The sequence below is a fragment of the Calidris pugnax genome, unplaced genomic scaffold, assembly GCF_001431845.1.
Source record: "Calidris pugnax isolate Ruff unplaced genomic scaffold, ASM143184v1 scaffold25, whole genome shotgun sequence".
Lineage (NCBI taxonomy): Eukaryota > Metazoa > Chordata > Aves > Charadriiformes > Scolopacidae > Calidris > Calidris pugnax.
The window spans coordinates 10,586,832-10,658,286 of NW_015090805.1; the positions used below are offsets into that span (position 1 = coordinate 10,586,832).

The following is a 71,455-nucleotide window of genomic DNA, read 5'->3' on the forward strand; positions in this document are numbered from 1 at the left end:
GGGAGTGTGGCCACCACTGAGAGGAGGCAGGGTAGCCCGGATCCCAGCATGCTGAAAGCTGAGCCAGCATGGATGGAAGGCAGTAATGGGAACGGGAGAGCAGAAACCCCTAAGCGTGATCTGCTGCCTGGGGGATGGGAGCAACAGTGGCAGGAGCATAATTTGTCACCTTCGCTTACAGGCCTCCACTGTGGCAGCCTGCGTTTGCATGACCAGAGGTGACCAGTAGTGATGGTGTGTAGGCCAAGGGGCCCGTTTGGGTTCATCCAACTGGCAGCTGAGGTCCTGGCATTGGGGAAGGAAAGACCGGGATGAGATTCAGGGAGAGAGGGACTTGAGAGGGTACTTTTCCAGTGCATTGGCAGTAGCCAGAGATGAGAGGCCGATACCTTTAAAATAGCTTCTCATGGCAACAAAACGATGCATGTTCTTCCATGTCTCTTAATTGTAAAGAGCTCTCTTAACTGTTGTTGCACAATTTGCGTTGTTCCTCTGTCCTGTCCTGCAGAGCATTGCTGCTGGAAACATTTGTGGCCCCAGCTGAGCAGGACAGTCCTTGGCAGCGGGGCAGAGAGGGTGCCGCTGGCCCCCATGCTGGGCACTGCTGTGCCACGCTGGCCACGGCCCTGGGGCTGGAGCAGAGCGAGGGGAGCTGCTGCCAGCTGGCAGGGGAGGAGGGAGCCCCAGGCAGCTCTGATTTACACCCCGGGGTTAGGGCTGGGCAGGGGCTGGGAGAGGCAGCCAGTTCCCAGGCAGCTTCCTTCTCCTCTCCTGCAGCTCAGTGAGACAGCCAGACCCGCCTCAGGTTTCCCTCCGGACTCCTTGCTGGAATGGAAAAAGGTGATCCGTGGCGTCTTGATATTTCAAAATGGTCTTTTATTATTTTAAGTGATTAAATACGAGAAGGAGCCGTACACAAAGCACCTAACTCTGAACTTCCTACTGAAACGCAGAATGAGTGGGAACGGGCTGCCATTTGGATTACAGGGTCAGGTCGCGCCTCCAGTGAAGTCCTGTGATTGTATAAAACTGTTAGATTGTATTTTCTTTAAAGCTGTGCTGTACAGCATTTTGTTGTTGCTGCCATTTGACCGCATGAATGTTATTTTTATTCAGCAGAAGATTGTCTGGCTCAGTGTGATAATGACTGCAAAGCTTACTGCTGTGATGGGACTACTCCCTACTGCTGTTCATATTATGCCTACATTGGGAATGTCCTTTCGTAAGTATATTTGCGCTTTAGAAAAAAGCTCATGTGCTGATGTAAAAGTGGGTTGTGGGAAACTGTTTTGACAATAAACGGTGGCGGGGTTTGGGCTTTTTTGGTTTTGGTTTGGTTTTTAGCTTGCTGGTAACAACATCGGTATGCCCCTAAAGTCTCATGTTGCGTGTATTTTTGAAACATACCAGAAAGCTTGCTAAAATTGAGGGTTGTGTCCTTAGCTTGTCTACAGTTATATAATTTGTGGACATAAGCTTTAGAGGTGGTGAGAACTTTGTTTCAAGCTCTTCGGATGAAAAGGACTGTGAAAAGAAATCTTGTGGGTTTTGCTGAAATGCTTTGTTACAATACCTGAGTCAAACCACTATTCAAATGATTTGGACTTGAGATTGTTTTTTCTTTGAGTACTTTTTTTTCTGTTATTGACTTGTTTGTTTTTGTCAAATGGTGTTTTGACTTTCGATGTAATTTATTGAATAGATTCCAGGTGAGGGCAATCTGACCCTTTAGCACTGCAGTATGAATAGCATGTTTCACAGTGCTTAAAAAAAACCCACAGCAGGTGAAATGGGGTGTGTATGAATATTTCCTATATAGAGAAAAATAGAGGAGTAAACTGTTGATGAAAAACACAGGCTCCAATGCAGCTGTTAGCTCTGCGTCAGTGAGGAAGAAGAGAAGCCTGTGTGCTAGTGGACCTGACTCTAGGCTCTGGGCTTAATTTAAGTCACAACCTTTAAGTATTATGTTCATGTGCAAGGACAAACTTGCAACATAAAATGTTGTTTTTCAAGACAGAGCATCTTACCTCCTGTTTCGTCAACTCCACCAACTTTAGTGTGCACTCTATGACGTATTTTTGGTTATTATTCTTGACTAAAACCAGAAAAGGAAAAAGAGGTACGTCATATGGACTGCTCAGTGCCTGGGGAGGAGTGAGGGGGAAGGCGGTAGCTGCTTTTTCTAAAAAGACTTCTCTGTTGCAGGTTTTGTTTTAGCCGTGGTACCTGGGGAACATGCCAGTGTTCCCTTCAGCATATTTTATAGCACTTTGAAGGAGTAGGCAGAGTGATGGTATTTTAATACAGAATTGATCCACAGTTTTTAAAGCAGATCAGACACTTCCTGAGCTAAAGTAAATAAAATGATGATAGAGCACCAGAATCCTTCATTCCTCTGGAAATAAAAAAGCAGGTACTTAAGATTGATTACTGTTGGAGAATGACAAGTGATTTCCCCCCCCCCAGCTCACCTAGGGAATGTCTGCTTTGATATTTTTTTTCTTTTCTCATTCCAAAATTGCTTTCCCATTTATATGCATGGAAGCAGGTGCAGTTTTTGAATACCTTATTCCAGCTCACATGTGGTTAGGAATGATGGACACAATAGCATAGGATATCACATTTTAAGAAGGGGGCTTCCCATAGAGCAACAGGGCAAGTGGATTTCATGTCCCGCTTCTGTGTGAGTGTCACTGGCATTTATCTAGCCTAATGTCAGAGCTCTGCTTTGGAAAGAATCGACCAGGTGATTCTTTAGAGTGACTGGTGAAATGTTGAAACCATGCCTTCGGCGCCAGGTTGACACCTAGTCTTTTGTATGTTTATTTAACAAATGTAAACAGCTATTGAATTAGAGCCGGGTGCCAGTGGCTCTGACGCATTGGAAGGGTTTGTGTGTATCTGGATGGTTTTGAATACTGGAGGGGCTCTTACAAGGGCTGTTTGCCACAACATGTCTCGGAGACATTTGATTCTTCAAATTTTTTATGGTTAAGTACTCCAATTCATAGACTCAAAGACCAGTCAGGAGTCATTATACTCCTCTGACCTGACATTTTGCGTGATTGAGCCATATTTTTTTTTTCCCCCTTTTTTGGGCGTGTCTTCTTTAAACATGTGTAATCTCATTTTGAAAACTTCAGGCACTAATGAGTTGACCATCTGTCCTGGTAAACTGTTCTATAGTTCATTTACTAACATTGCTGGGAAATTTTGCTGGGAAACGAAGGTTGAAATTCCTACTGTCAGCTCTTAACTTATCTGCAAGTTTGAAATGTGGCCCTAAATAGTCATCATGACAGCTCTCAACCTTATCGCTGAGCTGGGTGAACTCTGTCAGCCTCACATGTAAGATTTGCTTTGTTTTGTTTTGTCCTGCCCAGGGGTCAGTTCTGTGGCCTTCCTTTGAGCTCCCTCTAGTATTTTCACTTCCTTCTTGAAGTGTGGCTAGCACGGCTGAGCACAGGGTTTTGACAGAAGCCTTGCTTGGATTATTTTTTCCTGTATCTTATCTTTGAGTCCCTATTCTGAAGGAGCTATCTGTGTTGATCACAGAAGACAGAAATGAATTTAGCAATTTGTTACAGCTCTAAGTCCGTAAGTCACAGTGTCCAAAGCATGTCTGCTGCTTTAAGCCTGCAAACTGTGCTCTGCTAGGGTTACTACCTTTAGTTGCATTGCAAAAAAGATGAGACTTCAACTGTGCTCCATTCTCATTATTTGGCACTATATTGGTCTTCTTTTTTTTTTTTTTCTTTTTACATGCATTTTTTTCCTGCAGAAGTTTCATGTTGCCCCACCCCAAAATGACAAACCAATGAAATTGCATTAGAAGAAGACACGATCCCTGGAATTTGGAAATGGCCACTAGTGACCTATCTGCTTACATCTTTTGCTTAACAACTGTGTACTGAAATCTCTCAGAGAACCATTTTTAATCCAACAAACGATGTGTCCTGATAACTCCACTCAGTGCTGTTCTTTATATATCCTTCTTTTCCCACGTCATCATTTTTGATCCAACTGTCTGCACCAGACAATGGGCTTGATCTGCATGGGTGCTTTCAGAAGTGCCTTTTCACTGTCTTCAACGCTGTTAGTAGGCCTCAGGGCTGTATTGGCTCCTCTGCTTCTTTAGAGGTTGCCTATGCTTCTTCATTTGTTTGCCACTAATGTCTCTGCTTTCTCCGTTCTTTAAAAATCTGCATGTCTTTCTGAAGTTTCTGCTTTTTACCTTCTCTGGGATGGTTTTCTTCACAAGTGTGACTCTCTTGCGGTTTTGGTGTGCAGTAGATTCTTTTTAACCAATTCTCTCTTTTGTTTCATGCCTCTCGCTCTTCTTTTTGTAGACCTATATGCCAGCAATTGTGCAAACAGACTATAAACACCAGGCAATTGTGTATATACTGATTTTAAAACAAAGGCAGTGTGACCTGTTCGTGATCATTGATACTTAAGTTGCATGTAGCTTTTAGGTGATTAATTAACTCTCTTCACTCATTAAAATGAGATTCAATGTTGAGATATTCCACGTAGGGTTTGAGAATTTTCTGTTGTAAGAAATCATCATCTTTTTAGGACACCGGGGAATTTTTTTTCTTTAGTCAGATGAGGTTTTCAGCAAACATCCTCCAGGCTGTGTGCATGTGTGATTAGCCTGTTTTTCTTTCCACACATGAAGAACAGATGCAGAGTTATCTCCTCACTCTAGTATTAGGATTTCGGGGCCTGTAAGAGATGTTCCAATAACTCCATCTTTAGTTGGGCTACAGGTATAATCTGTAAGCATTCAAGGTCTGTGGTTGAGTCATCTGCAATCCCATGAGCATCTCCAATGTCAAGTAACACATCCTTCATCCTCCTCACCCCCCTTCACATACCCTTTCAGAGCAAGTTGTTACAACGTTAATGTTCCAGCTATATTTCCCTTCCTACTAGTTTTCAATAGCTACAGCCTGTCATTATTTCCTCTGATGCATATGCATTTCCTCCTATTTATTTGCTTGGCATCTAGTGCTTAATAGTTAGCCCTTCTAAAAATTATTTTTTTTTTCTTGGACAAATTACGAATTTCTGTTTGGACTTGCATGACATAAGAGGTGTGTCTGTGGGATGAAGGAAAAGGTACAGGGATGCTTGAGTGCTGAGACTGTTCCTCCTGCCCACCTTTTCACTCCCCACCAGAAAGGGTGGAGGCACCTTTCCCAGCCATCAGCATCTTCCCAGCCCTTTGAGTCAAGAAACTCAAACTGACCTCCTCCTCCTCAGCTAGTTTCTAAGCTATTGAATCATTTGTGACTGACCTTTTCACAGTTTCTGTGTGCTTCTGCAGCTTGCCACCAGGCTAAGGATTAGGAGGACTGCTGCATGTTTTTCCATGACAGATGCTCCAGGTTTGCTCACATCAACAGTATCTCCCTAACTAACCAACCGGCAGCGTTTTGCCTTCTGCCACTCAGGAACTGGGAGACATCTGGTTATTGCCTTCAGCTCCAGCCTTAAACCCCAGAGCTCCTCAGTACAAAAGGGATTTCTTCTGCAGAACCCAAATTTATATGTGTGTTTCTGACAGTGCTCTTTGTATTTGCTTCTGAGAGATCCCAAATCATCTGGCCTTCGTGCTTATCTGGGTGGATTTTCTGTGGGCTTAGTCTTCTCCACCACATTGTGCCTTGTGTTTATCATCACCCACAGGTAACTTGTGAGCCACAGGGAGCTTTCTGGGCAGCGATGTCAGTAGTTGCATGCTGTTGGGGCTGCTTCTGGATGCTGCCTTTCCTCTTTCACATCACGGCCAGCAGCTGTGAGTTGCTGTGAAATAATCCCAGATTCCACGTAAATAATGTAATAAATAAATAAAAAATAGTCCAGCTGTTCTTTCAAATGAATACTGCTGGGCCAGATGAATATTCAGTGCAAATGAAGGGGCTTACATGCAGGTTTGGCCCACTATTTAAGAAAACTCACTGATAAAATATTCAGCCCTGGTGATTGGTCCATATTTTCCTGGGTACATGTTTAAGGGTAGTAAACTGGAATATTGGCTTAAGGAGAAGAAGAAAGCTAAGATGCAATGATGCTATATTACATTGCATAGTGTATGAAGTTTATTGGTAAATGTCTTCACAATGACTTACTCTAAGGCAACTTTTATTTAGAACAGCAAAACAAAATAAAACTTATGATTCCAAGGACTTCAAAAGTAACTGGAGGACAAAGCCAATAAAAACTTTAGAGAACTGTAATCTTCTTACAGGTAATGGATGGTGATTTGCAAGAGAGTAGGTGAAAAAATCTTACTAGGGAAAATGAGGAAGCAACAGCCTGTTCCGTGACCGCTGAAATATCAGGTGTTATTTACATGAACTTAATGTGTTGGAGGGGGTGATTTTTTTGGGTGGGTTTTTTGTTTTAAGTCTAGAGGTTGCACAATGTGGGCAGGAAGGAAGGAAGGCAGACAGAGAGAATGGGAGGAAAAGAGGCAGAGAGTACGTTTAGCGTAAAAATTGCGTACATGCCTCAGCCTGAAAAACTGAAGAAAAAGTCGTGTGTGATGTATCTCAGTGTGGCATTTGACGTGAAGCGCTTTATAGCCAGTAGTACTTTTGAGAAAAGCAGCTGACTTCAGAGAATGCCATTTTTGTTCATGAAAGGAAGAATGTCCCTTAAGGTGATTCACTTGATATGAGAATATGGGATGGAGGGTGGGTATGGAGGAAGAGTGCACCGGAGGACAGAATTAACATTTTAACAGGAATATAGAGATGCAGACTCTGGAGTTCATAGTGAATAAAAAGAAAAGTTCAGGAAGCTTAGCACTTGCTGTAGATTCCAGATAATTAAAAATAGACACTTTCAGGCATCCCACAGTAAATATGTGAAGCAGCATATGGGTTGGGGTTGAGTCTATGTCTGCGCTACAGTTGTATGGTACTCTGCTTAAAAGAAAATTGTGTTCCTCTTCATCAATGTAATATTAACAACTTCCCATGATTGAAGCACTTTGAGACAATATGTAAAACTGTAATTTACCTGGCAGTTGCCATTTCATGTCTCTGGCACAGTGACTTCTGATACGATGCCAGAGGTGCACCGAATGCCTGGTTCAATAGTTGTTTTTCCCATTTGGCTTGAGTTGTGGCTTCTGATCAGGTGAGTCTCCCTGAATGAGCACACGGAGCAGAGCCTGAGGATGCTTGTGCTGAGTACTGGGGGCTGGCTATAAACGTGTCATCAGCAAGGGCAAGACTCTGATAATTAGACTAAAACCATTTCCCTCCCATTCTGCCTAAGAGGTGAACAGCAGTTCAGCCTTTTAATCCTCGGTCCTCAACATCTGGAGTACCTGTGGAAGCATGCTGTCCGTGCTCCAGCCTGGGAAAACCTCTGCCAGAGAGGTACCCAGCTCTCTGTGTGCAGGGGGTAGATTAACCACAGCTTAGAGACAGACCACGTTTTCCTTGTAATATCTGCTGGAGAGAGAACTGGTATTTGAAATGTGACCTTTGCAAAGTGTTTGAACCTCCAGTTGTTTTTTGTTCCATGCCTATTGTCCCGGTTCATATCCTTCAGCGGAGAATGTGCGATCAGATTTACGACCAGAGCAGTATCTGCTCTTAACAACAGCTGCAGAGGAAACCCTTGTCAGCACCAGCACAGGGCGCCTCTTCTTTAGCCCTTTGTGTTTTCATTTCTGACCCTGTGTTGTGACAAGCAGCTCAGAATGGGAAAAAAACTTCCATTTGCCAAACAGAAGCTCTCAAAAGATAGCTCCTGCTTCAAGTCTCCCACCTCTTTTTTTTTCGGGGGGGGGGGGGGGGGGGGGGGGGGGGGGTTGGCTAACTTTTTTGAGAAAAAAAAGATACTTCAAAGAGTTCCTTGCCTGATTTAGTTGGGGTGAAAAAAATGACTTCATGCTTTGATCCTTGCGTATGCCCCCCCCCCTTTTTGTTTTTGGGGGGGGGGGGGGGGTGTGGGTGTGGGTGTCTGACTAACTGTTTTGAAATGTTTGGGACTAATGGGGTCGGGTTCTTGTGCTTGTTTGATCATTTTGTGAAGTTTAGGGGATTTTATTATAGTAGAAATCCATAAGAACTGGAATACTCTTTTTAGTGAAAACTGGAAGTCTTTTAAACATGCAAGTTCAGTTGTTCATATGAAAAAAAAGTCTAGAACAGTTTTGTGCTAAAACTTGAGTTGTTGACGTCCCTGTGGATCATCTGTTTTTCATCATTTGGAAGATTGTTAGAATTTGGCCTGAAAATGGAAGCATTAAGGTATAAATCACTGTAATGCTCTCTGTGGCTTACAGAAAACTCTTACAAGGGAAAAATAAACATTCATAAAGAATTCAGTGAAATTAACTTGCTTACACCGCACTGTTTATTTTGAAAAGATTTTTCAGTGCAAAGGAGAGATAATTTTGTGTTTATCACTTGCAGTGGTCTGTTTTGGAAGCCTGTAGGATTTTCCCATAAGGTTTGGTCATGTAAAAGATAAATGTTTTCTTAACACTTAGTAAGACTGACGTAAAGAGTGAGCCTGGGGATTATGTTGATCACAAGAATACTGTCCTTTCTTCATAGCAATTTTACCTTTTGTCTGGTATTTTATACCCACATACACACACCTTTCCCTTTTTCAAGTGGGGGAGAGGTCTGCCTCTGAATTTGATAAGAATCTGTAACTTTGTTTAGTCATCTGTACATCCAAAGCTTGTGAGAGAATTCAGATAGTCTGTTGGGTGCCTGCAAAGTACATAAATGCATTTGTAACTTCAAGGCAGTGAGTAGATGCAACGGACAGAGTGCTCATCATCTTGAAATCAATAAGCTAATTACTTCAGTGGGGATTTCATGCACTTGGCTCTAATGGGACAAGTTGTAAGCTCAAGTACCTTATTGAATCCAAGTGTTAGAAAAAAGAAACCTTTTTTTCTTTCTTTTTTTTTTTTTTTTTTTTCAATCACTATGGTACCTTTGGCTACTTCACGCTCCCTTGCTCCCCATTCAAGAGCTACTGAGGAAGGTGTGTCACTCCTCAAGGGTCAGGAGATACGCGGGACAAATCCTACTGCAGCTGACTCATCCACTCCCTGCACATCCAGTGCATACCCCAAGCTGGAGAATTCCTGTTTTATTTGGCTAATTCTGAGGTTTCACTGAGCCCGCGGGATTCTCAGAGGATTAGTCTGTTGCGGTTTGTGCTGGTTGCTCCGTAGTAAGCGATACCACGCCAACTCAGAGCAGGGTTATTGATGAAGATACTTCTGGGTCAAAAGCTGTGCACGAGGGCCCTTTGGTGCTGTGCACGGTGTAAGTTGCAGCCAATCCAAATAAAACCTGTAGCACTAATTCAATATTTGAACAATATTGTCCTAGAAGGATAAACTCTCGTTCTAATCTTAATGTTCCTCTTTAAGGGAGAGAAACAAAGTTTGGCGTATATAAGTGAGTTATTAAAAATTAAAGGAAATGAACTATTAATTCACAGGGCAGCCACAAGTTCCTTCGAGATTTATAGCCTCAACTAGATAGAAATTCCACAGTTAATGTAATCTTTAGAAATTCTATGAAATTTTATCAATGATTTTTTTTCTTTTTAATGAAGAAAAAAGTTGGGGTGTTTACTTTGAGAATCACTTCCACTTCCATAAGAACCTTTTTTTTTTTTTTTCCTTGTAATGAAAAATGAATTTTTTTTTCCCTGTAACAAAGATTTCTCCTGGGACTGACTTATGTAAGTGTTTAGTATGGGATGGAGAGGCAGTAATACCACAAACTGGACAGGCATGTTTCATCATCGTGTCTCCCTCTGTTGGCTCATCCACACAGATAAGAGATTTTTACTGCTATCATTAAATGGAGTTATTCCTTTTGCTCACAAGGGAGGCTTAGTTTAATGCTGAATGTTCCAGCTTCTCTCTCTTTATTGAGGCCCATGGTACAGTTTGTCACAAGCACAAGAGGTACTAAGGATCTACAGCTATTGTTGAAACATCTGTTCATCAGCCAAGACGCAGTGAACCTTATTTTTAGGTGCCTCGTGGACTTGGTACACTGCTACTGAAGCGTGAAGGGACTGTGCAAACTATCTCTGCTCCAGTCCTTTCTACAGTCCGTGGTCAAGGTGATCTAATGAAGGTCTAATTAGGGTACTGCTGCCCTGTAGCTATTTCCAGCCGCTGAGCAGCCCACAGGGCACCAGTGTTTAAACTAGGAATAACATGTACAATGCAGTCCCAAATGTCTGTGCTTATGCTACCACATCAACCGCAGTTGGTCTCTGATGTTCTGTGCTGCTTGTTCTTGTTGTGCCTGTGCATTTGACTTTCTCCTTCCAACAACAGCGTTAGAGAGGGCCCGCACCTAAGCAGTGTCCTGCCCTCCCCTCACCACTGGGAATTCCTCCTCCTCCCCAGTAAAAGGTACAGAACAGAGCCTTGTTATCTTCTAATACATTTTCTTCTGAAATTCTACTTTGCCAACAACACTAAAACCATCTAGAATACTGGCTGGCGTTACAATCCTGTTCTGTTACCTCTATTGTTGAAGCACCTCGCTGGTGGTGCCCATCGGCAGCGCTGGGTGTTTGGAGTTCAAGGCAGAAATATTCTCATAGCAGACTGAGGAGAATTCAGACAAGCAGTGGAGAGACCCAAAATTAATTACTTATACATAAGTAGCACTTATAATATGATGATATTTAAACTGTACATGACAGTAGCTCTTAATTCTTTTGTTTGGATCAAATCCTTCAAGTCCCCGAGCTTTTGCGCCTCTCCTCATCTGCTGCTTTGGAAATGTAAACCAAGAGAAGAGAAAAAAGGCAGCCAGTATAAATTTAACACTTAACTTTTCATTGTTGGGACTAAAGCAACTCTAACAGTATTATGTACAAGACCTTGTTGAAATAAATCTCTTGGAATCTTTGAGATTTTCCTGGAAGAGTAACAAGAATTTTGTTTGTGCAATGTTTTGTATAAAGAATACAGCATTTTTGTCATCACCTTTGCTTTCCACTTGTGTAGCATATTATCTTCCAAGGGCTTAAAAACATTTGCAATTGTCAGTTGTTTCAGCCTTGTGCTCACAATGTTCTCTCAGGTGAGGCAGCAGTGTCTGGGCATCATTGCCTGTCTGCCATCCACGTAGTGTGTACTCCTGCCGGTGATGCCTCCTCAGTTCTGAAAGCAGTATAAACTGCCACAAATAAAGACGAATTGTTTGGGTTGTGGGCAGCATTTTGATTACTTGAAGCCAAAGTTTGATGTCTGAATATAGACATTGAATATGCCGTGGATAAGCATATTTAGATGAAAACCATGAAAACCTCTTGGGATGGAGAACAGCCTTGTGTGTGAGAAGGCCTTGTGTGCCATGTCCAGTACAAAAGAGCTTTCAGCTGTGAGTGGGAAGCCTTGGTGTTAATCTAATCTAAGTAATTAGTAACCTTCCCACAAACCTATTTTGTCTGAGCATCTCATCTGCAAACGTTGCATTCTTTTAAGTCAACAGTTATTTTTGTCTGCTCTTCTGTTTGCCGACATCTCTGCTCTGGGGCACAGCTTCTCCCGCACTGCAGTGTGCCGACCACTTGCTCTGCTGCGTGGTCCTAGTCCCCAAAGACCTCAGTGAGGCTGTGTCTGATGATAGCTAATGTATTTACAGGGCTGAAAGCTAATATTGTTTGTTCAGTCCACGGCGGGCAACCCTGTGTTTGGCTTGGAAATAGCTGGCCTATTTTACATAAACTGAAATTATGAAAATGGATGACAGGATCACCAATCTGCTTACCTCGCATTGCTTTCCTCCAGTGGCTACTTGCAGGGATAATTTGATAGTAAATTCCAATGGAGAGTGAAAAAAATAGAGCTTCAAGGGGCTGGGGGAGGGATGAAAAGTTATGGCCCTCATTCTCCATTTTCAGCAACATTAAAAATTGTCTGAAGTAAAGCACAATATGTCTTTGTTCCTGAGCCTTCGTGATTGTTGAACAAAACTTAATGCTGAATTAGCATGTTTCCAGAAATGTAGTAAAATGTCAGCTTGACAATAACACTTTCAAATTGGCTATATGACAGGAGTGCTGTAAACGTAGTGGCATGTCTGCTGTATGTTTCGAATAATATGCTACATTAAGATAATGTGCTGAGACTAGGAGGGGAGCTATGGTATTTAACGTCTGTATTTGGTAAGCTTACGTTGTCACTGTCTTCTAAGATAATTTATTTTGCATTGAAATTCCTTATTCTCCTTCAGGAGAGGAAGTTTTTCCTGCATGCTCCTCACGCCCCTCCCTAGTCCTTCTTTCTTCTGAAGTAGGTGTGTGAGGAAGCGTGAGCAGCTCGTGAAGTGACCTTTATGGCTCAGCTGCCCGTGCTAGCAGGGGATGCATCTGATGACCTGGGAAGGTTTTTTCTCATTAGACACGAATGTAAGAATTTGTTTCACGTTGGGCCTGGGCTGATCAAACATTTTGCAGCTCTCAGCAAGCTGGTAGGTACAGGGTCTGTCTCCCGTATTCCTCTGCGGTCACAGGTGGACAACAGCTACTTACCAGCTGACCTTCAGGCTGGCATTTGCCCAGCAGATGATGATCAGAATTGTTTATCCAGCAGGGACCGTCACCTCTGCGTGTCAACTGGCCGGTGCACTGCTAGGGAGACAGCCCTGGTGTACATCACTCTGATCTGGCAAGTTACAAAGCAGCTTTGTTTGAGGTTTTGAGCCGTGCATCCTTGTTTAAAGGAGGGAGGGTCTTTTTTTTTTTTACCTCCTGCAAGGGAGGTTTGTTCTGCGTGTCTGTGAGTGATTCCCCAGAAGGATGCCCCAGTAGTCATCTCAAAAGCCCTCCATAAGGCTGGGTAGCCATGCTGGGGAGTCCTGCTTAGGCAGGTGGGCGGTGGGAGGCAGCAGGGAGGCTCTTGTGATGACCACTCTGTGCTGAGTGCCCACTAGATCGTCAGATACTTTTAGGAGTTCAGAAAAATAACGCCTGTAGATTTTCTCCGTGTCATTTGAAATATGTCAGGTACAGGTACAGTCAAGTACCTTTGAGTTAGCATCAGTTAAGCTTCTGTATACTTTTGCTTTATTTTTCTTGCAGAGATTTGTTGCCATCACAGAGCTACTTGCAATCCCAAATAACCCCAGGAACTTGCAATGACTAGGCTTAGACTCTCATTAAAGGTTGACTCATCTCTTCTGTGAAGAAGTTGTGTCACTTGAAGTTATTGTTCCTTAAAACATGGGGTGGTTGCTCCCCAGTGGGGCTGTCTTGCTGGCTCATCCAGAAAATCACCAGGACTCCTTCTGAGGAGCTTCCAGCTGCCCAGACTGCGTGGGGGCTGTGTCAAAGATGGAAAAGTGCTGCTTGGTTCTCTCTTGCTGTGCCTTGTATAATGGGGTTTAAAGGAAAATTGCTGACGGCATTTGTACTCCATAATTGTAAGAAAAGGGCAGCTTGCACCTCGGTAGCTATGAGCTCTTCCCCTGAGCGTGCTCGCTTGGTGGACACCTGACCCTGCTGCCCATCAGTGGTGGGTACCTGCATTTCATCCTCCCTGTCCTGCCTGTGGTGCTGTGCCCCAGGAAGGGCACAGTTTGGGGTGCATTGGTCCGTCCTGGTGCTCAACCTTTACCTGGTGACAAGGGGGTGGCCAGAGGGTCCCCCTCAGAACAGGGGATGGTGAGGACATGCTCTTACTGCACAGGTGCCCTCTTGGCACCTTCCAAGTCAGCTCCCAAGGCCACCCCATCAGTATACAGCCCTTGTGTTGATGGAAAATGCAAGTAGGTACTTTTAGCTGATATAAAAGCAGTTACTGCTCTGTAGGATCAGTAACTGGAAAGCAAGTTAGCAGCCGTTGTTTAAATCTGAAGGAGCTACCCCTCAAGTGAGGGTTTTCACTTTGGCTTCGTTACGTGTCAATAATTTAATGTACGTTGCAGTTGCTGATAGGGCTTTGTAATGAGATGCCGTTGTTTTTCCAGGCTGAATACTTGCTGTGCTCACAAAAAAAGCACTGGATGTGTGGATATGTGAAACAAGTCAGCTGATTTATTACTGTTATCTGTTGGTGGCGTTGAATGGTTTTAATAACTGCCAGAACTAACAGCTTCTTCATAACAACTAGTAGCACTGCTATAGCTGTTGCTATATTTTTATCACTCTATTTCTTTTTTTCAACTTGTTTCACAATATACAAACTGTCAATTAACTGGGCAAAATCTTCAAGTCATTTGATTTCTACTGACAGACACTGGATGAAAGTATGGTCCAGCATGAGAAGAGCTAGGAGATTTTACTCCAATATTGGCAAACAAAATCTTTCAGGCTCTCTGACCCGTCCAGAAGACTGTTGCAGCGGCTCCATCACCATAAGGATTCCCTGTTCTCCCCTGGCCATGCTCAGGTATGAGAAGTACCTTTTTACGTGGTATTATCAACAAAATCCTCATATTGGCTTCACAAGAGCAACACAAACCTTTCTGTCCAGGTGCCTGTGCTATAAAATGGGGATTGGAGGATTCTCCCCCTGTGAATTCAAATCCTCAGCTTTGGGTTTTGTGCTGTGACCTACTTAAGAAGTTGCTTGAGACTGAACTTCGAACTGGCCCCTGTTTTGTAGTCAAGTGTTTTTTTTCTTGTGGTTTTTAGCCATGTCATTCTCTGAAAATAGACAGCTGATTTTACTTTTTGTCTCTGTCCCACCTGCCTGGCCGGCTGCTGGACTTGGAAAGTGCTCATGGCGACGGCAGCAACACGAAAGGCTCAGCAGTGAGCATGTCACTCAGAAGGGCTTCTATCACCAGGCATTTGCTCTTCCGCTGCAGCAGCTCCAAACAGGCCCAGGAGCCAAAATAAAGACAGGTTGGGCTAGAAGGCGCATCCTGTCCACTGCAGGACCATAGTACTTCAGAGGAAAAAGCTCTCCATTCTCTTTTTTGCGTAGGCTCAGTATCATTGCTGCTGTTCGCTGGAGGGACAATGCTGTGCTTCTCATGTGACAGGGATGTGTGGAGGCATGCATCATAGAATCATAGAATGGTTCAGGTTGGGAGGGACCTTAAAGATCATCGAGTTCCAACCCCCCTGCCATGGGCAGGGACACCTCCCACCAGACCAGGTTCTCAAAGTCCCATCCAGCCTGGCCTTGAACACTTCCAGGGATGGGGCATCCACAGCTTCTCTGGGCAACCTGTTCCAGTGTCTCACCACCCTCACAGGAAAGAATTTCTTCCTAATATCTAATCTAATCTAAATCTCCCCTCTTTCAATTTAAAACCATTACCCCTGTCCTTTCGCTCCACTCCCTGACAAAGAGTCCCTCCCCATCTCTCCTGTAGGCCCCTTTTAGGTACTGGAAGGCTGCTCTGAGGTCTCCCCAGATCCTTCTCTTCTCCAGGCTGAACCCCAACTCTTTTAGCCATCCCTAGGAGGGTTGGGCTGCAGCCCCTGGGTGGGAGCTGTCATTGCCTCTGCCCAGGGAGCTGAGCCGCAAGCAGGACATCTCTTCAGGTGCATTGCAGCAGCATCAGCCCTAAATTCCTGCTGCTGCTTCTTCCAGGCTGGAAGCTCCATCCTCCCAGAAGGTTTGTGTCCCACAGCTGTCTGTTCCTGTGAGCAGGATCCCAGCCCTATTCTCCATGCCATGTGCCAGGGAAGCGCTCTCAAGGGACAGATCAGTGACCTTCCACAGGACGCTGCCATTGTGTAACTATTCCTTCATTAAGAAGTTAAAAGGATTAAGAACTGGCTGACATGTCAAAAAAAGTGGAGGCAGCAAAGAATTATCATGTAATGAGGGCTGTTTGCAGTGAGGTTCTTCAGGGATTAGCACTAGCACTGAAAATTTTCCAATTCCAGTCAGGACCTAGGATGTGAATGCAAAATCCCTGGTCCTAAATGTATGTGTATGCAAAAGATATATTTTAATTGAATGCACTTTGGAAGTTCTCAGATGACAGATTTAAGGGGGATTCTGTGACCTTAATTTGTTCTTCTTTTGTGTACTTTGGTGCAGCCTTCAATTACATGGTTATCACGGGGCTGTGGGATTGTGACATCCGTGTATGTCTTCCAAGGAGATGTTTTCAGCGTATAAAGCATGTGTATCCCTGTACAGATTTAAACTTGGCCCCTGCACGTTGCCTGCAGTAGTGCAAAAGATCCCCTTTCTGATCTTGCTTGTGGGAGGTTTCAGGCCTTTGATGGCCAAAATTCTTTACCAGCTCATATGAAATACATTGCTGGCCTTATTCCAGCTGTTAGTGATTCATCATAGCCAATGCCAGGCGAAATATTAGTTGGATAGCTCAAATGAGGAGCACAAGGGCCAGAGAACTGAGTGTGCCCTCTCCTTGGAGAGGCAGTACCTCCTGGCTGGGACAAACAGCAACAAGCAAAGCAGCGCAGGGATGCGTTTTTCTTGTTTTCTCTGGCGTAACGTTTCTGAACACAAACAAAATGTGTTCTCCTGTCGTGTTAGCACGTTAAGAAAAGGCAATAAAAATTTCAGCGTTCTAATTGCCATGTTTATTGTGGTGGTTCAGGAATTCAGTGACAGTACAATGAGAAATTATCTATGCGACCTAATTAAAAACATAACAAAGTGCTTTCCAGTTCTTATGTTCAAAAGTGTTTAGGGATCCCAGATCTCGTTTTCACGTATCCAGCAAGAGGCTTATTTCCAGAGGAAAGGCTCTGGGAGGCCTCAAAAGACTCAGACTTTCTCCTGGTGGTCTCCTGTGGAGTCACCACTGGCTTTTGGGACACTTGCTTGCCGTGACCAGAGTTCTCCCCCCTGTATTGGCAAACTGCAGGTCTTTGTGTGCGCTGACTCCAGTGCACTCACTTCCTGACTTTTTAGTCTCGGCACCATGGCTTTTTCCTGTTCCTTTTTTACAAAAAAAAGAAAAGAGAAAACACGCAGGCACACCTTAAAAAGCCCTTGTATTCTCTGCTTGCTCAATTACTCTGATTCCTGATCTTTCCAGAGTTTCTGCGACCATCTTTACATTATTTCTGCTAAGCCATGAAATATAATAAATAAACTATTAATCAGATGTGACTGCATTCTTATTTTTGAAAACTGTCCAAGATGGTGTATTAAAGGGGGGGGGGAAGGTGGGTTTGGACTGCAGTGATCTCTGATAGTTGAATATAGGTTGAAAACTCCTTTGAATTAGTGCCATCAGATGTAATACAAAATACCTAGAGTTTCAGGGCATTTTCTTAAATAAAGGTCAAGAAGAGAGTGAAAATAAGCTCTATCCTGTTTGAAATAGATTTCAGTAACAATATATTCATTCTCTTAAGCTACTTAGCATATTTTTCATAACAGTGTTATATTTAATCTATGAAACAGGATTTTTTTAGTTGTATTTTTAGCAAGATATTTTCAAGTCTTTTAAAAAATATTTAAAATCTGCCTTTATATGTCTGTCTTAGGCTTAATTTCTTCAGTCTGAAAACAGATTTCCAATGGTCATGAAAATGCCAACTTGATTTGCCTTGAAGTCAATAGGAATCTTGTTGAGGTTGTAGAAGTGGACTGGTAATAAATACCTCTGGTCTACGTGCCCAGCGATGGTTGGCGCTTGGTTCATGTGTGCCATTTTAATCTCTCAAATAAAATAGATGGAAATGGTCATTGGAACACGATCATCATAGCAATGCATTAGGATGTTTGTGGCATTCTTCCATCTCTTTGCAAGCCAGGATGTCGTACCATCCAACTTGGTGCAGTAAATGTCCTCTAGAAATTTGTCCAGAAACTGCTGAAGGAAACTACCTTCTTCACGGTTTACTGCACGGATCTAGCAACTTTAAGAAGACATTGCCTTGATGTAAAGCCTCTCCCATCCAGAGCCAGGGTGAATTTACTGTTTTGCTTCTTTATTTCCTGACAAACCAGTTGTTGCGGGTATCTTGCCATCTAATAGCTCTGTCAAGTGATTGGTTTGATTATTAGTTCATGGTAAGTTGTTGGTCCATCGGAGCTCACAAAGGTGGGGACAGGGCTCAGCAGGCAGGTATGAGACATGAGATATGTTGGAGAACATCTGGCCCCTTCAGGGATGTAGCGTGTTTGAGGAGAGGCAGGAAAGGGGTAGCAGAGGTTGCCATCCTCCAAATAAAAGCGCCGGTTTCCAGGGATGTTTCTTCTGTCTTGCAGAGCGACCTGCAGAGTGTGGGAGCTGAAAGGGGTAGTGGAGGAACTTCATGCACCTAATAATCCCTCTGCTCCTGGAAGCCTGGCCTGTTTTCAGGGTGTCAGAAACTGGCCGAAGGTGTTTCATTAATCACCTCCTCTTTGGGCCAGGTTGCTGGCACTCTGGCTGCATGAGCAGCACGTGGAAAGGCAGCTCACTCCTCTACGTGCCTGGTTCACCCATGCACACGTGGATGTGGACATGACCACCCATCCCCAAGTTCTCCCACCCCACCTCACCAGGGCAGCGAGGAGGAAGAGGAAAAGTGGGGCCAGGAAGGCAGGAGGGGATGTGCTTTCAGATAGCCCACTGGATGTGTTCTCACAGCGAACAGGGCATGAGAAAGAAACGTCTACTGCAAAATACATAGTGATGTCTGAACCCAAGTGACCTTTCCAACACTGGTACAAGTTTCTGAAAGCCTTCATGTTTAGTGGGAACCAGAGTAGTTTCATGGTAAGGTGTCTTGTAACGTTTGAATTGTTTTACAAGGGCTAAACTGTTGTTTAAGATAGTGTTTATTTTGTAAGTACAAGTGATTGTGCCAAGAGTGTGTAGACTTGCTGCAACCCATGTAGATGGTTTCTTGTTGCTTTGTTTGTAATGAACTTCTTTTAAAATCTGCTTGGTTTGTAGCCTGGGTCCCGGTTCAGCTCTCAGGGAGTCAGCGGCAAGTTCCATACTGTATTTTGTGGGCCATGGTGGAGGAGATGGGAGGACTGTCACCTTCCTAGTGGTAATACTATCCTCTCCTCCTCACCTGAGCAGAAATGGCATTTGTTTTCAGTCCTACTGCTGACTTAACCAGTCAGCATCATACCTGGCGTCTGCTACGGTGGCTTAATAGCCAGTTACGGTTATTGGGAGCTAGATCCCTTTCAGTTCTTATAGCAGTGTTTCTGAACTGATCACATGGAAACAAATTTTATTACAGCTCCCCTGGATGTCTTAAGCTCTGAAGCAGCACATTTGAAAAACAGTGGAATCTCCATGTAGAACCTGAAGCAAAGTCATGTACTAAACACAAGACAGCAGAGTTTGACTCCAAGAGAGACGCTTTGACGTAAAGTGGATACATTTGGAATGTATTCAGTTAGTGCCAGGAAGGAGGACAGTGAATACTGCAATGTATAGTCCATGTCTGGCAGTTTCCAGTGAATTACTTATATTGCCATGAAGAAGGCGGTATGTAACAGAGGCAACACCTGCAAAAATAGCTAATGTGCTGTCGGCTGTAGGGCTCCATTTAAAAGGCAGGGTGATAATGGAAGCACATAATATTGTTCAGACCAGGTACCCTTAATAAAGTAAAAGTGTAATCTTTTTAGCAACTCACTTCAGTGCTCTCTGATTATCACTTTAGTAACAGGGTGCAACTGTCCTGATGTTCAAACAGTGCAGTTTCCAAACCACGAATTAAAAATTCCACAGATAACCCAAGTTATAACTAACTTTTAAGCTGGATTTAAGCTTTTTTTGTGGTCTCTTTAAACCAGGATACTTTGGAGTTGCCCATTCCCTCTGAAAGCTTGTGCTCCCCGGAGTCAGCAGAGGCTGCATGGCATGCCCAGGTGTGCAGCTCCACTCACGTCTCTTCTCTCCCTGGGTTGGGTTCACAGTGGTCCTGGCATTTAGAAGGGTCTCTGCACACGCAGTACCTCTGCAGAAGTCTATTTATAGTGCAGACTTGAAGGAAATATAAATTAAGGCCTACACTAACAGGTAACAGAGGTAGGACATGGTTTAGGGCTGAGTGGAAGGCAGGTCAGTTAACCTTTGTTTTGCCAGATAGGAAATACAAAAAGTATATCTGAAATCACTCAATTTTTCATGAAAAAATAAAAGTGGTTATTCTGCAATCAAATTACTTCAGAAATGCTAGGTAGTAACAACTGCTGTGCTCCTGCTTGTGAGGTGCTACGCATCTGGAATTATTTTCCTGATGTTTCAAAGGAAGCAAAATTGGGTTTGTTCTCTTGAGAGTCAATTAGTTCTCTGCTGGTAAATATTTCTAAATCTGTAGGTAAAAAGAGTAAAGCTTCTCTACAGGTCAGTTGTGTAACTGCAGAATTTGTTAGTGGAGTAACACATCAAAACACAAGGTTAATTTGCAGAGATTTGTGCTTTTCAGGCCCAAGTCCTCCAAGGTGTAAGACTCCTGCACTCACTGAGGACCCCGGTGCCCACAGAGGACCAATTTACCTGCCACTTTTATGAAGTCCCATCCTCTGGTTTCCAACGAAAACAGGCGTTACATTTTCCAGGGGTAATCTGTTAGATCGAGGGAATCTGCCTGTCAGTGGCTTTTTCCACCCACTGCTTTGTATTGTGGGAATACTGTTTGGCCCTTAAGTTGCCAGATTTGCCACTGTCAATCCCCTATGGCTTTCCAAGGACGAGTTTTGTGACAGTGTGTCACTGTAGACTGTGAGCACTGTTTTAATTTCAGAATACGAAGTGCTGCCAGGGGAAAGATAGTTACAATACAAATGCTGTTACTTTTTCTTTTCTACAAAAAAATAAACAGGTATGGTGTTAAGAGCTAATTTAAAGCAAAGCGAAATTTACATAAAAGATATAAAAATATCTGCTTAGTCTGAGTTCAGTTTTTAAAGATAAAAGGTAAAATCTCAGCTCCTTTTGTATGAATGCAAAGTGGGGACTGGGCTATTAAACCCAGGATGTCAAACAAGTTGCAGATTCCTACAAGTCGCTCTCATACAGTTAAAAACCAAAAAAAAAAAAATCATTACACTTTTTAAGGAAGGAGCCTGCCCTTCTTCTTATCCAGTTTATAAATATTTCATGCTGAAATAATGCATGAGGTAGCAGAGCTCACACGGTGCTGCGGGGCTGGAATGGCTTGTGTCAGATTCTGATTGAAGTGGGTCGCTGGGGAGCTGCGCCTGTGCTGGATGGAGCCAGCGTACCCAGAGCTGCCACCACAGCCTCTGCTCCTCACTCAGGGAAACCACTGGGCTGGCAGGGACTGAGGGCGAGCTGTGTGCCTTGCTCCCAGGGTGGGTGGAGAGGCTGAACTTTAAGAAAACAGGAAAAAAAATAATAAAATAATATTGGGTTTAATGTTATTCTGTATCGCAATTACAAATGCACCCTTTTCACCAGGTAATGGGTAAGTTAAATCAGTGCATGACTCATTAAGGGAAAAGCTGCCTTTTTTTCCCCTTCTTTTTTCTTTTTTTTTTCTTTTTTTTTTTTCCTTTTCTGGCCCAGAGGTTCAGATTTTGGGCTGCTGGTGGTTAAGTAGGGTAATTAAAGAGTTAGTCTCAGGAGGCGGTTATGGGAAAGGAGGAGGAAACCTCCTCTCCTTTTTGTGGCTTTGGGGTGGAAAGGTAGATTCCCTGAGAGTGCTTCATGGAAATGGGGTTTGGCTGCAGCAGTGTGTGGTGGTGGAAACAACTGGGGGGGTGTTGCTTAGCTGCCCCCACCCCAAGCATTGAGATGGTGGCCATCCCAACGGCAGAGATGCCCCCCCAGACCCCCGGGAAGCAGCAGCTGCCAGCCTTTAAGCAGGACCTGGGGAGAGGCGAAATGAAGTTCTGGGGATGCCGTGCAAGGAATGCATGAATGCCCATTACAGCTCCTCATTTATCATGGAAATTAGGTGTACAGCGCAGACTATATAGTGTAATTTAGTACTATTTGTATTCCCCAAGTCAGCTCATTTTATCTACATAAAACACTTAATTTCCTGTGCTCCGTCTCTCCGAATACTCAATTTTGTCATGAGCCCCACAGAATATGGGGATTCCTGGAGGTCATCTGTTTCTAGTTATCTGAAAGGGAAGATGTAAAAGAACTGGAGCTGAAATAAACACCCTGTCAATTAAAATATTATATGCTTCCTTTTCTGAATCGCTTGTAATTTGCATGATCTGGTGAGAACTACTGGGAAAAAGCCCTTGGAGAAATATTACAAAATGCCCAGATGATTTGCATATTAAAACAATTTATTCAGCAATCTGTTAAATCTTAAATGATCTGTTGAAACAGAAAATATAAATCACCCAATATTTCAGTGCAAATGAGGCTTCGTCGTCTAAAGATAAAACTTAATTGTACATTGTGTTGTTCTGTTAGCAGGATTTTTTATCCCGTTCAGCCTTTATAAGGTCAGTAATTAATTGTTTTACCAAGCCAGTGGTTTGTTGGGGATTATCTGCATCATCCCTGTGTCTGATGTGTGGGAGAGAAATGCATGTTCCAGCCATGCTAGAGCTTTTGTGATTCATCGGAATTATCTCTGCTAATACTGGGGCTTCCTTCTCCTTCATTCATTTTGTGAAAGCATCACGGTGAGAATTCAGGTGGCAGTGCTGGATTGGGACTAGTGAAAGTCACAGGTAAAATCTGGGCTCTGGCACTCACGTCCCGGGCAGCCTTGGGCAAGCTGTCATCAGCTCGGCCTATAAACACGTTGAAGGAATCGACCGTTCCCAAATCTGTGAGCATGTGTGTAGTCTTTTTTATTTTCTTTTTTCTCCTGGCTGAGTAGGTTCATAGTCTTGGTTGAAACCCTGTGGTACTGTTATTCATAATAAAGAATATTCCCTGTTTACTGGATGCATTTTGACAGAATTTAAGAGTGAAATTAAATCAGAATTACCTCCACATTTTACACTGCCTGCAATCCCAAAGCTGGGAACCAGATACTGCTTTATGGCTCCTTTTGGAAGTAGCAGAAAATCATTTCTTTCCCTCCTCTGTGTTTGCAGTGAGGCACCACGAGATGAAGTGAGTTGTCTAAACATTTTAAATGAGCAAGGGGTGGAATTATATCACCGCTCAAACCCCATTTCTCCTGATACCCGGTCCCTTGCTCCACTAACTGCATCTCTATGCAGCTCTTTTCCTGATGCAGACTGGCAGGGCCTGGCATGGCCAATGGACTCCGTCCCTGATCTTGCCCTGCAGACACTCGCCCCTGAACTTGGAATTTCATTTCTTCAAAAATCATTTTCATTGCTTGAAAAGAAACAGGCCATTCTAGCTGCTGACACGGGAGACTTAAAAACCGATTGGCAAATTTGAATGCAGAAAACAGACTCTGGTTAAAATCCAAGTGCATATGTGATACCGGTTGTTTTTAACGTTACTGTAATCAGCTCATTCCTTGTGGATCCTTAAGTACTTGGGATTCTTTTGTCTTGCATTAGCTGTTCCAAACATCAGGAACAGCATGGTTGTTGTTTTTCTCTAAAATGTAAACTCATAATTAGATTAACAAGTAAAAATACTGACAGACTGGCACAGAAAAGTTAAGAAACATGAAACTTTAGTCACGGGAAAAGGGTAGCATGGGTGTTGCTCTCTCAGCATCCTGAATTGTGCCAACGTTTCTTCTGTTTCTGTAGTGAGTTGACCTTGGCCGGCTGTCAGATGCCCACCCAGCTGCTCTCTCACTCCCTCTCTTCAATAGGTGGACAGGTAGAAGAAAATAAGACTAAGAAGCTCCCCACAGAAGCCACCCAGCAGTGCTCCCTGACAGCCCAGCCTGGGTGCCTGCACCCAGTAGCGTTTCAAAACCTAAATCTATTTAGGATCTAAATTAGTTCAGGTCCTCAAAATAAACCCTGCAGAAATAATGCAGCATCTCTTCTCCAGCTTGGGAAGGCTGGGGTGGATTAGTGGAGTCTGGACCTTGATCTCTCAGGCAGCGGTAAGCTTGATGGTGGTGTCTGTACTCAAGCATGAGCCTCTCTGGCATGAAGATGTGCCGGTGGGAAGCCATGCTGGGAGCTGAGCCATCACTCTGTGTGTTTTGGGGTGCCCTGACCTGGACATGAATAGAGGCAGAAGAGAAGTCCATCAGAGTCAAAGCGTCAGGAGGTGTCATTGTGTTCATTAGGCTGGAGACAGCCATGCTCCACAGACAGCTGTCCCAAACCGTGGGTTGATCACCCACCAGATTCCCTTGTATCTGCTGCCCTGCATGAGCTGGGAGAGGGGATGCAGCTATGTCCGAAGGAGGAGGTGGTCTCCCTTCAACCTCTCTGGGGCAAAGAGCCCCATCTGTTTTCCCTGTGTCCAGAGAGGTGGTGACAAGCAAGCAAAAAAAGGTACTGAGAAGAAAGTTGACGACCTCTGTGCCGTTAATGTCGCTTCTTCTCTAGCACCCATCTGAATGGAAGCTGTCCTCCTTGTCTGCCCTTTCTCCCTGGTAGGCAGCTGAGGCTCTTCCAGCCAGCCTCACTCAGTGGCAGCGCACCCTTACTGCTCCAGGGGCTCTCACTGATGAGCATGTGACATGGTTCAAAATTTGGGGGAGCAGGAGGTTGCCTGATTTTTAATCATGACATTAAAATTACATTAATTGGATTTACCACACAAAAATCCTCAAAAGCTTTTAGAAGTGAGAAATTAGATTTCCAAATCCTTCCATGCCTTTACAGTGCAAATCCTGCCAATAAATCCTAAATATGCTTTCAAATATAAATCCTTTCTTTACCTTTGGGATGGAAATCACTGATTTATGAATCAGAACAGTAAAAATCCTGAGGCTGTATCAGGTTTACAAATCCTGGCGTAATTTTTAAATGGAGAATTCTGGTCTTAAATTTCTGGGGTTTGTTGTCACTTTATCCCTGGAAGAACAGTGCACATTTCGCATCTGCTTCTACTTCTGCATGCGCTGGCGTAGGTCCTGGTGGTTTATTTCAGCCTCGGTCACCAGTAAGAGACATCCCACTAGACGTGGTAGGAAAGAGAGGGGTTTTTTTCTGTCTGCGGGGACTTTAAACTGTTAGACATGAGAGGCAATGGAATGGAGTGTGATTTGCTGCTTCTTGGCAGTGGCATGGCTCCCTTTGGTTGGTGCGTTTAGAGGTTGGCTTCTCCCAGGGCTGACTGTCCAGGCCACCCTTTTGCTGCTGACCCTGAGCGAGGATGCAGGACTGGCAGAGGTCCTGTGCGGATCGGAGGGGTGGGGAGCTCAGCAGCAGCCCTTGGCAGGAGATCAGCCAGGCCAAACGCGGAAAGCAGCAGGGTGAAAATAATCCTGAGAGGCTGCTCGGAAGGAAAAGTCACTTTTGCCAAAACAGTAGCAGAGACTGTCGTGTCTTTAAGGTGATTTCTTATACAAGACTGAATTTACTTCTGAACAGAATGGAAAATAACTTTTGCGTAGAATAAGTTCTTTTCTCCTCATCACGGAATTGTGGAATTGTCAGAGTTGGAAGGGACCTCTAGAGATCATCTGGTCCAACTCCCCTGCTAAAGCAGGATTGCCCAGAGCACATCACTCAGGACTGCATCCAGGCGGGTCTTGAAGATCTCCAGAGAAGGGGACTCCACGACCCCCCTGGGCAGCCTGTTCCAGTGCTCCATCACCCTCACCGTAAAGAAGTTTTTTCTCATATTTGAATGGAACTTTCTATGTTCCAGCTTGTGCCCGTTGCCCCTTGTCCTATCACTGGAAACCACTGAAAAGAGTCCGGCTCCAACATCCTTCAACCCACTTTAGATACTTATAAATAAGGTCTCCCCTCAGTCTTCACTTGTCCAGGCTAAAGAGTCCCAGCTCCTTGAGCCTTTCCTCATAAGGGAGGTGCTCCAATCCCTTAATCATCTTTGTTGCTCTTCCGGCAGTCATGTTTATGTCTTCCTGCAGACTGCCCTGGTCTCCATCTTCTCCACTCTTTTCCTTCTTCCTTGCTCCCCAAGGCAGGTTGTTTAGGTCCTGACAAAGAGAGGAGAAAGCATAACCGTGCCAGATAGCTACAGCCACGTGTCCAGTCTCCTCAGGGTGTCACGGCTGGCCTTCTCCACACGTCCATCGCACTTGCCCGTTTTCCTTTGAAAAGTTTGCCCCCGGCAGCCGAGGGCACAGCCACAGCTCGGGTGACATGACTGGGGGGGCCCTGGCTCAGCAGTAGCAGCACCGGCTTTTTTCACTTTGCACTTTGGAAAACCGACGTTCTGGAAGAGCTCCGGAGGTTCTGCCCATGAAGCCGTGTTTGCGGAGGCGTTGCAGAGGTGGCAGGTGCCTCAGTCAGCAGTGGCTTTTATTGCAGCCCATCCCTACACGGGAACAGATGCATTCAGGCACTGAGTGTCTTCCTGTCCTGTTCAACATCACTACCCCAGGACCCTCACGAAACTGAGCACGGGAGCTTCCAGCGCCCTCAGCAGTGTTGCAGCCTGTGAACTTCCCTCACGTGCTGCTGCTCTGGTGCAGACACGGCCGTCCACACCTGTGATGTGCACACCCAAGATTGCCCTCACTGAGTAGCTCCCAGGAAATAGCCGTATCATCTTTCTCTCTTAGGCTTTAACTGAGCAAACCCCTATGCACCGAGGGATGTAAACCAGGAGGAAGGAGGTGTAGTGAAAGAAAGGAGAGCTTAAACAACAACAAAGAAATCTTTGAGCCCTGTCGTTTGAGATTCTGAAGTGAAAGCAGACTGGATTTTGACAATTACTGTGTTTTAAAAAATCACAGTGGTGAGATGGGAAATCCAAATACTTTCCCCCATCAGTGGGATGTATTGTCACTGATGGAAAGCTACCCTAAAGACCTCTTAGCTCTATTTCCATATTTTGAAACTGCCAAGAAGTTGTCAGGTGATATTTTGCATAATTTGCTAGGACAAATGTTGTCGTTATACTCCTTGTACTGTCATTGTACTCCATATAATCCCTGAAGGAAATACTGACTTGGATGTGATTAACAATGGGGGGAGAACCTGATGCACCTGGGTCAGAGGCTTGAATATTTGGTAGGTCCATGCCAGCCGCTATTGCTGGCTTGACTTCTGCTCCACAGTGTAATTCTGCATATTTATCTTGTTCACTGTACTGTTACCTACTACAAAGCCAAGAGTTTAAATCATACTGACCTCCTCAAAAACACCTTCTTGGAAACACCTTAGAAATAACTTTGATCAGGTAGATAGTCGCAATCCTAAGTGGCCAGTGGCACAACTTGGAAAAAACGTGATTACAGATTGTCTTTAATTATCTCAAAGGCTGAATTTCTTTTACATTCGACCCACTGCTAGCCCCCCGAAATTATTTGAATGGTTTTAAACTAGAAGAGGATAAATTCTGACTAGATATAAGGAAGATTTTTTTTTACGATGGGGGTGGTTAAACACTGGAACAGGATGCCCAGAGAGGGTGTAGATGCCCCATCCCTGGAAGCATTCAAGGTCAGGTTGGATGGGGCTTTGAGTAACCTGATCTAGTTGAACATATCTCTCCTTATTGCAGGGGGTTTGGACTAGGTGACCTTTAAAAGTCTCTTCCAACCCAAACCATTCTTTGATTCTATAATTCTGTGATGTCAAACCCATCTTTGGCCATTCTTCTGTCATGCACATGGAGATGAGGGATAGGGCTGAGCCATCTTAGTGAAGACCTGATGCTGGGTCCTGGGACTTCATATAACCAAGAGGTTTTCTATTGCGACCACCCTGGGGGTGAGCCTTTGATCATCTGTGCCCAGAAGTAATAACTGCACACAGTAAGGCCAAAATTTCCATAGTCTGCAAACGTCATGAGCAGGCACGGTACCATTGACACAGAGACAATTAGCCTGGCATGGTTTTCCTGAATATTTCCTGAATATCTGCAGCCCTGCTGTGTCTGTCCAGGATGCACTGCCCTTACCACATGTATGCGACACAATACCTATTGTCCTGCCCATATTTCTTCCTGGGACCAAATATTTGTTTTCAAGGTGGTTAAGGAGAAGCTTAGGTTCATAAGAGGACACAGCAAAGCTCAGATGTGGCACTGTCTTGCCGTATAAAATTGTGAAGAATATTAGCAGAATGTAGGCTTAGGGCTTTCAGAGAAAAAATACAGGCTTACCTCAGAGTTGCTTCATTTTTTGTTTTGTTACAGCTAGCATCACCCCAAGAATGACTGATACAAACCTTCTTTATAACACATGCTGTTACTTGTACTGCGGTTGGGCTTGTTGCAAAGCATGCTTTCTCTTAATGAGAGTCATTTTGAAGGTAGTTTATGAACAATGCAAACAAATTCAAAACTTTATGAAAAGGAAGTACAGGAGTAACTCTTATGCCAGACTTTGAGTCAGTGCTCAGAAATGGTAAATAAAAACATAGTTCAGACGTCTTTCTTTATGAGACATTTAAGATATTTTTTTTTTCTGTTTGCCAGGAATGCAGAGCTTCCAGGACAAAGGAAATAGCAATATAATGTCAGTAATCTTGTGTCCAGCTCCAAGATATGTATTATGCATGAATAGTTTTGCCTGGCAGGCAATGAATTTCAGAAAAGGTTGGATTTACACCACATAGATAACATTGAAAGAATTATGTTGCCAATGCCGTCGTGGCTTCCAAAGCATTTTATGTTCATGCAGACTCAATTTTGCTGAGGCAAAATAACTGTTTCCAGTCACCAAGTCCTGAGCCAAAAGTCTGCCTGGTTCCTGAAATGAAAGAAAGTGCATTAATAGTTCCTGGTTTATTTGAAATGTAGGGAAGTTGACACAAAGATTAAAAGAACTGAAATGTTGATGGGGGGAAACACATTGGCGGGGATTTTGATCATACTTGTTCTACAAAAGCTCACATACATTATTACGTACCTTCTTGACTTTTCTGCCTGGTTGAAAAGCGCACAAGCCATTAAGATTCCCAGGGCAGTACCTACTGTCTTCCCGTATTACAGTTGTGCCACCATTTCACTCCTGGTTTTTAAGGTCTGTGCATGTAATAATGATCTGAGAAATGCACGTTGCTCATCAAATGACTCGCCCTCTGCTACAGCACCAGTTGTATGAAAGAAGGAGTACGGCAGAGATTGACAGGGGCTTAGGGCCGTGCAGAGCATGATGGGCTCCCAGCATAGCAAGGTCTCAGTGTTGCGCTTAAAAGGCTCTTCTACAGCCTGCCACGAGGATTTCATGGAAGCGTTACAATCTCCTTTTTCCTACCACTTCTACCATAAATGCCCGATTCGTTTCCCCCACCCTCCACTGCTTTTCATCTTGCATGTTTATATGGCGGCAAAGTGAGTGTAAACTCCTACCCGTTTAACGTGCAGACATTTTACTGGGGTTTTCGTGTGAATGTGGATGGCCACACTGAAGAGGAAAACAGAAACACGAATGGGATGTGGTGCAAGATATAATTTTTTTCCTATTTATTAACAGATAGGTGAGAAGACCCGTGTCTTTATCCTGGCGAGTGACGCCGCTCCACCCAGCTTCTTGGCCTATGACTTCGCGCCAAGTAAAAGAAGTATTCTGTATTTCCCTGGACCTGAGGAAAGCTGGAGGCCTTTATCCCCCTTCTACACAGCAAGCAAACCCACAGCATAACTCTTTGCCTTGAATTCACTTGTTCATTCATCCTCCAATCAAAGGGAGATAAAAAAATCTACGGGCTACAGTACAAAGTAGGGGAAAGGCATGAAGTTTTCTATTCCCAGCAGCTCACACAGCTTATCTGCAGCCCTCAATGCTTATGTTTTGAGCATATCAAAGGTTAGTGTTTCAGTAAGCGTCCTGTTTGCCACAGCGCCTGAAGCAGGAGAAGCACCCAATAAACCCAAAGTTTTTGAATAGAGATGCCTGGATGAGATGAAACTACCTCTAGTACGTTCTGGGGCTGCACTTTTCCATTTATTGCCAGTGTTGCTTATATATTAGTGCCCTGACCCATAACTTCTTGAGTTTCCCTTCATGTTTAGCCCAGATCCAAACCAATGGATCATGGAAATTTGCTGGTAGTCACAAACTGCTGCACATTTATTTATGACTGCCAGCCTCCTTGCGCAAGAACTCCTTGTGAATAGTGAAGGAAATTCAAGCCTGGAGTCAGCCTGAGTCACTGGAGGGCTCTTGAGCTCAGCATCAGTTTCTGGAGCACATTCTTTATGTTTTAGACCCTTTGAATGCACATCCTAAGGAAAAGGAAAGGATCCTACAGCCTGCATCAAAATCTGCATTTCTGTACAGATCTTTGTGCGCTGACTCTCTAGGAAGCCTCTAGCACTGCTTTTTAATCTCCACATTGATGCAGTGAAACACTTGGAAACTATAAAGCTTTATTTTGCAATAGGGAGATGGATGCCTGTGGGAAGCAGCTAATATGTATGAGGACAGGAAATCCTGGGTTCTTTTTCAGGAACTGCTGCAGTTCAACCTCTTTTGCCTCCTCTTCTCTCGTAAAACAGGGTTGTCATTTACTTACCTTATAGGAGTGCTTTCATAAAGCTAATTTGCTGTCCTAAACACAATTTGTAAAACTCAATTAGGGACACCAGCATCAACTTCCACAACTTAAAAAATGTGATTTCTCGTGTTTATCTTGGCAAAGAAAACCTGCTACATTGGAGCCAATGTAGAAAGAGTCCATTTGTATTTTCAGATAGTGAAGAGAAGGCAGGCACTGAAGGCACAATCCAGCCTGTGGCCTCTAGTTTGTCCAGCCATGCTATTCCTTCCAGCATGATATCTCCATTTCATTTGGTTCCTTCAGCCAAACTTACTCAGATCCTGCCCTCAGAAGTGGAGACTGGTAGGGTGGGACAGCACTAAATATCATCCACTGCTCCCTGTTAGCCCCAGGGCAGCAGCAAATCTTCTTTCTGCCACCACTGGCACTTCAAGGCTATGATTTTCTTGGCTGCATTTCCCAGGTTTGCCCTTCGAGCACTAATTTCTTTACAGCTCCACATAATAGGATGCTGCACGCATCCTAAAAAAAAGCGCCTAAGGTTTCTCTGTAGAAGGTTAGTGGGGTGGGCACAGGTATTTGGGAGAGGTGTGATCTAGCTTTATCTTATCATCAATTTAGATGATGCACAGGTGTTTGCTGAATTTAGCCTTAACGACAGGGATTGTATTTCCTTTTCTTGTAGTGTTTGGCTTGTCTTTATTTTTCTCTTTCCACATTAAATCATGGAGATGTTTTGGTTTTTTTCTGGAAGTGATGGTTAACCGGCTACTATCAAGTCTTTTAAAACGTTGCTGGGCTGCTAAATAGGGAAATTTTTTTGCCCCTCATTCTATTTTTCCTTTCTATTTAAACTATTGTCACTTATCTCCAGTTTTTCAGTGTGACATTTTAATGAATGGCCTGTTCCCTCAGCTCGGTTCACAAAAGCTGTTCTACCTCTGATTTTATGTCGTGTCAGCTTGAGACCAGAATAGGTGAGCTTAACCTCTGAGCACCTGTGTGTTACATTTTTAAATATAATGTATTCTTTGATGGTCTGTGCCAGTTCTGATATCCCTATAGTGAATTGCTTTGTACTTGCTCTCACCAAGCAGAAAATTTTGGAAGAGGAGGAACCTTCTACTGCCCCGATTCAGAGGTCACATTAACATTACCAAAACAACAATAAAAAAACAACCCAGACATTGAACATTGAACTATGCCTGCTGCCCTAAAATGGCAGTCAAGTTTTATGCAGTTAAGGTAAACTTGCTTCTATTTTGTGTTTTCTTAATACATCAGACTGTAATTTGTGGCAGTTGAGTAAGTAATTAGCAGTAACTTGAACGGTCCCTGCGGTGTGGGTGGGAATCTCTGGGGAAGAGGTGAAGGAGTGGGCAGCTAGGGGCCAGTCCTGGGGGTTTCTAAGATGGATCTTCCCTTCTAATCAGCTAAAATTCTGACTCCTCCTGTCATAGGCGCTGGGTACTTGGAGATCTTGGAACATCTGTCTCTGAGAGCCAGAATCATGGAAGAAAATTAGATTTGGGACTCTGGATCATTTATTTGCTTGTGGTGGTTTGAACTTGGATGGCTGCCTGATGCTAGCCCAGCCACTCTCTCACTCCCTCTCTTCAACAGGACAGGTGGAAGAAAAGAAGATGAAAAAGCTTGTGGGTTGAGATAAGGATAGAGACATCACTTATCAGTTACTGTCATGGGCAAAACAGACTTGACCAAGGGAAAATTAATTTAATTTCTTGCCAATTAAATATGGAGTTTGATGGTGAGAAACGAAGACAAAAATTAATCCACCTTTGTCTTACCTCACCTCCTGCCCCAAGCTTCACCCTAAGCTCAAATTCACTCCTTCATCCCCAACTCTTTTGCCTCCCTGTCCTGAGTGGCACAGAGGGGGGTGGAGAATGGGGGGACCTCCTCTCTGATGCTCCTTTCTCATCACACTTTGGCCCTGCTCCACACTCCTCAGTGGGCTGTGGATACCTGCTCGGTGCAGTGCTGTCGGAGTTGGAGAAACTTATTTCTTCTGTCATTGGCCATAGTTTTACACAGAGGAAGAGCAGTAAGGGTCATTTGAGTGCTATTCAGGAGAAATTATTCTAAAACCCTCTGAGCTAGGTCCTTGGCTGGTGAATGTCTACATTAATATTTGTCAGCCTCTCAAGCCAGCTGGGGAGCTGAGACAACGATTTTTTGTCCTCAGGATGAAAGGAGAAGCTGTTTTCCATATTGTGAATATTGTCACACGTGCATGGTGTTGACTAATTAAAAATAGGTGAGGTTCTTTAGGAAGCTGGGAAAGAGATCTTCTCTCCCTACCATCTCCTACTTTCCCTCACCCTGAGATGGCTTCCTCACCTGAGGCTGAAGGTTGAGTAGTGGGACCAGAAGCACAGTGGAAAACGACAGTCAAAGGCAGTGAAAACCCTTACCTTGGTGTGCATCTCTGAAAATCCAGCACAGCTGTAAGGTTAGGAAAAGCAGAGTGTTTGATCATGACTTCTGAATCGAATATGCGTTTAAACTCTCTCCTACTTCAAATCAGACCCAACTGCCTGCCCGTAGTCGAAACTGTCAAATGATTGAGCATGATTTACATTTTGTTTTTGTAGAGTGTAATTCTGTAAGGAACTAAATAAGTGAAATGAAACAGCTTTCTGTGCAATTAGTAAATGAAGAAAAGGCAAAATTAAAACATGGCTGTTCCCTTTGACAATTAAATAGGAAGAAAGGAACACTGTGGTTTAAATCATATGAGCTTTCAGCTAAGCCTCTCATTAGTGGTGAAAACCTTTTTCTCTGAAATCTCCTGAACCCTGTTTTTGAGGGGGGCAAAGTAGGAAAAATGCACTTTATCAAATTGCTGCTTTGAAATAGAAGGATTTAATTTATCTGTTTCTCTGTTTCCTAAAAGTTGGTGTTTACAACAGGGTCTCCAGACCACTGGTAATCTGGTAATGGGTCTAGTATAACCTTCAGTCTCTAAACAGATGTTTAGCTGATCGTTACCAGATTCGTTTGTGGTGGGAGGGTCTGTTCACAATCCCCAAACCCATTAAAGAAATGAGGGGGTTGCAAGAAGATTTTGAAACAGATGAAACACCTTTCAAGATAAGTTGCTGATAAAGGAAAGCAAAAGCATAGTGGGACTGGAAGGATTCCTTGGATACTTCATGCTAGGTCTTTGGCAGCTGCAATATTTATATCTTGCTGTGGTGACTGTACTGAAGATGTGCAGGCATATGCTGAGCAGTAGTTGCAAAATAAATATCTTAGATGTCAGAAATACAGAGAGACTACTTTTTATTTTACTTTCCTATATTCACTTCAAAAAATGCAAATTAGTTCTTAAAAATAATGGTGGTTTGTCATTGGCACAGTCCTGTTAGAAGCTTTGTTGTATTTGGTGAGTGCAGGACATGAAGGCTGAAAATCAAATGATATCCTGATACTTGAAATTAAGGTCTTATAAACATGCAAGCATGTATCTTTATCCACATGAGTTCTCTGATCAGAAAAAAAAAAAGCTGTAAATCTCTTTCTTTGTAATTATCTATGTGATAAAGCAGGGCAGAAACATAATGTGAAAAAATGGATTATTAAATAATTCCTAAGCAAAACCAAGCTACAGAAACATCACAATAATTAAGTAGCTAGAAGATCACATATTTCATTATTTACAAGCTGGCAGGTCACGAGAAAGGCACAAGTGCATTTTTATGGCAGGAAACGCAGCCATTAAATTACACCATTAAGTCATATACGCTGGTCATTGTATTCTCTTGCTTTATGGGTTTCGTATCGACTTTACCTTCTGTTCAGTGCTGTAGACAAGAGGGTAACATTAAAGACAGGCAGATAACAATGCATTTACCTGTTTGTTAAGTCATGTATTTTGTTCAGGCAAACGCACATAGCTGAAGTCTGAAATAGTGAAACTGCAAAGAAGCCACTCAGAATGTAAGCTGTCCATTGCAAAAACCTGAAAATGAGATCTGTGTCATAAAATACCTCCATATTTTTTCTCATTTTCTCTAGTTTCTTCATTATACACAGTAAAGTTCTGCTTTCCTTCTTTTTTTTGAAGTCTCAAAATTTTCTTTAGTGTTCCTGGTGGTTTTTTGCTTTTGTGCAGTGATTAAATTTCCTCAAATACCTGAGTGGCTAATTTGCTAATTAATGCCACCAACTCAACTGCTGTTCTCATTCTCTGTGATCCTTTTTGCAATTTGTGCGTGGATGTATCTTCAACGTGTGGCCAAAACGTGGTGGCTTCCCATGACGGGACCTCATTCTGTGATGGGAGTCTGTGCGTGCCAGGTGATAACAGCCGTGGGTTTCTGGTGCGTTTCTTGTACTTCTGGATGCTCTCCTGTCAGGTGACTGGAATTTGGACAATCCCATCACCCCCACCCTCGCTCACTCACACAATCTCTGTGTGTTGTTGCTGTCACGTTCCTAAAGTATGCCTGTCCCAAGCCTTCAGTCCAGTTGAAATGTTCACTGCTCACGTGAAGGGTGAGAAGCCACAAGGCCATTGTTTGAAAAGCGAGGTGCAGTCCACGGGTGAAAGCACCCCTGCTCGTAAAACTCTGATCTGTGTTAGAGAAATCACCGTGCCTTATTAGCTTCACCTAACTTCAGGTTTAGACCTTCTCAGCCTTCTCCATTATGTCATCTAGGCTGCTGGTACTTAAAACCCCGTGTCCTGGTTTTTGAGCTGAGATGATAGAGTTAATTTTCTTTCTAGTGGTTGCATGGTCCTAGCTGCAGGCTGGGGTTAAGCCATGACACCCTGTTAATTCTTAACTCCGTTGCCAGCCTCCTTCCGTCTGGGCTCATGTCACGTACTAGACGCAGTGCGTTCTGCTGCTTTTGCCAAGTCCAACATTCTGCCACTTATTTTTCTGTTCCTGCTTTCCTCATTCCCCTTAAGCGCTGGAGTCCCAGTGCCACAAAGCATTTAAACATATGTTCAACTCTAAGTGATGAAGTGTTTTGTTGAGTCAGGACCTTTGCATTCAACTCGGGCTGTTTGAGTGCGAGTAGCCTTTGAAGTTTGAAAGGCTCAAGGAGAGATCCTCAGAGGCAGAGAGAGGACCAATTAATTCTTTCTTTTATTAGTGTCGTTGGTTTTTCAATGTAGTTGCTCTTGATTCCCATTTTTTACTTTCTTTGCCTTCTTGTAGCATCAGCATTTTTGCTTCACATCACTCTGTTCCTCTTTAATTTACCACTTGTCTTCCCCAGAGTTGGGAAGCATAATTCTACTTTGTACCTGAGAAAATTCGCTGTACTGTACAGTTAGTTTAATTAATCTGTCTCATCCGTGACATGCGTCTGATACCATCAGGCAGGTGACCCAAGAATGCCACTCCGTGCCATGAGAACTGTCTGAGGGTATGATCTCACCTCCCTTTCTCCTGATGGGATAAAAGTATCTGTGCTGGAGGAAATGTTTGCTTAATACAAGAGTGTTCCTGTGTTTTGTATGGGAACAGTTGGTGCATGCAGCTGCTTCAGAAAGAAAAGAATTGAAAATTTGGAGACGCTTGGAATGGAGGTTGCTAATTAGATCCTTCTCTCAGTCTCTGAGCTCAGAGCTTTCCCAGAGCTTTGGTGACTTAGCACTGACTCAGAGAGACACGAGTCCTTTTGATGTCTTTGCGTATATTTTTTTTTAAACCTACTGCAGCTTAGCTTTGAATTCAGAAGTTTTGCTTGCGTTGCACTCCCGGGTCACTGCGACCGGGCTCCTGCTATCACAGGCAACCCGTCACGTGATTGCTTTCCAAAATGTGCCAAGTTTAATATTCACACCTCTCAAGTAGCTAACCCCTCCTGCATCTACTGGAAAGCTGTTCAGAGCTGTGCTCTTCTGATCGTTGAGAATCTTTTCTTTTGCGAGCTTCCTCTGCAAGTGCGTTAATTCTAGTAATATATCTCTAAATTGGCCCTGCATGTGCCATTTTGATGTAAAACTCTGAAGTTTTGATGCCTTCTTAAGTGATGGCGTTTCCAGATTGGAGTTGTTTTGGGGAGAGTTGCTGTGTGGCAGAGTATACGTCATTGTATGTATCACAGTGTTCCTGTTCAGTGTATTAGGTAACTGTGTAGGCTAAAGTACATTTCTTGATTCAAGAGTGGAATTCTTGTTTGAATCAGGTTACATGGCTCGCTTACACCAAAGGGCAGAATTCATTCCATTTTCCTGGGGAAGCATTTCTCTGTGTTACTTCACCGCGCTCTTGACCGACCTGTCTGCTCTTTCCAACAGTTGCACCTATCTCTGAAATGACTGTAATGGAGTGTGACACTTGGAAAAAAAAAATTGACCCCGTAAGCATATATCTTAATGAAAACTGTATTAATGCGTGGTTTAGTGGTTGTGGATGCTTTTGATGTTGAATATTTTGCAAGCCATATAATGGCATTCAGTCGCTTCCCTCACACTGTTGTAGAATGGTGTGAAGTTCAGATTAGTAACAGGTCGTGACATAACAGCAGTACTTAAAAGCCTCAAGGAAAACTTCTCAAAATGTTATGTTTACAGATTGTTCAAAATAGCTCAAATTGTTGCTACATCTCTATTTTTGCTGCCAGAGACATTGGCGTGGGTATGAGCCCTCCTGGCTGGTGGGTGCCGTTCCTGTTTCACGGGGCCATGGCGACCGCTCAGCCCTGCTAAAGGGCATCAACTTACTAGAGCGTGCAGCACGGAAAGGGACACCTGAAGGTTGGCAGTGCTCTGGTGTTCTGGGTTGTGTTTAACTGCTGGCAAACGTGATAATCACGGCATCGGAGAGCCTTCTGCCAGGCTTCTTTGCCTTCCTGAGAGGAGGGGGCAGAGCATTTCTTCTCAAATAGGCGAGCGAGCATCAGAGCTGTTACCTTAGGCAGAACTGAAATGGAAGGATAACATTTTAATTGTCTGGCAGACAGTGGATTTAGGTTTTTTTTCAGCAAAGCACACGAAGACTGTGGACTTCATTGGAGGCGTGATATTTAAACCTAAGCATATGTATAAGTTCATTCCTGAGGTTTCCAAATGAGCACTTCTTATCTTCCCTGCCTGAGAGAGGAAAAGACATTGGGTGCTGTGCCTGAAGAAATCTGGGCACTTTGTTTGCTACATCTCATTAGTTTAAAACCAAGGTAAAGTGACACCAAAACAGTGAGGAAGGGTCCAGGTATCTCTTCTACTCAGCTCTACAGGAATAAGCAGTGTCCTGTCTCCTGGGAAAGGGTAGTGAGGGACTGGATCCTCAGACTGCTCTCCCTCCCTGCTCGGTGGGGTTTCTCTGTCTTTTGTCCGGGCCATACAGGCAGATAAGCAAGGATTTTCATGCACTTGCAAGGGAAGTTATTGCTGATTCATCAGTAACTGGCTCTTCTCCAGCCCCCAGACAGCTCCCGAGGTGCTAGAGGTCAAATCTAGCTCAATGTTATTTAATGTAGCGTGTGCACACGTTTTTATCATGCGGTGACTTCTGCATCCTCAGCATAGCTGCCTTCAGATAAAGCAATTTTCATTGGAACCTGTAAGAGCCACAGCATGTTTTTATAACTACAGTTTAATTTTCAGGTTTTTTTTGGTTTTCTGACTCATAGTCCTTTTCTCCAGAAACATAAAATGATTCATATACCCAAGCACTTAACTCCTTTTACATTTGTAAATGGCACTTCATGCATGCTTAATGAGGGTATTCCAAACCACTAAAACCATAGTTTGCTTATGCTACATAATAAGGTTTGAATCCTGCAAAGACTTATGTAAATACTTTCAAGTTCATTGTAGATTTTTGCAAATGGTGACTTAGAGCCAGAATGTCCACTGGCTTAGACTCAGTGGGTCTTTGTGGTCCTCATAAGCTCTGACACAGCACCTGGGAAGAGAGAATTAGAAAAATGGAATTGGTGCTATAAATCTGATGCAGAAGAGAATACAGAAGAGGCTCTTTTATTGCTTTCGCAGGGGTAAGAGTTGAATGTTAAAGTATATTAGAGAAAGAAGATGGAAAGAAAAGATGAAAAACATTTTTTTTCTTTCACTCTGCTCCAGAATTTCTAAAATTAAACTCTCAGTGTCTTATTATTTTTATTGGAAGATATAAGGGAAAAATCCCTATGATGGATAATTCAAAGCCCAGATAGATTTAGTTAGACCCAAAATATACAGTACTAGCTAGCACTGCCTTTTTAAAAAGCTTTTGCATTGTTACTGAGGCAATGCACATAATGTATGATTTTCTTTTTAAAATGGAATCAAATAATTTATGATGCTGTAGTTTTAATCTCTTAATCCAGACTTTTTCTCCCAGATCTTCTGGGAACCACTTCAGATTATTCCATGTCAAAAAAAATCCTGCATCTTTTTCATTTGACTAACAGGCAGAATTCTAAAAGCAGTGAAATCTTCCAATTTGAGTTGAAATTTAATAAATCATAAATGCATATTGGGGCCACAGTTTATATTCTGAGAATCAGATTTCTGAGAAAGTCAAAAAACTTTTTTTCAGGTCTGTAAAGCAGTGTTGTATGCAGGCATCTTTTTATTTGCGGGTATTTTATTGCTTTCTTATTCTGTGTTATTCTCACTCTGTAGTTGTGATAAAGGATTTTTAGTTACATTCTTCTTCTTTTTTGCATAAAATGACAAAATTCTCTCCTCCTTCCTCCAAGAATTAAAAAAAAAAAAAAAAAGAAAGATTGGAGTTATAAAGCCTAGAACCAAAAATGTATTATTTTATTTAGCTCCTGTTACATGAACGCTTGGGAAATAAGGCAACGTAGCTGTTCATCTCAAGAATGGGTGGTGATACTTCTAACAGAGACCTGCAGCCAGGTCCATCCTCCTTTAATACCCTAATTAAAGAGTTGTCATTCATGCAAGGGAGACGGAATGGTCAAAGATACACAACAGATAAGGTGACAAGCCAGCTGGGCCAGCTGACAAGTACTCCAACGAGTCAAATCTAAGTAAAAAGTGGAAGCCTGAACACCAGTAAAGTTATTTGAGGGAGTTAACTTCTCCCTGCTGCAGGACGTGTGTTGACAGCGCAGGCTGCCCTGCAAAAAAAAAAAAGAAACAAAAAACTGAAACCACAACAACAACAACAACAACAAAAAAGCACAAAAAAATCCCCCATCCTCCAAAAAATAAAAAAAAAAAAAAAAAGGAAGAGTTGAGTTTATAAGCTTCTGCTCCAGGAGTAATTTATAGCTCACTAATGTCAGTGAAAGAGTACAACTGAAATAATACTAGTAGTTAGGAAAGGACCATGAATTGCGTGTCACGTGCACTGAGCTTTGCAAGAACCATAAGGGGCTTGGCTTTTAACCATCAAAGCTGGTTTCTGTAGTCACCAGGCAACTAGCACCGGCCCTGAGACTGCTTCAGCTGCTGGGTCCTGGTGCTCCCTCCCTCATGGTGCTGACATCCATGAAACATTCCATCAAAAGGAGCAGAAGCATTGCTGGTCTTCTCAGAAGGGAGCCAAAGCCTTCGATTTGTTTGTACTCTTCAAATGCTTTTCCAGTGATAATTGTGGATAAATGCAGTTTGCAATCCTGGTGTTGCTGCGTTCAGGTGATCTCTCCCAAGACACTACTTATTTAAGAGAAGCAATTAATGAAGAAACAGTGTGTTCCTGAAAAGAAGTTATCTGGATGATCTGAGGTCCCATGCAACTTTTAAACAGGTGATGAGGAGATATCGTAGAATGCCAGAGGAAGCTCTGTGATCCCCCTTGAGGGAGAATGATGGGCTCCTGAAAAATGGGCTGAATGAGCAGAGAGCATTTCAGGGATGAGGATCTCTACCATGCTCTTCCAGTTCAGTTCGCACAAGGAAAAGCTGCAATCAGTTTTGTAGTATCCGGTCTCTGGCATTTGTTTGGTGGCTTCTCTCTCTGTACTCTGCAATCTTCATTCCTCTGAAAGCTCATATTTGGCTTGTGCTGTCCCTGTTGGGAGCTGATAGTGCACTTCTTTGCAATGATTCACCGAGTGTATATTTAGGGGATACATTGCATCTAGGCAGAAATCTTTCAATATTAAAAATATGTCTTACTTAGCAATCTACATAAGCTACTAGATTAGCATCTAGGTTACTTTTGTCTTCAGAGCTGACCACCAAGAAGGAAAAAAATGTTTCTGTTGGCCTCAACTTTTCCATAATTGGGAAGGAGATCTTGAGTCAGCAACATGCAATTTTATATGAAGCGTGGACTGAATGCAAGATACCAAGTTTGGGCTTCTGTGTCCATTCGAGTATTTTGAGACTGAATGCTTGAACCATAGCCTTCTTTGGGAGCCCCTGAGGGGAACCTAGAAGGACCAGGGTTGCAGCATAGAAGAGCCAGGTTTACATAATACAAACAGGTTTCTCATTAGCAAACCAAATAATAACATTGTCTTAGAGTTATATTCAGTGGTGTTTTGCTTCTCAAGGACAACCCTGTCATGGAAAGGATTTACCTGGCAGGGAAATAAAGTATTTTTACCTTGATTCACTCAGTCTCTGAGTTTCAGCCAAAGATACGCAGTCAGTTGAGTTTGGTATGAGTTTGTGCTGCTACCAGGAGCAGGCAGAAATCTTTTCCAGCACTGTCCTCCTGAGCCACCCAGCCCTGGTCTCTGTGGTGCCAGCACAGGCATTTCTGTGAAATGCCTGGAGGATGCCTTGTCCAGGAATCGGGTCCCAGCTCTTAACAGCTGAGGAAAGTCACCCTGATGCTTGTCCTCTTTCACTCTGCCATCCAAATGAAACAGAGAGGAGAATGCTGCTACTGGTTTTGTTGTTGTTTTTGTTGTTATTTTTCAGAATCTGCAACAAAAAGGTGCGGTGGTCATGTTAAGGGGCAGAGGGTTTTCTGCCAACAACCAGTTAATTCTCTTTCATTGGTTTCTTTGTTTCAGCCAAAGGGAATGTGGCAGCAGAGGATGGTTGGCTCATAGCTCTGCCAGCAGCTACAGCTTGTGCTGCAGTGGTTGGGGTAGTGGCTAGATGGGACACACAAGGCTGTTGAGAAGAAGACAGTCTTATGATGGAGAAAATTAAATACAGTAAAGACCAGCCTTTACTTTGCAAGTGAAGTTGTTTGGAATGGGCAGAGTGGTGTGAAACTACAAAAACAGACATCAAGGCCAACAGCAAGAAAATGAAGGGAGAACAGTGAAGGCATCCTGGAGTGGGGCAGAGCTCTCTTTTGTTTTCCACATCTAGTGTTTACTTCTCTGTTTAGCCAATTGCTTTGGAAATTGTGAGGAACGGCTCTTTTCAGTTACAACCACCACAGTTCTTTCGCTTTGAAAATTAATTAATATGTGGGTCACCTCCATCCTGCCTTGGTGTTCCTCTGCTTCAGGAAGCAAGAGTGCTGTCTTTTGACCTTTTCCCTTAGTTCCCGCTCACTTGTTTCACCGACCAAAAGACAGTTTGCCCAGTGCAGCATGTTCCCTGGCACAGCAGAACCACTTCACGCGTGGCTGGCTCCGGGACTTGTTATGGGCTCAAAGCTGGCAGCAGGCATGCAAAAAGGTCTGAACTATCAACCTGTCTGGCAACTGTGACTCTACAGGCTTGGCTTTGGGCCGGGTAAAAATACAGTCTAGATGTGTGCCTGGGAAAAACTAGGCAGATTCGGCTGTGGATCACTCAGAGGTTTCAGGATCTGACAGTCAGGAGGTCCAGAAGCTGGAGTAGTAAGTCAGGCTCCTACGGCAAGAACTTCCTAGGAGGGGAGCTGGGGGATTCTCCTGTGCTGAGCTCATGGAGCATGTGAAGTCAAACGTCTGTAGAAGGTGGTGTAGAATCATAGAATCATAGAATTGTCCAGGCTGGAAGGGACCTCCAAAGGTCATCTAGTCCGACCTCCCTGCAGTCAGCAAGGACACCCCCAACTAGACCAGGTTGCCCAGGGCCTCATCGAGCCTCACCTTGAATATCTCCAGGGATGGGGCCTCAACCATCTCCCTGGGCAACCTGTTCCAGTGCTCCACCACCCTCACAGTAAAGAACTTTCTCCTAGTCTCCAATCTCAATCTGCTCCCCTCCATCTTAAAGCCATTGCCCCTCATACATAAAATCATTGTCAGAAACAATGTGTTAAGAATTACCAGAAAGATAATATTCCTGGGATTCTCCTAAGTGTTTATACCCAATAACTCAGCTGCCAACAGTGAGCTATTCCTGACGGTTACTGACTTTGTGATCTTCTTGGAAGCCCACCATGTTGTCCTGATCTCTCGCACTTTGGTGGTCACAGGGCTGGAAGTTGGGCAGCAATTTCAGTCTCTCTCATTAGTGTTGATTCAGAAAGTATTTTAAATGGCAGGCTTAGCCAGCAATGCAAACTGCAGGCATAAAAAGAATAAAATTCCCTGGATTAAAGCAAAGACTACATTAAGTACAATTGTGCCATAATTTTGTGTTTAAGTCAACAGCAGGTTGGGCCTTGGATTCATGACCACAATGAGGAACGTTTTGGAAAGTGGAAATTGCATTATGGCTTTTGTTTCCTTTCCAGGGAAGCATGTGAAGCACATTACAGAGCGAGGGAAGGTCATGACTGCAGGGAGCAGCACAGGATGCCTGAGAGGGAAAGGTGGGGTGAGAGGAGCTGCTGCAAAACAAGGACAGAGAAGCAGCAGGAGAGCATGAGGGTGAAAAAGTGGTAACTGGAGACCTTGCAATATCCGAATTAGAATTCTTTCACAGAAAAGATCCAAAAAAACCCTTCCTCCCATTCTGTATTTCTGCCTCTTTTTAATCTCTTGTTTTCATTTAAATATGCATTGTTGTTTGTTTTTTTTTTTTCACGTTCTGGCAACGTTGTGAAATTTTTGAACTGGCAGGCAGATAGACTTAGCGTTTCAAAACCAGCATCTGCATGTGTGCACGTATTAGTCTGACGAAAATGCTAGGCAGGCTGGGACTGATCAAAATGTATTTGCTTAGCCGTGATCAGTTAATAACACTGCTGTGTATTAAGTATTAGGCTTGCCATATTGCGGCAGGCACCTCCCAGCTATATTTCATGCATCATTCCCTCTGTCCATACATTTATTTCTGAGCCAGCCCTGCACTGAGCCCTGTGCAGGGTGGAAGCGATGCCATCCCTCCCTCCAGCCCCTCTCTCTAGGGCAGCGGGGGGACCCCAGGCCTCTCGTACACAGGCAGGGGAAGCAGTTTGGGAACCAGCTAGAGAAAGAGCTTGCTTTCTCTACTCGCCCTTTACTGCAGCAGCTCCGCTGGCCTTTCCAGGATCACTTACTTTAAGCAATTTGCAGCACTACTGGCCAAGCAGCGTCTCCGGTAATGCACTGGGGAGAAGAGCATATGGTTTGGCATAAAGGAAGTAGGCATAAAATGTCTACATGTTTCTCAAAAGGCAAATTGTCTGAGAAGTCTGTCCAACGATAACCCAAGCTGTAATTACATATCCTTTTGGTTTGCAATTTATATGATTTTCTCTCTGGTTTTGCAAGTATGCCACGGTTATGCTTCAGTGGCTCAGCAGCCTTTTCACAAGCCATGGAAGGTACCCATTGCTCAGGCACTGGCAATACTAAAAGGCAGAACGTCTGTCCTTTAACCCTTTGCAGAATTCTGCAGCTTAACCATACGGAGCGGTCTCAAGGTGATGACCTGTCCACAAAGAGCTGGGAGGAGGGAGGTCAGGAACTGGGATGATTACCCACTACCTTTTCGTTGTACAGCTGCTACTCAGGGTATTTTGGTGCTCGAGTTAATAATCTTGCAAGTATGGCAAGGCAGAGAGGGAATGGCACAGAGGAAACTATTTGGAAGGAATTAAACATTAACAGCACGCCTTAAATACAAGGGGTAGGAGAAAAAGAAAGGAGATACTGTCCAAGTACAGCCTGTACCCAGTTTTAACAGGCAGGTGGGATTTGTTTACGGAAGCCAACAATCATCTTCTTCCTCCCTGCGTTAAAAAGTGTGTTTAAAGGAAGTATAGTTGGAATTTTCTCTAAGTACAACTTGCAAAGTAAAGGCTCAAGGGCAAGCCTGGTCCATTTGAGTTGCTACTCTGTAAACTAATTATTTAATTTAAAACAGTAGCCAGAAGCCAGCTGACTATTTAACTGACTCCTGACTTGGGTGACATTTGAGTCCACGCTACCCTGGTGTCTGCATTTCAGGGCTGTAGAACTCTGTGGTGAGAAGGCTGCTGGCTCAGCCGTGGGGTTCCCTGGCTAATTCAGGCTCTTCTCCATCAGCTTTTGCCATGGGGTTTCAAGGTACCCCAGCAGTAAAGCCAAAAATGCCCTGGACAGCAAAGCCAGTCTCTTAGAGGATCACTCACTACATGGTTTTGTCCTTAGGAAAACAAAAGGACAACCACAGAGAGGGGCAAACCCCCCAAAACAGGACTGCTTGCTCTGGTGAAGGCAGGAGGCAACAGCGTGCAACTCTGCTGCTGTTGGTCCCAATAAAATGGGGTTTGCCAAGCAAATTAAATAAATAGCCAAAACACCCTCTCCCTCCAAATAACATCAAGTCTGATTGAATCCGAAGAGTACATTTTTCAAAACGTCAGTGGCTGGATCAGAAAATCAAAGATGATTGACTTTTTTTTTATTATTATTTTATCTCAGAGAATGAGTTTTAAAAAATCCCTTTTTGAGTGCCTGAAAAAAATTCAAGGGTGTTTATTAGCATTAGCAGTAGTACTCCAAAATGTATTGCATGCATTATTATTAATATTATTCTAGAGATGCAGTGCCAGGAAATCATAGATACAGAGAGATGGCAATAAATTAATTGGAGAACTAAAACTGTAGTGGAAATTAGGAAAGATTATGAGATGGAAGAGATCAGCTGAGCAAAGTGAAGACTGAGAGTGGCACATCTTTCTTGCACTAATATGGTAATGAAATATAGCGAAGGCAGAGTGGGAATACTGATCTTCACATGCTTCTAAAACTTCTTGCCATACTCGGGCAAATTTCTGTAAAATTGCTAACGTGATCTATTACAGGATGAAAAGATGTTTATGCCAATATAAATGCATGTCTGGTGCGGAGCTCTGTCGCTTCTGCAATGGTAGTTTCTAAATTGATAACAGCATTACAGAGTGAGCTGGGTTTTGGAAAAACTGGTGGCATAATTTCACCTGTGCTAGCTTGAGCCTGGCGTCTGCCGGTAGAAGACACAAGTCCAGGCAGGAGATGCAGGGCCCATAAACACTACATAATGCATACAGGGAAAAACAACCCATACTCCCATGTGAATTGATGGGCTCTGGGCTAACATTACCTTTCAGAAAAGAGACTTGGTATTATGGTAAGTAGTGCCATAAAATCTTTGTTCCTGACTGTTTGACAGTCAAGAAAAAACAGATCTAATACCGTGGATTATTTAAGAAGAAAATAGAGAGGAAAACAGGGAATGTTATTGAGCCTCTGTGTCATATTTTCTGCTGCTGCGGCTCTCGGAAAACAACAGAAGAGGATGAGAAAAAGTACAAGGAGGGGTGGCTGGGGTGATCAGAGGCGTGGAGCGGTCCCTGGACACAGAGCAGCCAAGTAGGATGGGGCTCCTGCAGGATGGGGAAGAGTTGGCTGCCGGGCGTGATGCTGAAGGTCTGTAGAACCCCGGGCAGTGTGGAAGGGTAGCTGGCGGCTGACGAGCTGAGAGCTGGGAGGCTGGGGTGGATCTCCCGGGCATTCAGTTCAGAATAGATCAGAGGAGACAGTTCTTCAGATACGTAATTAAGCTGGGGAGCTCTTTGCCACACGAGGCTGTGGATGCTAAAATTTACATGAGCTCAGGATGAGGCCGGGCAGGTTTGCAGAGGAGAAATCCACTGGGTGATACAGATGAAAAACAAACCAACCTGTCTGGGTCAGAAAGTTGCTGAGCTGCGAAACATTGAAGGAGACCAGGAGAGAAAGTTTTCTTCTTTTTCTTACGCTCTTCCTGAGGCGTCTGTTTGGCTACTTGCCCCTAGTGGCTTCTCCAGTTTAAGAAAGCCTTTAAAGGTGTTCCAGGGAGGGGAAGGGCTAAAGGAAAACAGGGATCAAGAGAGACCATCCGCTCGTGAAGAACAACAAATGCAAAAAGGGCAGGGGGATGAGGGTTCCCCAACCCAAATCTGGGGAGTCAGGGTCGTGGGGACAGTGAGCAGAGCCCTGGGCAGCACCCACTACCTCCAACGCACCCGGGGGGCGAGGGGTGCTGCCAGGTGGGGACACAGGGGGACATGCAAATGCAAATCATTTTGCAGCATCCTCAGATGCTGCATCCTCAGAAGACATCATTGTCAATGACCTGAAAGGAGGGTGTAGAGAGGTGGAGGGTGCAGCATCCTCAGAGGAGGGTGTAGAGAGGTGGGGGTCAGTCTCTTTTCTCAAGTCACAGGCGACAGGACAAGAGGAAATGGCCTCAAGTTGCACCAGGGGAGGTTCAGGCTGGATATTAGGAAAAATTTTTTTCACTGAAAGGGTTATCAGCCATTGGAATGGGCTGCCCAGGGAGGTGGTTGAGGCACCATCCCTGGAGGTGTTCAAAAGACGGGTTGATGTAGTGCTGGGAGATATGGTTTAGTGATGATGCTCCTTGTTTGTTGTGTGGGTGTCTGTTTTTGTCAGTTAGGTTGAGGGTTGGACAAGATGATCTTTGAGGTCCCTTCCAACCTAGAAGATTCTGTGATTCTGTGATTCAATGGCTGGGGCTGTCCTGGAACACGGAGGAGGTGCAGGTGTGGAGCCATGAGGGCTAACGTGAGCGATGAAGGGCAGCCCAAGCCTCAGCCGGGAGGGTTTTGGGGGGAGGCTGAAGCAGCACTGAGGTGCAAGGAGGCTGGGCTGGCAGACATCTGCCACCCAGCCAAAGCCCTCATCCCCTGCCCAGGGCTCTGCTCGGCCAGAAGCGCTACCCTGTGAATGAGATTTGCATTCGTTCCAGCGGGATGTTGCTAAAAGCAGTTGGAGAGCTGCTGCTTTGAATATCTGATTTTTACCTCGACAATTTCTCTTGACATTTCCACATTTTTAACGTTATTATTCCCCCTCCTTTTCTGTGCATTGTTTTTCTGTGGCAGTTTTTCTCTTCATTGGTTTTGCTTCTATAAAGGACTTTGCATAATGTTTTTCTTCAAATTGTTCCATTTCAAAGTTTTCCCTTTATTTCAAACTTTTGAGTTGGTGTGTGGCTCTGCTGTGTGGTTTCTAGGTCTTCTTTTGCTTTACAGTGTCCTTTTTCTCTTAGGCACTTTCCCTTGAGCAACTCTACAGTGATGATAGCGTGAAAAATCTCTGTATCCCTCTGCATCTCTATATGGAAGTCTAAAATATCAGTGAGAGAAAGAGAGACAAAGCAAGCATTTTTTAATATAAAACAAGGGATATTTATTTATGGGATATTTGTTTTCAAAAATTCCCTGGTAGCATGAAGAGAAATTTTGCCATTTTATAAAAAGTGTGTGCTTATTTTTCTTCGTACGTTCTAGTCATACCACAGGCTTTCCACGAAAAGAACAAGCATTTATTTTTGTGCTGTGTGCCCAGAACAGCTACTGCGTGACCGTCATCCTGCCAGGATTTGGTGGTGAGAAGGTGCAGCCTGGTGTCCAGAGGCACAGTACTCCTCCTTGTACTGGGGGCTGTTGTGAATGGCAGGGGCTCCAGGTCTCCGAATCAGGATGGCTCGCCGTCAGAGAGTGGAATAGTGGTATATGTACTCTGCTGTAGATATTTGGGAGAGTACATCTCCTGAAGTCCTCTCAAACAGATCCTTTTCAACTCAAACACTCGATTCCTGGAGCAGTTTCACGTGTGTGGTACTGGGTCTGATCTGAAGCCCACTGAGACCAGCAAGCACCTTTCTGCTGGTACTCAGGCTGTAACCGGATTTACAAAGTGACCTACATTTTTTGCTCCATATCTCAGGCTCTCTTTGCGTAACTATCCATAGGTGGTCTAAATTTACCACTGCAGTGTGAAAACCTGAATTCATGAGCAGCGGTGGGTCTAGCTACTTAAACTACTTTTTTGTCCTGATTTCAGAACCATGAGTAAGGCAGGCACTTACCAGTTTTGTCAGCAGAGCTAAGCTGGTGAATGTTTTCTTTGGTAACCATTTTTGTTTCTGGTTCATGGCTATACCATCAGGAGCTGTGCTGGAGACCAGCAATAGCATTCTGTCGCAGATATTCCTTATTTTACTTACTGACCTGGGTTTGCTACCCTGGCAGAAGTGCTTTTTGCTTTCCAGCGTAGTCGTGTTTAGATTGAGAGCCCCCTTTTCCAGCTCATAAGTTCTGCCAGTAGATTTCAGCCTTTTTTTGAATTTCAGGTGCAGGCAGATACAGATGGGCTTTCTACAGCTGTGTCTCGGTATGCCGCTGTTCTGCCCTGCCGCGGGGGCAAGATAGTGCCGGTCAGCCAGCACCACTAAAGGAGCATTAGGAGAAGCTGTGGGACTGCAAGTGAGTCCTCAGATCTCAGCTCTGTCACCCAAAGCAAGCTGACAGGTTTATAGGTATCTGCTTAATATCTTCCCCCTCTACTCTGCACTGGTGAGGCCACAACTGGAATACTGCGTCCAGTTCTGGGCTCCCCAGTTCAAGAGGGACAGGGAACTACTGGAGAGAGTCCAGCGTAGGGCAACAAAGATGATTAAGGGATTAGAGCATCTCCCTTACGAGGAAAGGCTGAGAGACACTTTAGCTTGGAGCAGAGAAGGTTGAGGAGAGATCTTATTAACAGTATCTAAAGGGTGGGTTGGAGGATGATGGAGCTGGACTCTTTTCAGTGGTTCCCAGTGACAGGATGAGGGGCGCCGGGCACAAGCTGGAACATACGAAGTCCCACTCAAATACGAGGAAGAACTTTTTACCGTGAGGGTGACGGAGCCCTGGAACTGGCCGCCCAGGGAGGTTGTGGAGTCCCCTTCTCTGGAGATCTTCAAGACCCGCCTGGATGCAGTCCTGAGTGATGTGCTCTGGGCAATCCTGCTTTAGCAGGGGAGTTGGACTAGATGATCTCTAGAGGTCCCTTCCAACTCTGATAATTCCGTGATTTCATGATTCCGTGATGTCAGTAAAGGTGGAAACTCCTTTTGGAGATGGTATTGGACCTTTTGTCATCTCTTTTCCCTTTCTTATGAACGCTGTTGGTTTTTATGTAAGGTGTCACGGAATCTTCATTTAAATTAGCGGAATAGTATTGCTTTGGAGCAGCTGCTGTTCATGCAGAAGGGGAGAGAGGGCTGTGGGAGTGAGGCTGGAGTGTTGGGTAGGCACCAGTACATGTGAAGAGTGCAACCCATCACAAATGGCGTCTGGCTGACCGCTTCTGCAACAAATGGGACACCTTTGCTTTTGGAGACAGCTGAGACAAACACTATTTAAACTGTGTTTATAATGGGCTTTGCTAATATAGAACTTTTAATTTAGCACTGGGATGGTAAGGTGTGCTGTTTGTTACCCACCTCTGTCAGCCTTTAGGATGGAGGTTGGTTTTTTTCTTAGGGTGGAGCTGGTTAGAAGCGCAAGAAACTGCTGTGGTTTGTGGGATTTGAGCAGATCAGCCGGGCAGATCAGCTCCTGCATCCCAGCCTGGGATTCAGGAGCTGGGCAGCAGTGGACCGTGTACAAAGCAGAAATGCAATGCAGGACCTGAGGCCAGTGGTCAGCAGTGGCTGGTTCTGCTTCTTCCACCTGGGAGAGGGATTATCTCAGCGTAAGACTTCTCTACGACTCTGCAATGCAATGCTCCCAGCAAAGGGCACAGTGATTCGTCCACTAAATGGGTGTAGCAAAAGCGCTAGTGATTCACTGTTTGTTTGGTTTTGGTCACATCTTTCAAGAGCATCAGACTGTCATTTTTTCAGATGTAAACTATGGGGGATGCAGGGAGGTGAGAGGGTTGTTTCCCAGTTACTCATGATGGTTAATACCAAAGCACTTGATCACATGAGTGTTTTGACCTACTGGTTTTATGTCTAGGTGCTTTCTGCCATGAGTTAAGGTTTCATAAATTAGGCCTTTATTTGTTCTGCAAAATATTAACAGATTTGCTCTCCCTGCACACATTTCATTCATTGCTACATAACAGCACAGAGCAATTTAGCTCCCTGGCAGTGTATTTTAGTAAGACAGCAAATTGTCTATGTTTACTTATGCTATATAATTCAGTAATTGTCCTGCAAATCTTGGCCAAGTTCCTGAATAGTTGGGTCCTAAAAACAAGCTCTTAAATTCATATTTAGGTTCCTAAATAGAACGTCTGATTTTTCAAGTATGAGTCCATCCTTGTGGTAACTTTTTGGAAGCCAGTAGGCTAGCAGCATTTTGAAAATCAGGCCTGCTACTTATTGCCACACTTGTATGGGGAAGCCTAATGGTGTTTTAGATTCCTTTTAATATTTGTCTTCATAGTATTGAAGTGCCTGTTTTATTCCCTGCATCACAATAATTCCTAGTGGAGCTTATTCACGTTGACAATCTATCAGTTTGGATTGATTAAAATGTCCAGTAAAAAAGTTACCAGCAAGATTGTAACTTGAAATCTTTGCTGGAAGATGAAGAGATGCACAGAATAAGAATATTTCTGGCAAGTCACTGGGTTTTTTTCATAAAAAGGGCAGGCTATAAATACCATCTTTCATACACCATATGCTTCACTGCCTGTGCCTGACAACAAACCTGAGTGAACTAGGGTTCATCAGGAAACCTGATTTTGCCCTCAATATTATGGGGAGTTCTTCAGTGCCTCTCGGTGAGGGTTTTCTCCCGTGTGTCAGTGCAATAAGGCTTCCTTTGCTTTCTGTATATAATGTCAAGGAAAGTCTGATTCATTACTTCAGGGGCTGAGCTAAATTCTTTCCTCTGGACCGTTTTAAAAGAAATCGTTTAAGCCTCAAGTGCTTGCACTGGCTGCTGCAGCAGATGTGTAAAAGAGTGGGCATTTGCTTCGCTTCTTGCTGCTTATCCTCAAGAAGAGGAGGCTCCCCTTAATCTGTGGGCTCAGAAGCACAGCAGAAGGACTTTTTGACCTAAGATAAAACAATGACAAAACCATTCCTGTGGAAGCACAGCACGCAGGCTCTTCGGGATGCTTCTGGAATATATTACTGAGGATAACTTAGTCTTTCTTTTCAAAAGAAAATAATACCGATGCCTTTAGGAAAAATGAAAAAAAAGTCTTGTGTGATGAGAGGAAAGGGAATAAATTATTCTTGATAATATTTAAAATTATTATATTCAGAAGGCTCTGGAATGGGAAAATTTAGCCATCTTTCATTTCTTCTATTCAGAGGCCCTGATGGATCAAAATTTGCGCCATTTTCAGTAATCAATATGCACTTTTTTTTTCTCAGATGGGGGCCGTTCCTGAGAAAAGAATTTTGGTTTGTAAACGTTATTTGGCTGAGACTGACTGCCCGTTTCCCTTCCCCTTGCAGAGGCACGGCGATAGCCGGGATTGTTTTCGGTATCGTGTTTATAATGGGAGTGATCGCCGGGATCGCCATCTGTATCTGCATGTGCATGAAGAACAACCGTGGGACGCGCGTAGGGGTCATCCGAACGACGCACATCAACGCCATCAGCGCGTACCCAGGTGAGGAAGGGAAATGACACCCCTGCAGGAGAGCCTGTGTCCATGCCAGAAGTGTACCTTTGGGTAGTGTGGGCTCCGCAGTAGGTGGGGGATGTGACTACAGCAGCTGGCTCCTCTCGCTCCGGAGGGGACCGGCACGGCTCCCTGCGGAGGAGCGCAAAGGCAGCTCGGGGCACCCGGTGTTCCTCAGTTGCAGCACTCTGCCTGGGCTAATTTATTCAAGCTACTCAGTGGGCTAATGAGATCTGGCGGGGTGCCATGCTCACGCAGCTGTGTGGCTTGCGGTGCCCGCGCTGGCACATTGGGACCTCACGCCGGGAGATGCTGCATTGTGCAGGGTAGACCTTCTCTCCCTGCCAGAGGCTCTCTGGCGACGGAGCAGTTGTTCTTCCTTTGTGTTCTGGTTCTTGTATTTGCTCTTGTTCACGTGCAGTCAGCTCCCTTTCATTGTCCGGTATCACGGCGACACGGCGTGCCACAGAGAGGGGAAAACTGGGACAATAAGGTCTGTGGATGACAGCACAAAGGCTTCGAGTGGTGCCATGTGGAGTCCTAACGCAGCCCGAGCTGGCTGGTACTCGGCCAGAGCTCACAAGCCCTGCTGGGTGCTGTGGGATCCCAGATGACTTCTACAAAGGCACACAAGCTCCTTTGCAGTGTGTTCTGTGCGGTGTGTCCCAGGAGGGACCGCTGGCTGGTGTGCGGGGCTGGACCCGAGCGAGCTCTCTGCATCTGCCTGGCACCCTGCCTGAACTGATGGGGACTTGGAGCACGGTGCCTTGGTCAAAGTTAGCTGAGATCTGGCAGTGCTTGTTAGCTCTGGCTTAGTGCTGGACACGCTCAGTGCAGGCTTGTCTGTGGATTTACATGGTTTTGGTGTAATGATGTCTTTTAGGTGCAGGGCAGGGGAGGCACAGAGCCTAAGTCAGATCTGGCGTTGAGCTAATAGGCTGTCGTAGGCTTTGGGGCACCCCAGGGGACAGTAGGGATCCCTCGTGGGTCTTCTCCAGTGCAGTTGTGCCCATAGCCAGTGACAGCTGGTACATAGGGCTGTACCTGAGCTACCCCTGCGCAGAGCCACTCTCTGCACCCCACTTGCCAACTCATGCCAGTCTAGGACTGGGGTACAGGAGCACCGAAGGTGGATCTGCACCGAGCCAGCTGGAGTCTGCAAGGCTCATCTGTCTGGGCTCCCCGCCGTGTGAAAGTGGCCCTGTTGTTGAAGAGCAAAGCTGACCCTGGAAACAGCATAACAGTGTTTATGCAGTGCAGCCCTGTCTTTGACACACTGTTAATTACAAATCCAGAAGCAATTGCCTTGGGATAACTCGAGAGTTCACTGTAACAAAAGGTAATGTTGTTTCACGAATGAAGTCCCCTCATCCCGCACTCAGAGATCCCCTGCCTTTATGTTCCCTCCTGTTGCAAAGGTTGCAGCAAACCCCGGGTGCATTATGTATACTTAGAGACAAGCTATACAATATTTATTATGTGTTTCTTTATCGCATTCACTGCTCTGAGTGTCTGTTTTCTCCCTCGTGCTCTTACTTTCTAGTTAAACTAAAACCATCTATAATCATCCTTATCATTGAAACATTGCTTTGCATAGAGAGAAAAGTAATGAAAGAAAATTGCAATATTCTCAACCATGAATTGCTGAAGAGCTACTTCAGAATCTAATAGTCACTGCAAGCTGTAAAAACGAGAGCAAAATGAAGACTCCGGGGCTGTAGCCTTTTCCTCCCCAAGTCTGCTCCCATGATGACTCACCTCTATCTCTCCACCACCAGGAGTTGGACTCTCCATACTCCCCGTTTCTTCTGGTGCAAACGTTAGTTCCAGTAGCTCTTCCGTTCAGCAGCAGCAGGTTTTTGGAGGACGGGGGAGCTTTGAAATTATTTCTGCGTTCCCCTCTGTCATGAACGCTTCTGGAGTAATGACTGGCCTGGCTTTGGCTGCAGGGTTTGTGATCAACCCTCCCCCATGCCATTGCCTGTTTTGGACAGGAACGGCAAGTGAGGGACTGCCCTTCCTTTGCCTCAGCCACAGTGGCAGCTTGGTTTTCAGACATCTTAGGTTTCTCTTTCCTCTCTATTCAAGTGCTATTTCACTGACAGTCTGCCTGAGACATCTAGGGAGGGGTTAAGAAGTCATCCATGATGACATGAACAGAGAAGAAGCACGGTCTGGACCTTAAAATTTGTAGAGACTACTCTAATGAGGTCTTGATATGGAGCCTTCAGTTCCTACCGTGCTATGATTCTGCAGCAATTACTGTCTTTTTTATCTCAGAATTAATCCTTCCCCTATAAGGTTATTAGAAGTAGCTGAGAAAATGTTTTCAGCTGTTTGTGAATATTTTTATTGTTTCCTAAATGCCTGACCCAGTTTACAAATGGAGGGCTCTCCTTAGATATCTCCATCGCAGTAAGCACAGCAAAAGCTTTGTTCTTCCTCAGCCTGAATGCTGGGAAGATGTCCAGCAGTTGCCCTGGAAGGTGTGATGCTGCTGTGCAGTGAGGACCTTTCAGCTGTGTTTGGCATGGCATGGCATGCCACACATCTCCCAGGGATCCAGAGGTCTGAGGGGTCTGTGGAGATCAGCAAAAGCCCTGGATGTGCCGTTAATTTGAAACAACATAAATCCACGTTGCTGCTGAACAGGGTGAAAGGGAACGGATCTGGTAAAAGCCCAACCTTCCTCCCCTGAAAAGGTTTGGCTCTGCCACATCACCTGCCGTGATGTCTGCCACATCATCTGCCACATGGCCACTCAAACGCTGTTAGCAGCACAGTATGTCAGTGGGCACATGGCTAAGCAGAGAAGGAGGGGGCAATAAGCAAGGTCTTGCATTGACATAAAGTGACTGTATAATGACAGTCTGAAAAACAGTGAGCGCATCGCCAGGAGACTTTACCTCTGTTATACGGAGGACTCAATGTCAACAGAAAAAGTATTCGGGGGCCTGCATCTGAAGGAAAGATTTTTAACTATGTCTTCTTTTTTCTCCCATTTCAGTGGCCCCACCACCATACAGTTATGAATACGAAATGGAATACCCAGCTGACCTACCTCCACCTTATACTCCAACGCCACAGACTTCAATGCAGTATCCTCCACCCCCTCCTTACCCTGGATATTCAGGGAAATAATTACACGGCTTCACGTGGATATCAGCAGCTTCTTGAAACAGCCAGCACCGTTGGGACAAATGCTGTCAGCTCAGGGACAAACACGATGGGGTTTGCATCAACACCCATGGCCAGGTGTTGGAATAACCTTGGGAGGGTTGCCGTGGTCAGGATGAAGTCCACTCCAGACCATCACATCTCACAATTAAACAATGCGTGACCAAAGAAACAGTTCCTGTAAGTTAGTGCCTGATGGGTAGTGCTTAGCATCAGTGCTTGCCTTCAGCTGCAGCCTGGTACAGTGTGTGGGACTGGGTGTCTGCTCATGTAAGAAGGTGCAAGTGATGCAGACGGTTCAACCAGCTGTTCCAAAAGCACAAGAAGCAGCTGCTGGGTCTTATTCTGGGGGAAAGCTCCAACTGTTGTCTTCAAGTGTTATGCCTTCCCTTGAAATAAGGGAAATAAGGAAGAACAAGGAAGACTGAAGCCATTTTCAGTTTCTTCTGTGGGCTGATAATACCCAATGATCAGCTGTGCATATTGGTCTGATAAGCTTATTACAAAGAGAAGTGCTGTCGGAGTTATTTAATAACCAAAAAATGATGGATGTTATTTTTGGCCAAGTGCAGGTTGGTTTAAGTGCCTACTTTTAAACAGTTTGAGACTAGTTTGTGGCCTCAAATGTAAACAAAAAGAGCATTTTTATATGTGAAATACACTAATTTATAGATTATTTACTTTTACTTGGACTTAAATATTGTATACATTGGGAATATGCTACAATGCCTTTCTATCAGCCAATGATACTTTTGATTTTTTTCATAAGTGGGAGAAGAAATACGAACCAAATATTAAAAGATCATAGTTTGTCTTCAATTGGATTGTATAAAGACTCTGTTTTTAAAACCAAATCATATTGTTTACCAATAATAACAATACTCAGCCTGACCAAAGAGATGAGCAGAGAGACTGTGAGCATCAGATTACTTTTGAATGTTGTCTTGGGCATTTTAAAACTGTAAGTCACCAATAATATCTTTTGCATGTCACACATATTGTGTAAAATTACTTAATCTCTACTATGCGAAGTACAGGCCTTTATGATTTAAAATGTTCCATATACTTACGGGGCTAACTGTAATTCAGCAGCAGCTATTTGACTTCAGAATAGAGCATCCAGTTACCCAAAGCATCGTCCTTCTATGGTAAGACTGGCATGTTTCTCTGTTTTATATGCAAACCACAAAGACAGCGGTTCTCTTCAGGGATTTAAAAGTACTGAGAGTTCTTAGTTTGAGTTGGGTGGTTGAGCCATTTGAGAATGCTACAGTCAAAATATCAGAAAGTGACAAAATTACAGCACCTAGAGTTCAGAACAGCTGTAGCATCAGGTCCGTTTCAGAGGGAGAGACTGCAGATTACCCTGATTCCTGGAGATCAGAAGACATTTAGATGTTTTTCAGTGTAGACGTCATCTTCTTTTCAGGTATATCAGTGTATTACTGAATAAAAAAAAAGCTTGCAAAAGGTGGTACCATATCCAAGTGAGGTCAACTGACAACCTCTTATCACCCCCTAAGTCTGGTATTTTTTGGCATTTGGTCCTGATTCAGGGAAGACCTCAAGCAACCTTTTAACTTTGAGCACAAAAGTTATTCAGAGGCTTTCGTGTAAACAAGATCTTATTGACTGTTCTTGCTGAGATTTTGTAATTGTTCTTGTCCTTTCCAGGCTGACTAAGGTTGTCCTCTTGAAACCCCTATATATCTTGAGGTTATATCTTGAAACCCTGCTTGAAAGCACAAACGGCCTCAGTTTTCACCACTGTTAAGTTCAGAATATCTGTATTGTGGCCCTTGGCCAAACAGCCTTGAGTCACAGTCCCATTAGCTACCTGGGCATTTGTAACCCAGTCAGAAGAAAACTGAGCTGTGTCATGAGTTTGGATTGCTGCTGGTTCCTTGGAGCCTTCTCAAAGGAAGGAAAGTTGTATTCTCCTTTCTGTCCTGAACATGTTATCTTTACAGTTACTTCTGCTCTGAGCTATGCCCTGTGATGTTTCAGCTGGTACCATGACCTCTCAAGAGGCGGATGTTCCTCAGCTGAAATCCTCCCATGAAGGGCAACCTTCTGTACACGGTGTTTTGGCAGTCCCTACTCAAAACCATCTGCTGTGGTATTGATGTGCCTGCCAACGTGGTGGCCAGTGGGAAGAACAGAATAAGCATAGTTTTCTCTGTGGGAAATCTGTTCCTACCACATCATTCTACGTTAGTGCCTCAGCACTTTCCAGTTGATACCAGATGATATTTCTGTGCCAGAAAGTTACCTTTAGATAAAGAGTCATTTTTCCCATTCTTGTATTCCATTTCTTTGTGCTGAACATGCAGACACACAAATCAAAGAGCAGTTTGTATTTGATGAATCCAGCGTCCTGAAAAATACAGAGAAAGAAAACTATCCTATGGATCGTAAATCTTCCCTTAGAGGAAGAATTTCTTCAGCCGTGATATTTGTCAGAACAAGTTATAAAGTAGATTTCTTAAATGAAAAGGCATTTCTGGAAAATAACTAAAAGTCTTTGATCACAGAGTCCTCTGTTTTTCAGCTTTGGCAATTGTGTGTTGCCTTCTGATGGTACTGCACAAAGGTCACAGTCACCGAAGTACCTGCGTATACGTGGTTTATTCCAGGGGAAAATTATGGAAATTGAGAATTTCACAGTGACAGACAGATGCAATTTGTTTGCTATGAAAACACTAGTGAGGATGTTGATTTTAGTATGTTATTAATGTTCTGCAGATCTTTGTGTATTGGGCCATTCCAGACAATGACTTTTATCTCAAAGGACACCACATCTCTTGTCCTTGCTTAGGCCATAAAACATAAAGGTGTTGCCCTGCCAGCAAACCAGGTAAAACTAGTACAGAGTGGCCTCTTTTCAGAAAGAGGTGATGATTACACTGAAGAGAAGCAAAACAGAGACAGCCAAGGAGGAAGAGGGAGTCTGAAAGATTTATAAAAGTAAAGGAAAAGAACGAAGAAGTTGGTGCATAAACTAATGGGAGCATTTGGGAGCATTGCTTTAACTTGGTTGAAAAAGTTGAAGTGCTGTTATACCTTAAGTGTTATTTTCTTTGTGTAGAAACATGTAATTTGTTCAACACCTCTGTATTCAAAGTTCCTGCAGTGCAGATACTGCCGGCCAGTAGTCATTTATTCTGTTTCACGTGAATACCTTGCAGATGAGTGGGTCAGTACAAAGTTTTTACTTAGTCACACTGACTTATTTCAGTCTCATGCTCTACATCATATTGTAAAGTAAGAAAAAAATATGAAGATGTAATCTGTGGCTGAGAAAGGCCAAATGATCTTTTGCTTTACTTGCTTGGCAGTGGAAAATATCATAAATTTGGTCGATGAACGTTGTGTTGCCCAGGGCAGCTCATATACTTGGACCAAGTGCTACTGATTTGCTTGTGATCTCAGGTTGCTCTGTCTTTGGCTCACGATTTCTAGGCTTAGCTGGGGAGGCGGAGAGGGCAAGTCATCATGTCAGGAGTACAGGACCTGGTCCCATCAGCCTTTCTCCTTGGTTTCCCAGTTTAGCACATTAGATGACTGCCTGGTTGCACGAGCAGTGTTATGGATTGGAAGCAGCAGGAGATGCAGGTGCTTACAAGGGCACATATGCTTGCATACGCGCTGATGCCAGTCCTCCTTTATGGAAAAAAATACATTCTGTGTGATGTCTTAGTTAATCATGTATTGGGGATATTTCAAGCCATGATTCATTTTGCAGACTTAATTTAATTTGGCATTTCTTTAACTTTTTTTTCCCCAGAAAGAGCTACTTCCAAACCGGTTAGCTCTCTGACAGCCTACTGTTTCTAGGGTATATACCAAACAGCAGGAGAAATGTATTTAAGAGCTAATGACCCATTTGGGAGACTTTACAAATTAGGTAATAATCAGTTGGAGGAGTTAAAAGGCCAAGGCAAAGCCAAGGAAAGTTAATGTGCTAGGCTGCCATTACCTAAATGACACACTCCAATGAAAGAATCATTAATGCTAGTATAAGCCTTTTTTAATTAATGAAAAATGTAACAATTTGCTTTTTAAATGTTGGTAACTTTGAAAGATACAGTTTTTACCAGTGTACTAGAGCAGATTTTCAATAGTGCCACAGTGAAAAAATTAGATTGCTCCACCGAGCACCTGGATCAATATTAACACTGTTCTTGGTATAGTAGAAATAGAGTCTTTCAATTTAAAGCAAATGTTCTCAGGACCCTTTGTGAAACCACAATGATATTTTTTGGTTGTAAATGGGATAGTTCATAAAGCACTGATGGCTATCTGTTTGAATAGTAAACGTTTGGCATTTCTGTATTCACTTTCATCCTGGAAGCTCTCCAAATACTTTAGTAACTAGAAAAACGATTATTTTAGTCACCTTGGAATAAAACACAACAGGTATTTAACAGCCTACAGTAGTAGTATGAGGCAGAAATTGCAGAAAAGAATTAAGAGAAATTGAATGTATTTCTTCAGTTTCACTAAAATGTCAGTGCTTGGATAAAACACCTTGTGGAAGTGATGACCAGGACCTTTTATCAAGTGGTCCCTGTTACTACTTTCCAGTGTAGCAGTACCCCCAGTCTAGCAGCAGGTTTCATGTTGCAGCAATGTCTGAGGTCAGAAAAGCAGAGCCCCAGTCCAAGCGTGGATTCCAGTGCAACCATTGTAAAAACACCCTTCCCACTCTGTCATGATTTTGGTGTGCAGCAAAAAGAGATGAGCAGAGGACTAAAGAAAGGAGGAGTGGTAGTCCCTCACTTGTACAAAAGGGAGAGAGATGGGGAAAAACAGGATGGTGACGACTTTTTGATTTTGTGTGACCTACCAGAGGATGGCTTGCTGGTGCTGTTGCTGGTGACTGTCGCTGTAGGAAGAGCGAAAGCAATGAGCACGGAGTGTGCTGAAGAGTGGCCACACCAGCAGGAGAACAGACCAGAGGAGCATCCATGGAGCTCTGTCTCAGGGATCATGTAACTCAAGGTGCTGGAGGCAGTAACTAGAGCGCAAATGTTTGTCTGTCCACTTTGCTGTGAAGATAAGATGGTCAATATTTACACAGCACTGGAAATGGAAAGTGGGAATTATTTTTGTTATGCTATGCACCATTAGCATTTTGTGTCCTTAGTGGAGACTAGAAAAGGGCAGCCTTGGAATGCCATGGCTATTGCAGTCATGACGAAGAATGGATTAAAGCCAACAGAAACAAAAGGAAAGCCAAAGACTTAGGTGTTTGTGAAGAAAGTGGGGGTTTTTTGTCAGCAGCATCGCATATGGAGCCGGTTCCTTCATGGAGGCGAGCTGGCCTGCTGCCAGCGAAGGCAGCTGATTTTAAGCAGCCGGAGCCTGCAGGAGGGAGAGCTGGGAAGATTGCAGCGCTGGCTTTCCCCAGGCCTGAGCCCACCTGAGCCCTCTGCTCACGCACAGGAAACCTGCTGGGAGGGAGGCTTCAAGGCAGTTCTCCTTTCTTGCATTAATGCCAAGCTGGCCATTTTAGCCCATAACACAGCTCGTCTTAAGCCCTTCGCAACACATCTATGATATATTCATTTTTAGGGACACAGGGAAAACCACTTTTTCATGGCTAGTAATCCATCCCCAGCTTTCTCTCGATAGTTCCCACATTGTGTTGATGGGAAGTTCTCCATTACAGGAATTAATCTGGACACTGGTACAGCCTTTTGCCACTTTATCCAAATTGCCTGGTCTTTTTTATATTACAGCCTATTTACCAGTGACTCATCTCATTACCCTCAAGGTCTGTCAGGGCTGTGTCCTTCTTTCACTGCTCCTTGCCAAAGAGCTTTTCCAAAGAGCACTGATGACAAGAAAACAATTTCCAAGCGGACCCTTCCCTTACCTCCCTGCATCACTACCGCCTGGGGAGGCTGGGCTCTGTGAGACAGCCCTCCCCTGGTTCTAAACATCACCTCCTCTTCAGGGGAGGAAGGCCAGCTGTTGGGCAGCGATCCTGACATCATTCTCAGCCCAAGCTTTGCTTGTGATGAAACTCCACTCTCTCTGTTTCCAAAAATCCGTATGTGGTCAGTAAGTTTAGAAAGAGAAAAGGGAAATGGAAAAAGAACTCATGCCCACATCTGCTTTCTGGTTTAGCTCAGCTCTGAGGGATGTCTTTTTCCTTGTGCATTGCCAGCTATCAAGTTGATAGCATGTCTCCTCTTCTCTGAATGTTTCTGTTTACCTTCGCTGTAGAGCATCTTTAATGGGAGGGGAGGGTGTGCTGTGGGCATCTGTGCAACTGCAAAGCCCAAATGTTCCCTGGTGATTTTGGTACCTATGGCCCTCTGCTTTGTGTCTGGACCTTTATGAGCGGTCGCTCAACTGGGAAATTTTTTTTACCCTTTTTGTTGAAGTATAATACACTTCCTCGCCTAATTTTTAGAGATTTAGTGTCACTTGGTCTTATACAGGCAGTAACTTGTTGGTTAAGCTATGCTTAATTAAAGAAAATGTTAATCTATGGCTGGGAATCTAGTGAACGTATGGAGTGGTTCTCAAACTCTTTCATTATACCCTGAAACTTGAATAATAACTTGACAACTACAGCTTATATAGATCGTATGGTGGAATAAATCTGTATATTTGTGACTGGCCCTTGTTTGAGGCCAAATATCATAGCAGTGAGCTGCTTTGTTATGGTAATGGGCTTCGGGTGGTTGATTACTTGCCAAGGCATAAAGGGATACCAGGGTACCTGCCGTTTATTGACAGGTAAGAGACAAGGTTGCTTCTGTACCTGCTACCTCACATAACAAGAGTTTATGAAATCATCTGAGGCTGCCCTTGTCAATTATCATCATCATTATTTCTGTGTTTAAAAAACAAGGCAGACTTCTTGTGGGCATTCATCAAAGAAATGCTGTGGTAGTGCAGTCTACACTTCTGTGCCTCAGGCTGAGACCTCACCAGGTATATTCTTGAGCTTTAAGAATGAAAATAAATACATACCTGCTGCATTGCTGTTCCTCATTTGGGGGTGCTCTTCCTCCCAGCTGGAGGGTGGGGGATCAGCCATCTGATTGAGGGCTGGGAAATCAGCGGATACATGCGTGTGCACATAGTGGTGAACTTGGAGATAAACCATCCCAGCTGTGTGATAGATTTGGGCTCCTTACCTTGCTTTCATTAAAATCCTTCTGGTTGCTGGTGTTTATTGCCAATTATAATTTCTGGTCAGCTTCAGTGAGTGAAATTGAGGACAAGCTGTGGCTAGTGACATGGTGCAGAGAGGGGATGCTGTACGTCTCAAAGACTGAAGTCCTGCAGAAAGGTAAGGTTGACCTGATAATCAAGAAGCCTGGGAGAAGTCTCAGCATAAGCATGTAGGTGAATTGATGCTTGTCTTTAAAGCCAGAAGAGTAGCATCCTGATATTCCTATCCCTTTCACACTGGTCATATTTATTTTAAAAATGGTCAGGAGCCCAACTTATATTTTGTGTCTAACTGATAAGTGCAAATAATTTCATTTTTAAGCCTGACCTACTCAGTGGTAAGCTTGGACAGTGATTCTTCTGACACCAGTAAAGATAATAAAAAGGATTGATTCACATCTTGGATCTTGGCTTGTGGGGAGTGAGGGAAAACAAAGCATCCCACTAATTGGAGCTCAAGATTCACTGAAATTTTAAAGCACTTCTCCATCCATGGATGATAGACTTATTTTGGTCATGACAGTCAAGGTATCTGATGAGAGTTTTCATAAATGGAGTAGTGGTTGGTTCTGTCTACAACAGAAGAATAATTCTGGTCTAGACAGAGCAAAAGTGTCTGGTTCACCTGGTGCCCTGTTCACCATGACCCTCACATAAGACTTGCATGATGAAGCTGGGTTCAGCCAAGTGGGATCTATATCCAGAAATAGGCTTACTCATTTTATATAGATTCGATGACCCGCTATTTTCGACCTTTGCAATTGAAAAGGGCAATTAAGTCTCTGCCATTGGCTTCTTCCATGCCCCAAGAGTAGGAAGGCGGAGTACAGGCTGACCTCTGGCAGTAGCTCTGCCTGTCCCTGCCCTCCTGCAGAGCCTGGTGACAGCACGGATAGAGGGAACAGGCACAGCTCCCAGCATCTGCATCCAGCCTTGGGAACCGTTAGACAATTATGTGGCCAACTCTGCAATCTCCAGACTGTTAATTTTTAAGACAGTATAGGTTTTGTTGTGTAAGTCATCTTCATGTCTGGGTGCCCACCCGAGGGTTGAGAACATTTTGTTTGAATTTCCAGCTTCTGAAAAAAAAATCTACCTTCCTGTACCAATTATGTATTGCTATGAAGGCTAATTTCACTGGATCTAAAGGCTAAACAAACAAAATGATAAATCTTCCCTAGGCTTCACCTGATTCAGGTAATTAGCTCCAGCCCACTCTGGGTACAAGGGCTGGAAAATGACAGCCAAGGATTTCTGCTGCTAAATGGAATTCTTCATGCTGGGCAGTGGGAGTGGCTTTGGTGCTGCTTCTTTAAAATTTGCGTGCTGCCATCTGTAAATTAGAAATATTTCATTTATTCTGGTTATGAAAAAGAAATAGAACAACAGAAGATAAGGGAGATTTTCAAGTGCAGATACATCTTTCTGTTCTTCGTATCTTGGAGGTCAGTGTTTAAAAGTAAGAAGCTGTAGATAAAGATCTTCAGCAATTTTCAGTCTTCTCTTGCCTATATATTTCCCAAGTGGCTGTCAAGTGTTATTTCTTCCTGGTGTTGTCAGCTTCTATTGCCTGGTACATGATATATATTTTAATTGACAGCCAGTAACCGCCATTCCAGTCATAGTGAAAACGGTATTTTATAGCCAGTGTGGATGGAAGTCGTAACTTGAGGATGTGTCATTTACTTGTTGGAAATATGAATAATTGATACAAAACATAATACCTTTTCACAGTCTCTATTTATTAGAGACAGTGCAATCACAAAATAGCTTGGAGGTTTTTTTTTTTTGGTTTGGTTTTGTTCTGGTTTTTGTAGTTTCCTTTACGTATGATTTGCCAGTCTCTGTAATTCAGGAAGAAAATTACTCAGCAACTAGTTAGGGTCTGAGTGAAGACCCGAACATAGAAATGTAATAAGGCATGACAAAATACTTGGTTTTGTCCACAGATATACTGAATACAGGGTCAACAGCTGAAGTGTCTTGCTGGCATCATTCCTTGAAATGTGCTGGCAGGACTTTGGGTCAGGTCTGCGTGGTGATGTAGAAGTGATTGTCACACATTGTAGCCCACCTGGGAGGGCAGCAGAGAGGACACAAGGTGCAGACCCACAATGGGGAGGTACATGGGGCTCTGGAGAGACTGCACCACAGCCTGAGACTGCTACTGTAAGCCCCTCACCCCACACCTTTGCTGCTGCCGTTACTTACGTCATCACTGGTAAATTTGTGTTGAGTTGAATGAGATCTGATATCTTAAAAACACAGCGTGAGAACAGAGTACAGTAGGAGAAGTAGTGCCATTTCAAGAATCTTTTTTGACTGAGCATCCATTTATATTTACATGGAAGATGAAGCTCCCATGGTGTATTTGGCTTCACTAGTGATCAATGTGTTTCCTATTACCTGTGTGGTATTGCTGAGCTTGGCCAAGGTTCATCACTGACTTTCCTCGCTGGTCTTGAAATCTAATTTTTTCCTGGGCTACAGTGTGTAATACAGAGACTTAACTGTATAAAACCTTTTTGCTGAGACCATGCTGCTGACGTTAGTTCTTGTGATGACTGCAGGCTACCAAGTCTGTCCTGAGCCCCTTTGTGGAAGGAAGCATCCCTATCCTTGTGCACGCTGCAGGAGTATCATCAATATCAGAAGGAAATTAGAACCATATAAGTGAGTTGGGAGGTGCCCCTTTTTTAACTTTGTTCTTGATGTTGTAGGTTATAATTTGCTTTACAACAGACAGTCTACAAGAAAGTCGTGTTTTGATAAATGAAGGGTGGATAAGAATTGGATAGGATGGTTTTCTTTGTTTTTTTTTACCCTGAAATGAGCAGCTGACCTGTGGTTTTGGGAGAAGAAGGGGGGGGGGGGGGGGGCCCCCTTTTGTTTTCCTCTCATGTTGAATGCTGAATAAACTTTCACAATGGAGGCAAAAGGAATGAATTCACTGTAATACAGGAAAACTTCCCACCTACTCTGGGTTTGTAGCCCACTTGGGCTGAGATGAGCTTGTCTCCTAGTTTTCACCTTTTTTTTTTTTTTCTCTCTTCCTTATCCACCCAGAGCGTTTTTCTTTGCAGTTTTTGAGGACTTTCCAGAGTTTTGCTGGGAAGATGCAGCAGACCCATTGAGGCCATCATGCAAGAGCGACAGGCAGGAAGGCTGCCACATGGCTGCCTACACATCCCACAGGCCTGATGGGTCTGGGAAGGGGCAGAGAGGTCTCCAGCTCAGATGCTGCTGATTGCTTGCTCCTCATGGTACATTAATTTTATCTTTGAAAGAGATTTTCTGCATCTTTACAGAGCTTTCCAGAAAATTCAGATTTATTGTGTGTGCGTTCCTGTCTTTGCCCAGGAAATCTCCAGGCTTAAATAAAGGTGGCTGAAAAAAGGAAGGAAAAAAAAAAAAAAGATGTTTTACCACAGGCTAAGCTAATAACCAGTCCTGGTTATCTTATTGCAAAATCAAGTGAAAATAAAAGTCGGGGTTGTTTGTTTTAGTATTGACAGCAACTGTCCTCAAGCAACAGGAGTCACTCCCCCCCATCTCTATTTCAGTGAGATAATTAGCTATCTCAAAGCTTTAAAAAAAATAGGCAAATACCCATCTTCCACATAAGAAAGATAACGGTCTTTTAAAAATCTCAGCTGAAGAAAGAAAGGGCTTTTTTCCCATTTAAACCTGAACCAAAGCTGTAAGTTCAATTTTTGTGTGCCAAATGGGGTGGATCCTGACGGATCCTGACAGCCGCATGGCACCTTGCTCTCTGTAACAGTACCATTGGCGTCTGCGTTTGGTGGGGACCCTGTGGGGTGGGGACTCTGGGGCAAGGGGAGATGGTGGAGCTGGTCTGCACTGCCACCACATAGCCATGGGGTGTGCTGGGTGCCCCCACCAGCCCTCCCTCCCTGGTGGCTGGCACCTCATGTCCATCTGGGATATGCCAGTTTTTTCATTAAGCATTGCCAGAAATGTGAGTCTAATGAGACTGAAGCCTGCAGGAATTTGGAATTTTGGAAATTTGGCAATTTGGAAAATTATCTTTTTGTGTCCCATCCCCTTTCCTCTGAGAGCTGCCTGCTGAGCAAAAGAATGAGCACATAAGTAAAAGTCCCTTGGCCCCAACTCTTCTGATCTGAGTGTAATTCCTCCTCTCAGTAGGGTGAGCAGCTTTGAGCCTCTGTTTCTCCTTTGTGAGAGAGGATGGTGAATGCACTGACAGGTGAAATCCCAACAGAAGATGACTGGATCATCTACAGATACGACCCTGCATCGTGTCACATCAAAGCAAGCACAAGAAAATACCAAAAAATCCCCTTGCAAGTGGAAATATTATACAGTGAGATCTGTGCTCATTTGCTCTTGGAGGGCAGTCTGCTCATGGTGCCGAAGCCCAAATTGCGGCAATCCCCAGAAGAAATGACAGCCAACACGTTTGCTCTGGCAAAGAGCCCTCATCTCCTGCAGAGGAGGAGATTTGAGGTTACCTGTCATCCAGCATTCAGGTCTTCATGCCATCAAATATTTTCTTTCTGACTTCATGCTTCATATCAAGCTGGAACATTCCTATTTTACTTTAATAACTGCTTTAGTAACTGAAATATTTTTTCCCCTTTGTCTCCACTCCCCAACATATAATTAGGGTTTCTATTGGCATGAGGATGCCTCATTTGGCTACATCGCACTGTTCTTGCTGGGTGCAAGTAACTGTATGGGGATTAAATACCTTATACCATAGTTACAACAAAGGAAAGTTGTACTGCTTCTGGATAGATAGAACTATCATTTAGTTCTAAATGCTTCTCAGAAAGGCAAGGAATTTCTGTACATCCCTTTAAAGTTATTCTTCAATACAGAGCCCTTTCCCCCTTTGGGGACCTTTCAGAGACAAACCTAAAAGGCCCAAAACCATCTCCTTGCCTTCAAGTGAAAACAGTGAAGAAATAACTAGGAAGTATCACAGAATTTCAGAATTAATAGAATAATAGAATATTATTATCACTAATGGCAGTATATTGTGGGGTTTTTTTTCTCTAAACTCCCTGTTCCCAGAGAGTACTATGAGAAGAGTTTGGTGAGAGACAGGGGTGCTGGGGGACAAGGTGAGTAGTGGAGTAGGCAGAATCTCTCCATTCCTCCAGAGAGGTACTTGCCTTGTTTGGAGTTCGTATTTTCATGGTTATCTCTGTTCTTCCAGAGCCAGCTCAGCCTCCGGTGGCTTGGGGTTGATATGCACCAGATGAGATCTTGCCCCCAAATACAAGGTAGGGTACCACTACGAGCACAATATAAGCCAGTATCTTCCATAGTAAGGATTTAAACATAATTTTTTTTTTAATAAAAAGATAAAAGATTTAAACTTTTTTTTTTAATAAAAGAAAAATGTTCTCTTACTCATTTTTCAAAGAGTGAGTAAATTCTTACTAGGTGGTATTTCCCAAAGGGCAAGATGTTATGCCATTATCTCTAAGCAGCTGCTGTTTCTCTGTTGTATGAAACTTTGAAGAAACACCTGGGGTAAAAAGCAGTCCGTAACAGAAACCTTGCCCACCACGAGGGCAGAGGGGTGCCTTTTGCAGGGCAGAGAACAGACAGCATACAGCATGGTCTACCCACCAGCTCTGAATAAAAACCTAATTCATTTATTTTAGTTGTCTTTTCTAGGAGGGGCAGTTAACTCCTTGCCTTTAAAAAAGCACTTCTAAAGTTTAAAGGATGAAGAGCTTCTCTCATGCTTGACCCCATTCGTGTCACCAAATAACAACGGTGCATTCCAGGATCTCTGAAGAGCTCGGCAAAGCAAAGACTTTTTCAACTGATGAAAAGAAGGAGAGACATTTCTGTGAATGCTACATAGGCATGAGGTGGTGTAACCTCACTACCCTTTAAGGAGAAAGTATTTCAGAACTTTTTTTTTTTTTAAAATGTTTTTTTTTAGTATGGATTCCCTACAGGATTTCTAGGGTAGGAGAGGTTCTTACAAGTAAACTTCTAATGACAGGTTTCCTTGACTCAGCACACATGAGCAAGAGTTTGGCATCCAGTGTAGGCTGGTGGTGTGGAACCCATCTCCCCAACCCTGACCCAAATGTTTCTGCTCCCTGCCGCCCAGTTGGCATTACAGCTGGGGCTGCCTCCCTGCCAGGGCTCCTGCTGGTGCCCTCGCTCCCCAGGCAGCACCCCATCCTCCGAGAGCAGCCTGTGGGGGGGTGCTTTGTCTCTCCCACCTCCCACCACCCCGGTGTTGGGCCACTGTCCCAATGCCAGCAGTCCATCAAGGTGCTCCAGCCCACACAGGGCACATCTCTGCAGCAACGTGGACCCCCCTGAGGATTTCTCATCAGCTCCTTGCTCTCCTCAGCAGTCTGGAGAAGACTATTAAGTCAAGGTTGAGGCATTCAAAGGCATGAAGCTGGGATAACTACCAGGTTGCTGGTGACTTCAGGAGGGGCTGGAGAAGACCCACACAGACTGGCAGGCTCTGGCACTGTGGACGTTATTAGTTTTCTTGTCACCTCAGCAGGAAACAGAGCTTTCTTCAGAGGCAGCCTTCAACAAATTCCTCTAGGGCCCAGGGCCTTCACAACCCTTGTTTCCATGAGGGCTGAACTGTGTATACGTTAATTAAAGAGACGGCTCCTAAAAGGCAGCATTAGCCAAAGAGCAGAACGGCCCAGCCCTGGTTGACACTGGCTTGTGCTGGCCTGGGAGAGCTGCGCTGCCGAGGGCACCATCCTGGGCTGGGAGGGGAGAAGGGCTGAGTCCTCCACAATCTGTGCAGATACTCTCACTGCAAGATGTAAAGCGCAAACTTCCATCTTTCCTGTATGAGAACCTGTGGTTATTCCATTGCTTTCCTGATGACAATCTTATTTTACATCAGCTATTTGAAATTTATCATTCCTCCAGCAGTAATGCACGAAGTCCTTTCTCTTCTGCGTGCCATTTCTCATGCTTTCAGATCAAAAAGCTTTTGTGATAAGCAATTATTTGTTACACGCGCGTTACATGCTGATGTGAAGCCTAATTTCTCCGCAGCGCAGGGAAGAGGTGGAATAGTTAATAACCCCTCGCTCTGAGAAAGGCTGCAGAATAATAACACGGGATGCTGAAATAATCATTCTGCCATCAGTTGTTCTCCCCTGGGCCTGCCCACAAGAAGTCATATGGAGGACTGTTAGAGGCAGGCATCGCTGAAGATTGCCTGCTAATTTTACTCCCTGTAACATAATCTGTTTATTCAGGAGATGCACTCTATCTTCTCTGCTGTGATTCAGAAGAATCTTAATCTGACGTGATTTCTCTCATTCTCTCTCCTTAGTAATTAATATTGCTGCACAAAATCTGAGGCTTACTCGTTATTGCGAGCAATATATTATGAAGTGATTCTTTTTGCTCAAGAAAACGTAATCTATACTTTATTATTAACTCTCTAAATCTGCTTTTCTTTTATAATAATAGCATTGTCTTGGGAGACAGTAGTTAAATGTCTAGATTTTTGGATTTTATTGCAAAAGAAAACTTGATTAAAATGAGAGCAGGAATAGTCTAGAAAAGTATCGTTTATATAATTATTTAAATACAGCCTTTGTTTGAGTTTCAAACAGCTTCCCAAAGGTATCTGTTGATAATCCTATTTATGAGATATCCAAGGAACAATGGCTCTGGCTCACTTTGCAGAATGGCTGGCTTTCCTTTTCTTATTTTTCTGAGGTTTTGTTCTCTTCAAATTGAGTTTGGCCCGAGTTTCTGAAACTTGAGTGCCTGAAGCTCGTGAGCCATTTCCCCAGAACAAAAATCTGACTCCAGGGGCCCCAGCTGGAGTAAGCAGTACCTGGCGCTGCAGACGCTTGCAGTGTTCAGAAGCAGCTGGACAGTGATCAGTGTTTAACCTATTTACAGGACGTGTTCTCAAACCACTGACCAGAGCTTTTCTTCTCAATGTCCTGCTCTTTTCTGCTTTCCCCTGGGGTCCTGGTTCAAAACAGATACGGCTCCCTCACCCAGTTGTCCTTCTTGTCCCCACGCTCACAGCAGCAGTAAATGAAATACGAAAACTTGCCCCAAATGCCATTTTAGCTATGTGACAGGGGACGCTCTCAAGCAGCCAAAATGGAGAGCAATTGCCTGATTACCCAGAAAAATCAGCTGATGGCAAAGCTTTCTTTCCCATAATTCCTTTCTTTCGATTAATGTCTCCTTCCCTCATTATTTTACCCTCATTTTCCTTTCCAAATATGTAACTGTTAATAGGATAGTTGAATGAATAGGACACTCACCTAGGATGTACTTTGCTTTTGCTCATAACTCTGCTGCTGCTGTGATTTTCAACATCTCATCTTTGCTGTGCTTCAGTTCCCTGTCTGTAAGGTAGGGATGGCATTTCTCTGTATCAGAGGAGCATTGTAAAACAGAACCACTTGAAGTCAGCGAGGGGTTCAGGTATGGTTCTGGTGAGGCCATTAAAAAACTTGAATAGATTAATGGAGTGGTGCGCCCCTGTCTGCTAGCCAAAAAGCTTTTAGGAGACTGCCTCTCATCTCATCTGTACTACCTGTAGTGAGCAGGGAAATGGGGCTGTGGAGGTGAGGGGAAGTGGGGGGGTACCGGGGCTGCGTGTATTCATGAAAGACAGACCACACAGAGGTCTTTGCAAAGTAGAAAAGGCTTGTCTTTAACCACAATAGTGGATAGTCCTCTGTAGAAATCTGCCCGTGGGTACAGATGAAGACAGAATGATTCTGACAATTCTAAAAAATTGCTTTTGACAAAATAGTTGTGAATTCCAATTCCCCAGACCTGGCTTATGGATGGTGGAGGAGTTTTGCAGAGGAAATAATGTTCCCCAGTGAAGACTGAACAATACTCTGCAAGCTCCCTTGAAGCCCCCCTCTAAGGCTAATCTTGCTCAAGGTACTCCCTCAGGGTAGACATTTCTTGCCCAAAGGCCAGGAGGGCTGGGTCTAAAAGGGCTTGCCTGGGCCATCCATGTAGAGTATAAAAGTGTTGGAATAAATAACTGACACTCCCCCGGTGGAAAACTGAGTTGAGCCCATAAGCCTGAGGAAACCC

The 71,455-nt window shown here is 43.9% G+C and overlaps 1 protein-coding gene across 3 annotated transcripts; it reads left to right on the plus strand.

Annotated features, from left to right (window-relative positions):
- Positions 1-769: 769 nt before the first annotated feature.
- Positions 770-56,002, plus strand: CYYR1 (cysteine/tyrosine-rich 1). Of its 3 annotated transcripts, none has more exons than XM_014938027.1 (4): positions 770-840; positions 1,120-1,222; positions 51,837-51,994; positions 55,014-56,002. In XM_014938027.1, exons 1-4 carry the CDS (start codon positions 831-833, stop codon positions 55,145-55,147), a joined length of 405 nt encoding a protein of 134 aa, XP_014793513.1. In that variant the 5' UTR covers positions 770-830; the 3' UTR covers positions 55,148-56,002. The 3 variants fall into 3 exon arrangements, with proteins under 3 accessions (XP_014793513.1, XP_014793512.1, XP_014793514.1); XM_014938026.1 differs by having other exon boundaries at positions 788-840; positions 1,117-1,222; XM_014938028.1 differs by lacking the exons at positions 770-840; positions 1,120-1,222 and adding an exon at positions 42,927-43,008.
- The last annotated feature ends 15,453 nt before the right edge of the window (positions 56,003-71,455 follow it).

What these genes read in the sequence shown, in the direction of transcription:
- CYYR1 (XM_014938026.1), top strand. An exon ending in TACATTGGGAATGTCCTTTC is followed by an intron (nt 1,223 to 51,836) that starts GTAAGTATATTT and finishes TTCCCCTTGCAG; the next exon opens with AGGCACGGCGATAGCCGGGA. An exon ending in CGCCATCAGCGCGTACCCAG is followed by an intron (nt 51,995 to 55,013) that starts GTGAGGAAGGGA and finishes CTCCCATTTCAG; the next exon opens with TGGCCCCACCACCATACAGT.